This window comes from Cygnus olor, assembly GCF_009769625.2.
Source record: "Cygnus olor isolate bCygOlo1 chromosome W unlocalized genomic scaffold, bCygOlo1.pri.v2 SUPER_W2, whole genome shotgun sequence".
NCBI classification, from domain to species: domain Eukaryota; kingdom Metazoa; phylum Chordata; class Aves; order Anseriformes; family Anatidae; genus Cygnus; species Cygnus olor.
The window spans coordinates 1168441-1240529 of record NW_024429073.1 but is presented as its reverse complement, the minus strand read 5'-3'; the positions used below and the strand labels follow the sequence as shown (position 1 = coordinate 1240529).

The 72089-nt window shown below is 46.5% G+C and overlaps 1 long non-coding RNA gene across 1 annotated transcript; it reads right to left on the bottom strand.

The window, feature by feature from the left end:
• Positions 1-35272: 35272 nt before the first annotated feature.
• LOC121062926 lies at positions 35273-57883 on the bottom strand. Its single transcript, XR_005815739.1, has 3 exons — positions 57675-57883; positions 52360-52363; positions 35273-35283 (listed from the first exon to the last, which is right to left on the bottom strand). It is a non-coding gene; the product is annotated as an uncharacterized LOC121062926 (long non-coding RNA).
• Between the last annotated feature and the right edge of the window lie 14206 nt (positions 57884-72089).

Genomic DNA, 72089 nt, shown 5'->3' with positions numbered 1-72089 from the left:
TGGTATGGAGGACGATGGCTGAAATACAAATATGGAGAGGCCTGGCAGATCGATTACATCACACTCCCCCAAACCCGCAACGGCAAGCGCCACGTACTTACAATGGTGGAAGCAACCACCGGATGGCTGGAAACATATCCTGTGCCCCATGCCACCGCCCGGAACACTATCCTGGGCCTTGAAAAGCAAGTCCTATGGCGACATGGCACCCCAGAAAGAATTGAGTCAGACAATGGGACTCATTTCCGAAACAACCTTATAGACACTTGGGCCAAAGAACATGGTATTGAGTGGGTGTATCACATCCCCTATCATGCACCAGCCTCCGGGAAAGTTGAACGATACAATGGACTGTTAAAGACTACACTGAAAGCAATGGGTGCTGGGACATTCAAAAATTGGGAAACACATTTGGCAAAGGCCACCTGGTTAGTCAATACTAGAGGATCTGCCAACCGAGCTGGACCTGCCCAATCAAACCTGTTACGCACTGTAGAAGGGGATAAAGTTCCTGTAGTGCACGTAAGAAACATGCTGGGTAAGACAGTCTGGGCTACTCCTGCCTCAGGAAAAGGCAAACCCATTCGTGGGATTGCTTTTGCCCAGGGACCTGGATGCACTTGGTGGGTAATGCAGAAGAATGGGGAGGTCTGGTGTGTACCTCAAGGGGACCTAATATTGGGTGAGAATAGCCCATGAGTTGAATTGTAGTATGTTAATTATCATATAATACTGTATGTCATCACTACCATGGTTGCTATATACCATAGATGAAAATGGTGATTAATTAGAAGGTATTGGAAAGAGTGTAACCTGAGCATGACATAAATGGTATGGAATAAGGGGTGGATATCTGTCCTGGTTTCAGGTAGGACAGAGTTAATTTTCCTCCTAGTAGCTGGCAGGGTGCTATGTTTTGGATTAGGAGGAGAAGAGTGCTGATAACATGCTGATGTTTTAATTGTTGTAGAGCAGTGCTTACACCAAGCCAAGGACTTTTCAGCCTCTCTCTGTCCTGCTAGCGAGCAGGCTAGGGATGCAGCAGGAGCTGGGAGGGGACAGACCCAGGACAGCTGACCCAAACTGGCCAAAGGGGTATTCCATACCATCTGACGTCATGCTGAACAATATATAGGGGTGGCTAGCTGGGGTGGAGGGGGGGGCCGGCTGCTCGGGGATAGGCTGGGCATCGGTCAACGGGTGGTGAGCAATTGCATTGTGCATCACTTATTTCGTACACATTATTACTATTAATACTATTATTATTATTATTATTATTATTGTTATTCTTTTCCCTGTCTTAATAAACTGTCTTTATCTCAACTCACAGACTTCACTTTCCCGTTTCTCTCCCCCATCCCGGAGAGGGAGGGGGGAGGGTGAGCGAACGGCTGTGTGGTGTTTGGCTGCCAGCCGGGCTAAACCACAACAGGAGCATAACTTGATTCCTTTTCTGAAAAAGGAGTCTTACTTTTTACATATAAATTTAAAGACTGAATTTTCATCAGACTCGTATTTTGGCCAGAACACTGAAGTTCCTTTTATTGGCTCTTTAGGCCAGACAATTACACAATATCTTACCATTGTTTTATTTTTTTCCTGTTTTTGGGTTGTTTTTCCAATTCCTTATCATTCTTCCCAAAGGACTATCTTTAGGCACAATTCTGGGGTCTCCATCACCATTCTGCTGTTCCTTGGAGCCCTTATTCCCCATCTCTTCCTGATGTGCTGCTGTGGACTTTACCGCCCATAGGGGTACCACACGCCTGTATCTAAGATAAGGAGAGAGGTGGGTCGTACTGCCAAACAATTTACTGTGCCCAGGGTACCATACACCTAAAGGCTCCTAATTCCCCGAGACTCTCTTTCACTCTTCTATGTTTCACTTCGTCTGTCCCTGGCCGTGCCCTTCACAGGACCACAGAACCGCAGATTGGGACTCCACACTCGCTTCGCACTAAAAGTGCGTCTCATTCACACTCCACACAGAAGTCTCCCCGAACCCCCCAAGGCAATACACTAAAGCTTGCCTTACCTTGGTCAGTGCACGGAATTATTGGGTCTCTTTCAATAACTGTACCTGTACCTACTGTTCTCCCTTCTCCCTAGTCCTTCAGAGAACCTGTCTTCAGTTTAACAGTTTTGGTTCTTTGTCAGCCATCCCGAGACAACTCACCACCCCTGACGGGACTGCTGAAATCAGGGGGGTGCACCTTCCCATCTGTGATGGCAAGAACCCTCCAGTAGGCGACAAGATCCTGGATGAGTCCCCAAATTGTGAGAAATACCTCAATAATTTTCTCAGACAGGGACTTCTGTGAAGCTATTTTATTCTTGATTGCAATGGCAGGCATCCATATATGTACAATTTGATTTGACCAACCATTAATTTCTCATTTTCCTTTTATTTTTCTTTCTTCTCTAGTGACTAGAGGGCCTGCATTTTTTTTGTTTGTTTGTTTTTACTTATTTTGCACTGCTTGTCCTTTTTTCTTAGCTATCCTCCTAATTTTGGGACAGTGGGACCTTCCCCTTATCTGCGTAACATACTCCCCACTGCTATGCCGCACAATCACTTTTGAATATGCAAGGTTAGTGGAATTTTCCAATGCAAAAACACATTCTACTGCAAAACCACAACTTTGTTTCTCAGTGTATGAACTAAAACTAGAAGTGAACTCCATCCTCTGAAAAATAAGCATTCAAGAAACAAAAATTCAAACCTAACATCAATATGACTAAGCTAGTAGAGTCAGGCATCTTCAGGTAGTAGAAAAAAGACTAAGTAGCAAGGTCTGGTATTTCTTCTTTACGTAAAAGTCCTGTTCCCAGAACAAAGGAAGAATAAAACATCAAAAGAATATTTCATCACTCCGAGACCTCAAAAATCTGTTCAGACATGAACTGCTTAAATCCTTCTTCTCTAAGGTTTCCAACAGGACCACACAAAAGAGCAGCATCTCCAGTCACGCAGCCTTAACTGAAATGAATCATTTCTCCCCACCATCCATACCTATTGCTATCAGAACAAATATTTAACCAACTCCTCACAACATAGTTCACATTCCTGAGTAGCTGTTTTAACCTTTGCTTTTAGCAGTCTCGTACTTAGAGCTGATTCATTTTTGTTCCCCACAATTGTTTGGGTATAACCATTGCTGTTTTAGATCAGCCTATTATAGCTATATTATAAAAATATTAGTTAACATGCATTCATTAGTTATCAGTGAACACCCTACCACAAAACTGAAGTTCTACATCTCAGAATGTTAGCAAGAATGTGAGACAGGGAACAAGATAAAGGATGTTGATTCTGTAGGTCTTAGCTAACATAATTGCATGTTAACGACTCCAGAGATAAGGGAGTAAAAGACTGTATGCATACATAATGGAACCAGCAAGAACTGGCTTGACTGCTGAGGTCTGTCCAAGACAGGAAAGGCCAGAAGATTAGCAGCGGGGAAGACTTCTGGCCTTCAGCAAAAGACGGACAGAGTACCCTGGACGGCCACCCAAGGACTCCGGTACGCATACGAATAGAGACGGAACCTATGTTAATGATTCTTTGGAGACCTGATGAATATGCAAGAGACTTATGGGAAATGAAATGAATACATATTTATCCCACTAATATAAGCACACTGCCAGTAACCCTTGGTGTGTGTGTTATGCGATCCCCCACCCACCCGGCGCCGTAATAAAGAATCACAGAATCACAGAATTGTAGGGGTTGGAAGGGACCTCGAGAGATCATTGGGTCCAACCGCCCTGCCAAAGCAGGTTCCCTAGAGCAGGTTGCCCAGGTAGGCGTCCAGACAGGCCTTGAATATCTCCAGAGAAGGAGACTCTATAGCCTCCCTGGGCAGCCTGTTCCAGTGCTCCATCACCCTCACCGTGAAGAAGTTCTTTCGCATGTTGGTGCGGAACTTCCTGTGCTCCATTTTTTGACCATTTTAATACCTGCTTAATAAGTTTGGTTATTGAGTTAGCACTGCGTCAGTTTGGCGACCCAGGTGGGATACTCTCTGTTCGGCTGCGGGAGCCACTGAGACGTGGGACTCTCTAGGTGTGCCCCGGAAAATTCTTGGAGGGACTCCTCGCCTCAGCTGGCTCACTATGGGGACAGACAAGGACCATCTTTTGCAAAGGTATTCTTTTTGGAATTTTGTTTGATTGGTATACCGTTGTTTTGGAAGGTACCTGTAAAGCGCAGAAGACGTTCTACGTTGGGTGCTGTACTACTAGTTACTGGGTGTGATTTAGTTGGTACGTTATTTTAACTTTGTTTAGTTTTGGATTTTTTCTGGCACTTTGACTCTGAATGTGTTCTTGACATTGAATAACGGAAAACGCTTAACGGATCATGATTTATGCTGGGAAATTTGTTGTAATAAGTGACACTATTTATAGTAGTGATTGCTATTTTGTGTTGCTTGAGTGAGAAGTGTAAGGGGCCTCTTTGTGTGATTGCGTGATTGTGCTGTGTGAGTGAGAAGCAGCATCGCTGAGAAGTGAGTGCGGAGTCCCAATCCGCGGTTCCGCTATTCCGCGAGGAATACGGCCGGAGACGGACCAAGTGTAAGAGATTGAGAAAAGACATCATAATGGGAAGAACTTTGAGTACTATTAATAAAAAGACCCCTCTGGGTTGTATCTTGGCCCATTGGAAGGACATTGGTGGGCCACATGGAAGAAATGTTAATTGTAAGACCGTAACTAAGTATTGTAACCAATGGTGGACTTAATAGAGAGAAGAAAAAAAAAATCAGGATCCAGACTGGGGAAACATTGATCTAATGTTGGGGGAGATGATGGAAACAGAAAAACAGCTAATTCTTAAAACAGCCTGAGTTCATGTGCAAGCTCAGATTGCCAATGGGACCGCTCAGGGAACTGTCAACGATTGCATTCCCCTGACCGACCCCCACTGAGACCCTAATCACCCCGGAAATTATGAACGGTTATGTAAATACCAAAATCAGATTAAATTGGGAATTGAGAACGTGGTTCCAAAAGCTATAAATCATTCAACCCTGTATAGTATCCAGCAAGGTCTGAAAGAGACCGCTGCGGAATTTTTGGCCCAACTTCGAAATGCAATGAGAAAATATACCAATCTGGACCCAGCTTCGGAAGACGAATGGATGCAATTGGCTAGCCTCTTTCTAGGGCAATCGGCCCCTGATATCAGAAAGAAATTACAGAAATCGGAGGAACAAGACTTGGGAGACACAGAAAAGTTATTGAATGCAGCGTGTAAAGTATTTAGGAATAGGGAAGACGCGAAGGACAGAAGTTATCTAAGGTGATAGCCACGGCAAACAGTGGCTGCACTAGAACAGAAAGAGAGAAGGAGGGGGGGAAGGGGGAATTGAGAAAGGTAAAGAGAGGACTTTAGGAGGGTTTAGAGGAACATTAGGACAGAACCAGTGTGCGTACTGCAAGAAGGAAGGACATTGGGGAAAAAAAAAAAAAAAAAAAAGATTGCCTTAGGTTGCAGGATAAACTTGCAACAGTCAGAGCAGGAATGACGGGAACCTAGGGAACAAAGAGAGAGGCATGGACTTTTTTGTTGGATACAGCAGCTTCTTTCTGTGTTAATTCAAAAATTGATTCTGGAAAAGCGCTGAGTCTGTAAATGTAATAGGAGCAACTGGCCAACAGGAAAAGACGTTCTTTTTGCAATGCTTGAAATTTAAATTGGGGAAAAATGATTGGAATACATCCATTTTTATACTTACCCAATTTGCCAAGGCCCTTATTTTTTTAATGAGGACCTCGCGCGGATCGGCTGCAGCGAGGGCTCCTGGCAGGGAGACGAACGGAGCCAACCCCTAAACGCCCCCCCCCCCCCCCAATAACGCGGCACAGAGCCGCTTGGTCAGAGCCGCAGCTGATCACATGCAGTACAGAGGGCTTGACCGCCCGCAAGAGGAAAGGGGCTGGACCCTCATCTCAGCTCAAAGCAGAAAGAGACGTTTGCCCCTGACACCTGACACCCACGGTGCCGCCAACCCCCATGGTGTCCCTGGGTAATAGACTCGAGGCTCTCGGGCAGGAAAAGGAAGAGGTTGAGGGTCTGGACAGTAGTCGGAACCCGGGAAGCAACCCTGAGAAGCATGTCAAGACTGGGGGAAGTACCGAGCGTAGGGATCGGGGCCGGACAGGGCACTGCATCAAAACCAGTGCCACAAAAAAAGGGCGGAGAGTGTTAGTGATTGGAGACTCCTTGCTGAGGGGCACTGAGGCTCCCATTTGTTGCCCAGATAACCTCTCCAGAGAGGTGTGCTGTCTTCCTGGGGCACGTGTCAGAGATGTTAGGAAGGCTCTGCCACAGCTCATTAAACCAGAGGACTACTATCCTCTTGTTGTCATTCAGGCTGGGTCCAGGGAAGCTGCAACTAGAAAAATGAGGAATATTAAAAAGGACTTTGCATCCCTGGGAAGGATGTTGAAGGGATCAGGGGTGCAGGTAGTGTTCTCCTCTGTCCTCCCGCTGGGTGACCGGGACCCAGAAAGAAGGAGGAGAACGGGACAGGTGAACGACTGGCTTAGGGGGTGGTGTCTGGACCAAGGCTTTGGGTATTTCGATCTTGGGCAGTCCTTTGAGAAGCCATGTATGTGGGCTGCTGACCGACTCCAACTCAGCAAGTGGGGCACAAGTGTGTTGGGGAGCAAGCTCTCGGGGCTGATTACCAGGGCTTTAAACTAGGTTTGACGGGGGAAGGGAGGGGAGCTAAAAGTGACAGAGAAGGGCTGGGGGAAGTTGTCACTGCTGTCACTGTTGAAGATAGTAGGGAAAAACCTCTGAGTTGTCCCATAGGATCATCCGAGGGCTCCTCAGAGAAGGTAATGATCCCAATACCCCATCCGGAATCTTCTTCTTGCATCCCTCCAGGGGTAACTGCGCCTGCTGCTTCCCTAAAGTGCCTGCATACCAATGCGCGAAGCATGGGAAATAAACAGGATGAGCTCGAGATCTATGTTCGGTCGCAGGGCCACGATCTCATTGCAATCACAGAGACGTGGTGGGACAGCTCGCATGACTGGAATGCTGTCATGGAGGGCATGTCCTTTTTAGGAAAGACAGGCTGGGGAAGTGAGGGGGTGGGGTTGCCCTTTATGTGAGGGAGCAATTAGAGTGTACCCAGCTCCACCTGGGGGAGGGTGAAGGACAAGTGGAGAGCTTGTGGGTGAGAATTAAGGGGTGGGCTGGTATGGGGGACACTGTTGTGGGGGTGTACTACAGGTCACCAGATCAGGAGGAGGAGGAGGTTGATGAGGCCTTCTACAAGCAGCTGGTAGTAGCCTCACGATCCCGGGCACTGGTTCTCATGGGGGACTTCAATTATCCAGACGTCTGTTGGGTAAGCAACTCAGCCAGGCACACGCAGTCCAAACGGTTCCTACAATGAGTTGAAGATAATTTTCTGACGCAGGTGGTGGAGGAGCCGACGAGGTGGGGGGTGCTTCTGGACCTTGTCCTTACCAACAGGGATGGGCTTGTTAGGGATGTGAAGGTTGGGGGCAGCTTGGGATGCAGCGACCGTGAGATGGTGGAGTTCAAGATGGAACTTGGTGGAAGAAGTAAGGCTAAAAGCAGAATTGCTACCCTGGACTTTCGGAGAGCCATCTTTGACCTCTTCTGGGACCTGCTTGGGAGTATCTCATGGGCTAGGTTGCTAGAAAGCAAGGGTGCTTGTGAGAGCTGGGCAACATTTAAACAGCGCTTCTTCCAAGCTCAGGATCGGTGCATCCCTAGGAGTAGGAAATCGGGGAAGGGGGGCAGGAAACCTGCGTGGATGAGCAAGGAGCTCATCGACAAGATCAAAAGGAAGAGGAAGGTCTATGAAATGTGGGTAAAAGGGCCTGTCCTCTTGGGAGGAGTATAGGAGTGTTGTCAGGGCCTGCAGGGACGTGACGAGGAAGGCTGAAGCCCACCTAGAGATAAGGCTTGCAAAAGAGATAAAGTATAATAAGAATGTTTTTTTAAGTATGTAAACAGTAAAAGAAAGACCAGGGATAATGTGGGTCCCTTGCTGAACGAGGGGGGTGTCCTGGTAACGGGAGACGCCGAGAAGGCGGAGATACTGAATTCTTTCTTTGCTTCAGTCTGTGCTTCAAGGACTCCCCCCTGGGACTCCTCGACCCTGGCGGGAGAAGAAAGGGTCTGGGAAATGGAGGGCTCCCCCCTGGTTGACGAGAGAGTGGTTCGGGAGCATCTGAGTGGGTTCAATGCACACAAATCCATGGGTCTCGATGGGATGCATCCACATGTGCTGAGGGAGTTGGCAGAGGTGATCGCCGAACTGCTCTCTATCATCTTTGAAAGGTCCTGGAGAACAGGAGAGGTGCCTGAAGACTGGAGGATAGCCAATGTCACTCCGGTCTTCAAGAAGGGCAAGAAGGAGGATCCAGGAAACTACAGGCCAGTCAGTCTCACCTCTGTCCCTGGAAAGGTGTTGGAACAGCGTGTTCTGGATGCCATCTCCAAGCAATTGGAAGAGAAGAAGGTTATGAGGAGTAGTCAGCATGGATTCACCAAGGGGAAATCGTGCTCGACCAACCTCATTGCCTTCTATGATGGCATCACCAGCTGGGTAGATGGGGGGAGAGCAGTGGATGTCATCTACCTTGACTTTAGCAAGGCTTTTGATACTGTCTCCCATGACACCCTGCTAGCAAAGCTGAGAAAGTGTGGGATAGAGGAGTGGACAGTAAGTTGGGTTGAGAACTGGCTGACTGGCCGAGCTCAGAGGGTGGTGACTGGCAGCACAGAGTCCGGCTGGAGACCTGTGACTAGCAGCGTTCCCCAGGGATCGGTGCTGGGTCTGGTCTTGTTCAACATCTTCATCGACAACCTTGATGAGGGAATAGCGTCCACCCTCAGCAAGTACGCCGATGATACAAAGCTGGGAGGAGTGGCCGACACGCCAGAAGGCTATGCTGCCATTCAGCGAGACCCGGGCGGGCTGGAGAGATGGGCAGGAAGAAACCAAATGAGGTTTAACAAGAGCAAGTGTAGAGTCCTGCACCTGGGAAGGAGCAACTGGACGTATCAGTACAGGCTGGGGGATGACCTGCTGGAGAGGAGCTCTGAGGAGAAGGACCTGGGGGTCCTGGTAGACGACAGGTTGACCATGAGCCAGCAGTGTGCCCTCGTGGCCAAGAGGGCCAATGGGATCCTGGCGTGCATTAAAAGGAGCGTGGCCAGCAGGTCAAGGGAGGTGATCCTCCCCCCTCTACTCTGCCCTGGTCAGGCCTCACCTGGAGTACTGTGTCCAGTTCTGGGCTCCCCGGTACAAAAAAGACAGGGATCTCCTGGAAAGAGTCCAGCGGAGGGCCACAAAGATGATACGGGGCCTGGAGCATCTTCCCTATGAAGAAAGGCTGAGAGACCTGGGTCTGTTCAGCCTGGAGAAGAGAAGACTGAGAGGGGATCTTATCAATGTTTATATATACCTGAAGTGTGGGAGACAGAGGGATTTGGCCAACCTCTTTTCAGTGGTTTGTGGGGACAGGACAAGGGGTAATGGCCACAAAATGGAGCCCAGGAAGTTCTGCACCAACATGCGAAAGAACTTCTTCATGGTGAGGGTGACAGAGTACTGGAACAGGCTGCCCTGGTTATGGAGTCTCCTTCTCTGGAGATATTCAAGGCCCGTCTGGGCACCTACCTGGGCAGCTTGCTGTAAGGAACCTGCTCTAAGGAACCTGCTTTGGCAGGGGGGTTGGACCCAATGATCTTTCGAGGTCCCTTCCAACCCCTACAATTCTGTGATTCTTATTAGGAAGGGACTTGCTGGAAAAATTGGATGCAAAAATTTCTTTTGAACAAGGGAAAAGGGAAATTAAAGTAACATATTAAGCTCTGAAGTCTGTCCCTGGCGAGTCCAGAGAAAGCTCCAGACAGGACTCCCTGAATGGATGTAATTATGAACCAAGTATATCTGGGAGTTTGGGCTACAGGAATACCTGAGAGACCAAAGAATGTAGTACCTGAGAAAAAAAAAAAAAAGATTTAAAGGAAAATGCTCCCAAGGTATGCTAAAAGCAATACCCACTAAAGGTGTGGAAGACAGAAGGGCAATGGAAGGAATAATCAATATCTTTCTTAAATATGGACTAATTGGTAGAACGTGAGTCAGACTATAATACTCCATATAGGCCCAGTTAGAAAGGCAGATGGAACCTATCATATAGTCCAGGATTTAAGAGCCATCAATAGGATCACAAAAGATTTATACCCTGTAGTAGCCAACCCCTATAACCTTTTGACAAAATTAGAAAACAGTCAAGTTTTCTAATTTCTAATTTCTAAGAGAGGCCTCTTATCATCCTCAATTAAACATGCAGAAGAGATGCTGAAGTTACTCCAAGCGGTATGCCTGCCTACTAAAGTTGCCATTTTGCACTGTAAAGGACATCAAACAGGGGATACTGATATTGAAAGAGGAAATAGATTGGCTCACCCAGAAGCCAAAGGGGCAGCAGAACGGGCATCTGAGAGTCAAATTTTGGCACTAGTACCAGGAACAGAAAACCGGGCATTAACAAAAGACTTAGAAAATGAAGTAGAATATTCTAAGATCAGTAAGCAATTAATTGAAGATGTAAATGGAAAATGTTACCTACAGGTTTAGTGCAAATAAATGATGGGAGAATCGTGATATTCTCCAAACTATTATATCAGATGGTATTTGAAGAACATAATAAGACATGCTGGGGAGCTGAAACGTTATATCAGTTTTGAAGTAGAAAATGGATAGGACCTAATTTGTATACCATTGTCAGACAGGTATCGAAACAATGTGACATATGTCTTAAAAATAACCCACAGACAGGAATCAAAACCCAAATGGGAACAATAGGGAAGGGAAATGTTCCTGGGAAACAGTGGCAAATTGATTTTTTCGAACTCCCGAGAAAAGGGAGATTTAGATGCCTATTGGTATTAACAGACACCTTTTCCAGATGGCCAGAAGCATCCCCGTGTAGAACTAACAAAGCTAGTCCAAAGTATTGTTGAATGGAATTATACCGAGATTTGGTATACCCTCAGTAATGTCATCTGACAGGGGACCACACTTCACTGCAGAACTGACCCAACAAGTCAGCGAAGTGCTGGGGATTGAATGGCAACTGCACACTCCGTATAGGCCACAGGCAAGTGGCCAAGTGGAAAAAATGAATCATTTGATAAAACAACAGATCGCTAAAATCTGTCAAGAAAGCAATATGTATTGGTATCAGGTGCTACACATGGCACTTCTTAGAATTAGAACTAGGCCTAGGACCAAGGAAAAATTAAGCCCCTTTGGAATATTGTATGGCAAGCCTTACCAAATGCCATACAAAGGAGAAGATCTAACACAAGTAGGGAAACAATATTTATGACAACATATTATAGTTTTGGGCAAGCAACTAGAACAAATCAATAAGAACGTTTTAGGCACTAGACTTCAATTAGCCTCTCAAGGGGGAGTATGCACATTAATAAATATTATTTGCTGTATGTATGTAAATGAGGCAGGACAAATTGAGACTGATCTCAGAAAATATTTGGAAAAGACCAAGATCTTACATAAGGTAGTTCAAAATGACACCTCATGGGTTCGAGAATTATAGAACAAAAATGACCTCTTGAGTACCCAACTTTTCTTGGCTTAAGCAATTGTTTATAGGAATACGGATCCTGCTTTTACTAGTATTCTTAACCTGTGTATTAGTACAGTGTGCATTTTGGTGCTGTATAAAAGGACTAGATGATTATGAAACCTGGAAGTGTAACCGAATCAAGCACCAGGTAAAAACTGGTAAGAATTTTATGAAAACTTTGAATCAAGGAGTGTTATAAGCAAAAGAATTTGCATAGGATAAAGAAAAGGGGAGACCTGAGACAAGGAACAAGATGAAGGATGTTGAATCTGTAGGTATTAGCTAACACAATTGTATGTTAACGACTGCAGAGATAAGGGAGTAAAAGACTATGCACAGATAAGGGAACCAACAAGAACTGGCTTGACTGCTGAAGTCTGTCAAAGAAAGGAAAGGTCAGAAGTTTAGCAGTGAGGAAGACTTCTGGCCTTCATCAAAAGACCACCAGAGTATGCCGGATGACCACCCAGGACTCCAGTACGCATGCAAATAGGGGCAGGAACCTATGTTAATGATTCTTCGGAGACCTGATGAATATGCAAGAGACTTATGGGAAATGAAATGAATATGTATATATCCCACTAATATAAGCACACTGTCAGTAAAAAAGAATACCTTATAGAAAGAATACCTTAACTTTGTGGGTTTTTTTGGTTTGTTTGTTTTTATATATTTTTTAGTTTTCACTGTGTCAAATGTCTCTAATAGCAGAAGAATTCGCATACAACTTCCTCCCTGGTGTCATATCGTCCTTATCTCCACCGTCAAATTGCGCTAAGGAGTCTTGTTGTCTGCATTTTACAAGGTTGTCTGGTAAGCTTTCTTATCAGTGCAAGCATATCTCAATACCACATTCCTTCCTCCTAAACAATGTAACATCTCTTTGCAAAAACACAAAAACACTCTTTCTTACAATTCTCTCCTCTTTTCTTTCTACTATATTGTTGTTTTTGCATTTTATTTAATTATTATATATTCAGTTTCATCGGGTAGATCCTGGGTTACAGAATCACAGAGTCACACAATCACAGAATTGTAGGGGTTGGAAGGGACCTCGAAAGACCATCAGGTCCAACCCCCCTGCCAGAGCAGGTTCCCTAGAGCAGGTTGCCCAGGTAGGCGTCCAGACGGGCCTTGAATATCTCCAGAGAAGGAGACTCCACAACTTCCCTGGGCAGCCTGTTCCAGTACTCCGTCACCCTCACTGTGAAGAAGTTCTTTCGCATGTTGGTACGGAACTTCCTGTGCTCCGTTTTTTGACCACTGCCCCTTGTCCTGTCCCCACAAACCACTGAAAAGAGGTTAGTAGTAGAATCTTTTGTTTGCCCATTAATAGTTACTGTCTTCATAGAGTTTAGGACTTCATTTACTGTTTTTCAAATTAATTTAATCATAAAAGAGATTAAACAAGGCATTACCATTAATAAGATAAATCCGAGCAACAAATAACATAGTATCTGTTTTACCTGTGCTAGTCCTGGGAGCCAGGACCAGATGTTCCATTCAAGATTTAAGCCCTTCCAGGTCTGTACGGGTACACGAGCTAGTTTTCTAATTCCCTTTGTAATTTCTTTAACGGCTTTCCCGTTATCATCAGTTTTAAGACAGCAACTTGAATCATTCAGCTTTCCACAGACATCTCCTCCTTCTGCTAGTGAGTAATCGAAGACCACGCGATGTTGTATTATTGTAGCTTGCATCTAGGTGGCTTGATCAGTGAGCAAGTCAAGAGCCTTGGCAGTTTGATTGGCAATGATTTCAAATACTGCCTGCAACCTTATGATGTGATTTAGTTTGTATATTGGCTCCCGAGCTCCCTGCAACCACCTCATTCAGGTTCCAAGTGGCTGGTCCATAATGTTGGATAATTCTCTCTGGAGGCCACTCATCTTTACCCCGTTTTCTGGTTACTTCCGGAAGCTAGGGATATATCTATTGTCCTCTTTTCTCTTTTACGGTCATCATATAATTGGATTCCCAATCCTTTACCTTCAAGTTCTGTTATCAGAAAGAATAGTGGTGTGATAAGTCCAGCATAACAAGTACCTGTCCAATTAATAGGAAGCACTCTATAAGCTTGGCTCCCATATATCCAATAGTGTCCTTTCAATGCAACAGCTCCCCTAGGGAATAAATCACCTGGGTTATTTTTATCTGGTATGTAGAAATAAGTCGTGTTTCCAGAGCCCAGGGGATGAAATGTCTGGGTATGATGATTGCACCAGGTATTACTGCATCTCCAGGCCCCATCTTCAGATGAGCAATTGACTGCTTCATTGCTATTGGCAATATTGGTAAGATTCGTTGACCAGTATTCCTCAAACGTCACTACACGCACCCAGATTGATTTATCCAATTCCACTGGTGCTTAAGTAAAAATGATAAATGGTGGTTTCTGGGATCGCTTCTTCTTCTTTTCTTCACTGGACATGGGCCAAGGCCATACTGAAGAGTCCAGTTACATGAGCTGTGTCCTAGGAATGCACCATCAGTCTGATTACACCTTGGTCAATAAATTCCCTTTCCTGGATAACGGATTGGCCAAGGAGGCACATCAGGGTTCTCTCATGGCTCTGTTTTATTCACTTGCACTTTGCTTTGGTTGATAACCAACCACTTAGTTGCCAAGGGAATGGAGACCTGTTGTGGTTTAACCCGGATGGCAGGTAAGCACCACACAGCCATTTGCTCACCCTCCCCCCTCCCTCTCCGGGATGGGGGAGAGAATCAGGAAAATGAAGCCTGTGGGTTGAGATAGAGACAGTTTATTAGGACAGGAAAATAATAATAATAATAATGATAATAGTACTACTACTAATAATGTGTATGAAACAAGTGACGCACAATGCAATTGCTCAACACCCGCTGACCAATGCCCAGCCTATCCCCGAGCAGCCGGCCCCCCCCTCCACCCCGGCTAGCCACCCCTATATATTGTTCAGCATGACGTCAGATGGTATGGAATACCCCTTTGGCCAGTTTGGGTCAGCTGTTCTGGGTCTGTCCCCTCCCAGCTCCTGCTGCATCCCTAGCCTGCTCGCTAGCAGGACAGAGCGAGAAGCTGAAAAGTCCTTGGCTTGGTGTAAGCACTGCTCTACAACAATTAAAACATCAGTGTGTTATCAACATTCTTCTCATCCTAAATCCAAAACATAGCACCCCACCAGCTACTAGGAGGAAAATTAACTCTATTCTAGCTGAAACCAGGACAAGGCCCATGGCCATGACTTTTCCCCTTTTGGTCCTCCGCATACCCAGCAGTTAGTGAGATTATACATTTGAGTTATTCTTGTCGGCTAAGGCACAGAATAAATTATGGGAGTCTTTGGGCAGTGAGTTGTCCGGTAAGTCGCTCTGAGTGCCAATGAAAAAGACAACAACTCACTAAGATCACGAATGCCAACATTTTCCCAAGTCCTCAATATCTTTTTCCAGCCAAAAACTACCCACCTCCACAGAGACGTGACTTCTCTTATTTACAGAATCAATTTGTCAATTTCCCTCCAAAAGCCCGTAGTTTGGACAATTTAATTCACCTAATTCCAATCTGACCCAACACTGCGTCCCACGATTTCGACATTCAATTATTTGGACTGGTCCTTCTGTTGGATACTCAGTCCTTTTTAGCATTTCAAAATAACAGGTTAGCTTACAGAATTATTACCAGAACTCCGTGCACCTTGGTTTTCACAGAATTATACCAAAAGCAATTAAGCCGATTATTAAAAAGACCAATTCTCCGTCCTGAGGACAGTCTAATTCAGTATAGGACAGTCCATTTGCCCAATCACCAGTCTCATCTGTCATATTCATGTATCTTTTCTTCAGATTCTAACTTTTAGAGGGTCATCTGTTGAAACTGTCTCCCAAGTGTCAGGGTCGGAGGATGCTTTTACCCATGTGAAGTGAGTCCACCCCTTTTCTGCAGTTCTTACAGCTGTTTCACTGGTGAGGAGTATCTGGAATGATCCTTCCCATTCAGGTTGCAGCCTTGATTCTTTCCAGGTCCAAATCAGGACCCAATATCTTGGTGGTGAATAGGGAATTCCAAAGGTGGGGTTTGAGCCAACAATCCATGGGTCCTGAGAGATGACAAAGAAGAGGACAACCCCAGAATACAGTTCTTAAGAAAACTCTCTTGTTTCGAATTGTGGTATCTCATCCCTTCTGCCCAGATAGGGTAATCCGAACAGCATCTCATATGGTGATATTCCTATATCCTTTCTTGGTGCTGTTTGAACCTGGAGGAGTGCTAAAGGTAAGCATTTTACCCAAGGAAGTTGGGTTTCTAACACTAATTTAGTTAATTGCTTCTTTAATGTCTGGTTCATTCGCTCCACCTTCCCAGAAGAGGAGGGATGCCAGGGGGTGTGAAAATCCCACTCAATCTCTAAGGCCTGCATCCAAAACATAGCACCCTACCAGCTACTAGGAGGAAAATTAATTCTATCATAGCTAAAACCAGGACATTACCCCCATCACATTTAGGGTTTCATTAGTTAATTTAAGCCCTGATACTTTACAGGCCAGCAACGATCTAGCTGCCCCGATGTATGGGGTTTACATGGCAAGGTTCTGGTAGTGGGGGCTGCAGTGGTGGCCTCTGTGCGAAGAATCCAGCAACTGCCCCATGTTAAATAAGGGCCAGTTTCAGATGGCTCCAAAGGGGCCCACAGCTGCCCAGAGCCAAGCCATGAGCAACCCAGTTTGTGCCTCTGTGACAGCACATCTAAGAAAAAGAAAAAACCTGCTGCACAACAGCAGCTCAGAAAGTGAGGAGTGAGAAACCTCCCTGCAGACACCAAGGTCAGTGCAGAAGGAGGGGGAGGAGGTGCTCCAGGCACCAGAGCCAAAGCCCCCCCACGGCCCACAGAGAGGCCCATGGTGGAGCAGGCTGACCCCCCCGTGCAGCCCACAGTTTACCACGGTGGAGCAGATCTCCACGCTGCAGACTGTGCAGAGGAGCCCATGCAGGAGTATGGTGGTTTTACTGTGTTAGGCAGCTGAACTCCACCACAACTGCTCTCTCACTCCCCCTCCTTAGAAGAGGAGGGGAAGAAGTAAAGGAAAGAACAACTCACGGGTTGAGATAAGGATAATTTAATTAAAGGGAAAAATAATTATTAAGGAAAGATTATTAAAAATTTTAACTAAAGGGAAAAAAGGAAAAGGGGAAAAGGGAGGGGAAAAGGGAAAAAAAAACAACACAAAAAAAAAACAAGTAAAGGTTGTGTGGAAGTGCAGAGGAGCAGAGGAAAAATTACTCTCTACTTCCCACAAATGAGTGATGCTTGACCACGTCCTTGAAGCAGGGCCTCAACGCACGTAGCCGGTGTTCGGGAGGACAGACGTTTTCGCAATGAGAGCCCACCCCTCCCCTCTTCCTCCTTTTTCCACCTTTTATTGCTGAGTGTGACATCATATGGTATGGAATATCCCTTTGGTTGGTTTAGGTCAGCTGCCCTGGTGATATTCCTTTCTCACTTTTTTGCCCACCCCCTAGGAGGGTTAGAGAGAGTCCTGATGCTGTGCCAGCACTGCTCAGCAGCAGACACAACACTGGTGTGATACCACTGCTGTTCTAGCTACAAGTGCAGAGCACAGCACTGTATGGGCTGCTGCAGGGAAAGTTAACATCCCAGCCAGACCCAGTACAAGGAGCAGATGATCGGGGGGGAGTCTGCTGCCCATGGGGGTCCCAAGCTGGAGCTACCCGCTCCTGACAGATGGACTCTGCAGCACAGACCCAAACTTGGAGCAGATCACAAAAGAGCCGCTGCCCATGGAGAAACCCCCACAGGACCAGCCCAGGAAGGATGGCACCCCACGGGAGGGAACTCACACCAGAGCAGCGGAGAGAGCGACCGTGAAGGAGCAGTAGAAAAGAAGCACCAGAGACTGACTGCAGCCCCCACTCCTGACCCCCCTGCGCCACTCAGGGCAGGGAAGAGGTGGAAGAGAGTGGATGGGGGAAGGTGCCCCCAGCTTCTTTCTCTGTGTATCACCACTCCAGCCTATCAGCAATAGGTAATAAATTTTATTAATCTTCCTATGCTAAGTCTGTTTTGCCTGTGACAGTAATTGTAGAGTGATCCTTATCTCAACCCTTGAGCTCTTTTTCATTTATCAGGGGCTCTCAGTGGGACTAGCTTTCTGAGAAGCTCCGACTCCCCTATTCTGAATTTATAACAGCAATCTCTCCTTCTTCATCCACTTTTTCTTATCCATCCTCTTTATTTTGAGCTTTGATCCCTTTTCATTGTATTTTCTTCCCCTTTCCCTTTGAGGAGGGGGAGTGAGAGAGCGGTTGTGGTGGAGCTCAGCTGCCCAGCATGGTAAAACCACCACACCAAGTATCTACTAGAAATACAACTTATTATGTCCCACCACTATATTTATCAAGGGCTCTCAGTGGGACCAGCTTTCTGAGAAGCCCTAACTCCCCTATTCTAAATTTATAACAGCAAACAATCTCTCCTCCTTCTTCCACTCCAGACCCTCCCATTTGAAGTGACTGGCCTGGCCACACTTAAAACATCTTATCAAAGCCTGTCCCTGCTAGGATTTAGGCTACAACACAGGTAGCTTTCCTTGCCTGCCATTCCTTTGTCTCTCTTCCTCTCCCTTCCATCCTGGGCCCAACTCCCCCTGAAAGTTTTCTTCCTCTGTCTCCAACACTCTGCCTCACTACCTGGTCCACTGTGAATACTATTAGTTTCACTCTCTGCTTTTCCTTCTCATCTCCCCTAGTGACAAACACCTTCAGGGCCTCCTGCAGGAGGGCCTCCTGTGACTGTTCACTCCATCCTCCCACCTTCTGGAGCTTTCCAGAATGTGACTAGGGGATTCATCCTTTTGTTGTTGGATTTCAAATGCCTTGACAATATTCTGGGACTTTGTTACTGCTTCCCTAATTCACATTATTATTATATCCCTTAAGTCTCTCATATGATTTCAATGTTGTGGGTTGTTATTATCCCACTTAGGGTCGACAAGCGGATATTTCTGCTCTACCGGAATTTCTTCTGGTCCTGGGGGTGGTTGGTTCTTTCCCATTCTTGCATAGATGCCCGCCTAATCATTCCCCCCTCTTCTCCAGTGAATAACATACTCAAGATTGACATCATTACCCCCCAGGAATACAAATTAGGCCTTAGATACTGATCTGACTGTTCTGCTAGTCCTATAGGGTCCTCAATTAAAGAGTTAATTTCCTTCTTAAAACTCCTAACCGCTCTGCTGGTAAGGCGGGGAGAGTTCACATAACCTATTTGTCCTTGTCCCACTGGGACCTCCCTAAGAGGATACATAGGAGTGTTAGTACTGTTAGTATCAGGGAAGGCGAAATTCTCAGTATCTCTTCTAGGTTGTTCTAATTCTTGCCAGAGCCTAGAGTGCACTCCTTCTCCAGGGACAGTGTTAATTGCAGGCCCTGTCTTCCTTCCTGGAGCGGCTGCTGCTGCCATCGGTGCAATATTAGGATTATAGGGAGGGGGTAAATTATCCCAGAGTTCCCATTGACCTGTCCTCTCTGACTCCTCTTTCTCCTGGTCCTGACCCTTTTTCAATAAAAACTGACTTACCCCCTGCACCCAGCAAGCAGCATAACTTGACTCCTCCTCCGAAAAAGGAGTCATATTGTTGGCATATAAATGTATAGTTTATATATAGTCATATATATATATATTATACAATTATATACTATATATATATATTTATATATAATACATTATATATATAATATATATATATTTATATATTTTATAGTTTATATATATTTCATCACACCCTTATTTTGGCCAAAATACTGCTGTTCCCTCAATTGGTTCCTTTGTCCAGATTAATACACAGTATTTAATCATTTTCTTTTTATCATTTCCTCTAATTTTAGGATTATTTTTCCAGTTTCTTATCATTCTTCCTGAAGGACTATCGGTAGGCACTGCCCCAGGGATATCTCCCTGTCCCCTGGAACCTTTATTTCTCATTTTTCCTAGCCCTTGTCCATGTGCTGCTACAGAAATTTTTCCTCCTGCAGGGTACCACACGGTAACGTTCCAGTTCTAGAAAATGGGGGTGTACTGCCAAGCACTTTACCATGCAGCATGGGGTACCACACACCTACGGGTTTACCCGATTCCCTGGTGTACTGCCAAGCACTTTACCATGCAAGGGAGTATCGTACACCAGATTTCCCCAAGACTCTTCCTTTCTCCCTTCTACCTCTTGCTTCGTCCGTTTCCGGCTGTGCCCCTCACGGAGCTACGGAACCGCGGATCGGGACTCCACACTCGCTTCGTACAAAAGTATATCTCAATCACACTTCACACAAGAGTCTTGCCCAACCCCCCAAGGCAATACTTACTATTTCTTACCTTGGTCTGTGCACAGAGTTACTGGGTCAGTTCTCGAAACCAGAATGCCTACCTTCCTTTCTTCCCTAATTCTTCACCAATCCTGCCTTCTTAACCAGTCTCGGTTCCTTTGTCAGCTCTCTGCAGAACCACTATCACCAATGCACAGGACCACTGAAATCAGCAGGGTATGACTTCCTGCTGCGGTGGTAACGGGGCTCCCCAGAGGGTGACTGGATCCCAGATGAGCCCCCAGTTTGTGAGAAACACTCTGCAGCCAATTAAGGTTAAGTAATGAGTCTGCATATATATATGTGCATTATAAAAACCCTTTAGGTGATTTTATGATTAAATAAACACTAGAGCATCAACATTCACTTTGTTTTTTTGTTACACTTTCTGTATGATGACTAGAATTTAATAGCTCTTGAGACAATCTTTACAGAATGTTGAATGTATGAGCTCTTTATCACATTACTTTGTGTAGAATACTTGTGTTCGTGCCCTGATGTGGTGTTCAACCAATCCTTGCTTTTGTTATTCTGAGAAACACTCTGTAGCCAATAACATAGGCTCAGGCAAGGATCTCAGTGAAGTAGCATTTTTATTCCCGATTGCGATGGCAGGCATCCTGCAAGCAGGTGCACACAGATGAAGTGTAGCATACCCCTGTATTCCCTATTACCCGATGCTTGATTCCTCCCCTGTTTCCTCATTGGCTGAGTACTACAGGTTCACAACCTACCCAACGCTTGTTTCTATGCCCTGTGTGTATAGTTTTATTTGAACAGCATTTAATTTCTCTCTCCCTCTTTTTTTTTTTTTTTAAACCAGAGGGGGCTATAAATTCATAGCTTCTTGTTCTTGCTGATTCCACAACTGCTTGTCTTGTTTTTTTTAGCCATCCTCCTTATTTTGGGACAGTGGGACCTTCCATTGTCCCTTTATCTGCTTAACGTACCCCCCACTGTTATGCCTGCACAATCCCTTTTGTATATGCAAGGTTAGTGGAATTTGCCACTACAAAAACACAACTTCACTTCTTACCTGACCAAGCTTTGACAAAGCTCTGTTGGTTACAGAAAAAAGTTTTAAAATGGGAATACCCTTTAGGTCATACTTAAACACACTTATTCCATCAAGAAACCTTGTCAGCCCAAAGATCAACACATACAGCTCTGTGTAGTAGGACCAAGACTTGTTATCTTTATTTTTTTTTCTCCTAATTAGAGTAATATGGATTATATTTTGCACTTCCCTTTCAAAGAAAGACAGAAAAAATATTTTCAGTGTTATGTAGTGAAAATTGTTCTGTGATATATATTGTACATACATAGTAGTAGAAAGCATGTTAATGGGTTAAGATTAGAATTTATAGCTGTCAGGAAATTCTGAACATTAATAACTCCACTTCCTATATTTTTTGTTTTCATGACAAACAAGGAAAAGAACCTAGAAATTGGTTGTGAGTTTCTTTCTTCGTTTTTGCTGACAGTTTCATGAAAGCACAAAAAATGTTGGGGCTTTTTTTAGTGGAAATTTTTTCATCCATCTTTTATCACACATTCACTAGATATTTTATATTGTAAAGGAGATAAGGAGACCTTAACAATACACAATATTTTAATAAAAATAGGATATGGATGTGCTATTAAAATCCTGGTCAGAAAGTCTTTTAGGAAAAGAAATATTAAGACAGATATGATCTTAAGTCAGATAAATAAATTCAGACAAAAATCCTCCAATAAATTATTGCCTTCACAGATCACCTTTGATATTATTTAGAAATTGATTTGCATTCCATTTTCTTTTTTTATTGTTATTATTTCTTTCATATCATGTTTTATGTCTGGAAGAACCTCTGTGCAAAATCCACAAAGAAATGCCCACTTTCTGCTTTCTCTTTTATGTTGCAAGGCTTACAGAACTGTTGACAAAAGATCATAGAATCATAGAATGGCCTGGGTTGAAAAGGACCTTAAAGATCATCTAGTTTCAACCTCCCTGCTCTGGGCAGGGTTGCCAACCACTAGAGCAGCCTGCCCAGAGCCACATCCAGCCTGGCCTTGAATGCCTCCAGGGATGGGGCATCCACAACCTCCCTGGGCAACCCGTTCCAGTGCCTCACCACCCTCTGAGTGAAAAACTTTCTCCTAATTTCTAACCTAAATCTCCCCTGTCTTAGTTTAAAACTATTCCCCCTTGTCCTATCACTATCAACACATGTAAACAGGCATTCCCCCTCCTGTTTATATGCTCCCTTCAAGTACTGGAAGGCCGCAATGAGGTGTCCCCGGAGCCTTCTCTTCTCCAAGCTAAACAAGCCCAGTTCCCTCAACCTTTCTGCATAGGAGAGGTGCTCCAGCCCTCTGATCATCTTTGTGGCCCTCCTCTGGACCGTTCCAAGAGCTCCACATCCTTCTTGTGCTGGGGGCCCCAGGCCTGCACGCAGTATTCCAGGTGGGGTCTCACAAGAGCAGAGTAGAGGGGGACAATCACCTCCCTCTCCCTGCTGGCCACCCTGATTTTAATGCAGCCCAGGACATAGTTGGCCTTCTGGGCTGCAAGCGCGCACTGCTGGCTCATGTCCAGCTTCTCGTCCAGCAGGACCCCCAAGTCCTTCCAGGCTGCTCTCAAGTTCTTCTTCTCCCAGTCTATATAAATACCTGGGATTGCCCCAGCCCAAGTGCAACACCTTGCACTTGGCCTTGTTGAACCTCATTAGGTTCTCATGGGCCCACTTCTCCAGCCTGTCCAGGTCCCTCTGGATGGCATCCCTTCCCTCTATTGTATCGACTGCACCGCTTGATACTTAGTCATAGCTAGAGCTTTTTCTGGTAATCATACAGTCTCACAGAGAGTTTGTGTATCAATTTCTTCTCTCCTATATCATACTTACCATAAAATTTTTTAAAAGCATCTTTAACCTTACTAACTACTCACACCAGTAACATTAAATATATGCAGTGGGGCATCTTACAGATTACATTCCATAGAATTGGGATGATCCCCTGCATATATGTGCAATAAATTATATACACATACAAACACACACATTCTCACCTGCCATGAGGGTCCTTTATCTTTGCTATGGAGTTTTGGATTGCCATGATAATTTTTGCAGTAAAGATCATACCCCATCAGAGCTGTAGTGGTGTACAGGAAAAGGAGATCCTCCCAGAACTAAATATTTTTATAAACCCTTTGCATTAAAGAAATAATGTAGAAGTGGGAAGGTCTAGCAACTTACCCAGTATTTTCACATTTCTCTATCCAGTGTCGTAGAGCAACTAATACTTTCCAAGAAATGTCAGATTAAAAGGAACCTCAACAAATTGTCTAGTTCATCTTGCAGTGAGGCAAGACCAAGTCTGGGAGATGTTTTGTCTAAGCTGATTTTTTTTTTTAATCTCCAGTGAGGGAGGTGCCCACAGCCTGCCTAGGTAGACTTCTAGATTAAAGGTGTTTCTAATGAAGAAGGAAGTCAAATGAAAGGTAACAAGTTCCCGTGGTGCCAAATTTGTGAATATCATATGCTAAATGATCTAATATACAGGCATGCTACATAGATACAAGATATGGATCTGACCATGCATTCGATACAGCTTCTGTGAATTGTACTACAAACATATGTTCCAGTGGTATATGATGTACATGAAATGTACTTGTGTCCTGGTTTCAGTTAGGACAGAGTTAATTTTCCTCCTAGTAGCTGGCAGGGTGCTATGTTTTGGATTAGAATGAGAAGAGCGCTGATAACATGCTGATGTTTTAATTGTTGTAGAGCAGTGCTTACACCAAGCCAAGGACTTTTCAGCCTCTCTCTGTCCTGCTAGCGAGCAGGCTAGGGATGCAGCAGGAGCTGGGAGGGGACAGACCCAGGACAGCTGACTCAAACTGGCCAAAGGGGTATTCCATACCATCTGACGTCATGCTGAACAATATATAGGGGTGGCTAGCCGGGGTGGAGGGGGGCCGGCTGCTCGGGGATAGGCTGGGCATCGGTCAACGGGTGGTGAGCAATTGCATTGTGCATCACTTATTTCGTACACATTATTACTATTAATACTATTATTATTATTATTATTGTTGTTATTCTTTTCCCTGTCTTAATAAACTGTCTTTATCTCAACTCACAGACTTTACTTTCCCGTTTCTCTCCCCCATCCCGGCTGTGTGGTGTTTGACTGCCAGGCGGGCTAAACCACAACAACTTGTTAGCAGATTTTTACAGGTGGTAATCCTGGGCCTGATCACTAGAGAAAATCAAGAATTTAACAGCCAAAATACTTGGGTTTACCAATGAGAGACAAGGGTTTGACAAGTAAAGGACTGGTGGCAGGTATCACTGGAGGAGCTTCGGTAGCTACATGCCTGTTGAAGTGCAAAGGTAGGCCAGCAAGATTTGGCAGTTCAATTAAATAATTAAGTAATTAGTAATTAAATTAACCTTATCTCAACCGGTGAGCTTTTTTTTTTTTTCTTTTTTTTTTCTTTCCAGCATACTTTCTTCTCCCCCGCCTCTTCTTTTGAGGAGGGGTAGTGAGAGAGCGGTTGTGGAAGCGTTTAGCTGCCTACCAGGATAAAACCACAACAGTCCTTTTTGGCACCCAACGTGGGGCCTGAAGGTTTGAGATAACAATAGATTTGCCCAGAGCACATTAGATGGAACTTATAATTATTATATCTATTTAACAGTTACTTGTTGCAATGTTGACTGATTTGCTCTCAATGTTGTTTTGTGTGACCCTGTTTTATGTGATCTGTGCCATGTTCCCTCTTTTGCTATATATCTGTGGTGGTTTTACTCATCTGGGAAGCTGAGCTCTACCACAACTGCTCTCTCACTCCCCCTCCTCAAAGGGAAAGGGGGAGAAAATGCAATGAAAAGGGCTCAAGGGTTGAAATAAGGACAGGGAGATCACTCAACAATTATTGTCACAGGAAAACAGACTCAGCATAGGGAGATTAATGAAATTTATTACCTATTACTAACAAGCTAAAGCAGTGAGAAACAAACAAACAAACAACAACAACAACAACAACAAAACTAAAAACACCTTCCCCCCATCCACCCTCTTCTACATCCTCCCCCTGAGCAGTGCAGGGGAACGGGGAATAGGGGTTGCAATCAGCCTGTAATACTTCATCTCCACCACTCCTTCACGGTCTCTCTCTTCCCCTGCTCCAATGTGGGGTCCCTCCCATGGGATACAGTCCTTCCCAAAGTGATCCCGCGTGGGCTTCCCACAGGCAGCAGCTCCTCAAGAACTGCTCCAAATATGGGTCTGTACCACGCAGTCCATCCATCAGGAGCGAACTTCTCCAGCGTGGGTCCCCCACGGGCAGCAGCTCCTGTCAGATCACCTGCTCCTGCATGGGCTCCTCTCCACTGGCTACAGGTCTGGCCCAAAGTCTGCTCCGGCGGGGGCTTTCCATAGGCCGTAGCCTCCTTCAGGTCAGATCCTGAAGGAGGCTGGAACTGGCCCTTATCTAACATGGGGCAGCTTCTGGACTCTTCTCACAGAGGCCACCCCCTGCTGCCCCCCTCTACCAAAACCTTGCCATGTAAATCCAATACAGTATCAGGTTTGAGAGCATGTTAAAGGCTGTGTTTGGCTTTTTCATTCTGCTGTGCTGTAAAACACTGGCCTTGAGCCTAATTTGGGCCCTGCATTGCTGTCATCCCTATGCTTCAGGAACCATCTCTTACAGTTAACAAATACACTTTCTCCCTTTCCTTCCATGGGAGCCAGTTGGGGGAGCAAATAAGAAATTGTAACTACCCCTTATTTTTCTACAGGCCCGGTGCAATAGCTCTTGAGTACTTTGAACGACCTTGGGTAACCAACTAGCCTATTGCTATGTCTCCAGAATGTGTTTCCAGCTTTTCCTAAAGTTAAATGACTATTTAAGAATGCTAGTCGGGGATTTGCCCCAAGGCAGTGTGGTCATGGGTTGCAAGGTGTGCAGGAGGATATGGGCAGGCACCTAGAACAGTGAGCACCTCCAGTGCTTTGGGTCTCCACCCTTGAACAAGGGCAGAATACTAAAGAGCTGATAGAATGTTTGAAAGAACTATGCCCTGACCCTGGCAATGGTAGAGAGACACAAATCACTGCTATGTGCTGAGGCCTGGACTATGCCTACCAAGCACTATTCAACACTATTAAGCACCCTCAAGGGAAAGAGAAGGTCTCTCTATAGAACAACAAAACAACGGATACTGTGGCTAAACCAGAGAGCCAACCCTCGATGATATCAGTCACCCCTATAGCTAAGAAGAAACAATGGAAGCAGAAGTTAGCTCGTTTAGTAATCATAGAATCGTAGAACAGCTTGGGTTGGAAGGGGCCTTAAAGATCATCTAGTTCCAACCCCCCCGCCATGGGCAGGGATGCCACCCACTAGATCAGTTTGCCAGGGCCCTATACAACCTGGCCTTGAACACCTCCAGGGATGGGGCATCCACAACTTCTCTGGGCAACATGTTCCCATCTCTGTCCTCTGGGAACAGTCTCTTGGAGAATATTATCATCTGCATTCTCTTTTTTTTCTCCTCTGCCAGTCAGTTTGTGGATGATATCAGGAATGGTACCTCCCCCTTCTTTCCCTAAGAAATGTAATAATTACAGTATCTTTTGAGTATTTTGAATATTCATGGGTAACCAATATACTCCTATTGCTAGGTCTCCAGAATGTGTTTCTGTTTTTTCCTCAGGTTAAATGATTAGTTAAGAACAATTTGAAGTCACTGTGTAATTGTACTGGGTCTGGCTGGGATGGAGTTAACTTTCCCTGCAGTAGCCCATACAGTGCTGTACTCTGCACGTGTAGCTAGAAAAGCATTGGTATAACACCAGTGTTTTGTCTACTGCTGAGCAATACTGGCAGAGCATCAGGTACTGCTGAGCAGTACTGGCAGAGCATCAGGACTCCTTCCAACCCCTCAAGAGCCAGCAGGCTGGGGGTGGGTAAGAGGTGGGGAGGGGACACTGCCAGGTCAGCTGACCTAAACTGACCAAAAGGATATTTCATACCATATGGTGTCACACTCAACAATAAAAGCTGGGAAAGGGAAAGGAGAAGGGTGGGCTATCGTTATGAAGATGTTTGTCCTCTCAAACAACCGCTACACATACTGAGGCCCTGCTTCGAAGGACGTGGCCAAATGTCCTGGTTTCAGCTAGGATAGAGTTAATTTTCCTCCTAGTAGCTGGCAGGGTGCTATGTTTGGGATTTAGGATGAGAAGAATGTTGATAACACACTGATGTTTCAATTGCTGCAGAACAGTGCTTACACCAAGCCAAGGACTTTTCAGCTTCTCGCTCTGTCCTGCCAGCGGGCAGGCTGGGGGTGCAGCAGGAGCTGGGAGGGGACAGACCCAGGACAGCTGACCCAAAGTGGCCAAAGGGGTATTCCATACCATCTGACGTCATGCTGAACAATTAATATGGGGGGGCTGGCAGGGGTGGGGGGACCGGCTGCTCAGGGATAGCCTGGGCATCAGTCAACGGGTGGTGAGCAATTGCATTGTGCATCACTTGTTTCATACACATTATTATTAGTAGTACTATTATCATTATTCTTTTTTTTTCTGTCCTAATAAACTGTCTTTATCTCAACCCACAGGCTTCATTTTCCTGATTCCCCATCCCAGAGAGGGAGGGGGGAGGGTGAGCGAACAGCTGTGTGGTGCTTATCTGCCAGCCGGGTTAAACCACAGCAGTCCTTTTTGGCACCCAACATGGGGCTCGAAGGGTTGAGATAAAAACAGATCTGACCAGAGCGTGTTAAAACAAGATTCTGATAAACATTACATCAGTTTAATAGTTGCTAATCACAATGTCGATTTTTGTGACCTCAAGTATGCTGTGCCTGCTTTCCAAACTGAGTTATATAGCACATTACTTACTGTATGTGTTCCCTGACATGTTGCTTATCACTTGGGTTGGTACAGGGTTATTATTTTGCTGTACTGTGTAACACTGGCTTATGATATGATAAAATTACCAGCCATGAGACTAATCTGGTATTTGTTCTCAGCATTGTCATCAACTCCATACTTTGGAAACCCTACCTCAGAAACTATTAATAATTACACCTTTTACCCTTTTTCTTCAGGGAGCCAGTCTGTGAAGGTGTCAGGGGAAGATGTTTTTTTCTCACTTGTTCACTCCCCCTTTCTTCTTCTCCAGGCGACTTACGGTAGCTTTCCCAAACTTCGAATATCCTTGGGATGTTCAGACCAGCATGTTGTTATTGTTATGTCTCCTGAATGCACTTCAGGTCTTGTCTAAGGTTAAACAAATACTTAAGAATGTCATCCAGAGATCTGTCCTGAGGCGGGATAGTTATGAGTGGCAGGGAGAGTGGCAGGATATGGGCAGGCTTCTAGAGCAGTGGGCACCTCCACTGTTTTGGAAATTCACCCCTGAACAACTGCAAAATCCTAAAAAACTGGTAGAATGCTTGAAAAAGGTGTGTCATCGCCCTGGTGATTCCAAAGAGACACAAATCACTGCAATGTGTTGGGGCTTGGCCTATGCTTACCGAGCTGCAATCGATGCTACTATAATCCCAGTGACAGACCCTGCAGCCACTTCAACCCCTGAGACAGGCCCAGCAGCCACTCCAAGCCCTACAACGGGCCCCAAGGCTGAGCCAGGGAAACAAACTGTACCAGTGTCAGTTGCACCTGTAATCAAGATGAAAACATGGTTTAGAGACTCAGATCGTTTAGAACGCAGTGAAACTCCTGCTAAGACTAGGTATGGAGAAGACGAGGCTGGGCCATCAGAGGTACAGGAGAATGAAGATGAAGATTTCGCAAAAACAACAATAGCTACCCGAAACCTATACCAGCATGAGCTACGAGATGTGCGAAAGGACTTCGGTTGTTGTGTAGGTGAGCACCTTGTCACCTGGCTGCTCCATTGCTGGGACACCGAAGCCAATAGTCTGGAATTAGAGGGCAGGGAAGCCAGGCGGCTGGGATCCCTTGCTAGAGATGCAGGCATTGACAAAGCAATTGGAAATGAAGCACAATCTCACAGCCTCTGGAGGCGTCTCCTGTCAGCTGTGAAGGAAAGGTATCCCTTCAAGGAAGAACTTGTATGTCCACCAGGCAAGTGGACCACTATGGAGAAGGGAATCCAGTACCTGAGGGAATTAGCCGTACGGGAGGTGATTTATATGGACTGTTGTGGTTTAACCCGGCCGGCAGCTAAGCACCACACAGCCGTTCGCTCACCCTCCCCACTCCCTCTCTGGGATGGGGGAGAGAAGCAGGAAAATGAAGCCTGTGGGTTGAGATAGAGACAGTTTATTAGGACAGAAAATTAAAGAAAATTAAAGAAAAGAAAATTAAAGAAAATTAAAGAAAAGAAAATTAAAGAAAAGAAAAGAAAAGAAAAGAAAAGAAAAGAAAAGAAAAGAAAAGAAAAGAAAAGAAAAGAAAAGAAAAAAGAAAAGAAAAAAACAATAATAATGATAATGGTATTACTAATAATAATGTGTACGAAATAAGTGACGCACAATGCAATTGCTCACCACCCGCTGACCGATGCCCAGCCTATCCCCGAGCAGCCAGCCCCCCGACCCCGGCCAGCCCCCCCATATTAATTGTTCAGCATGACATCAGATGGTATGGAATACCCCTTTGGCCACTTTGGGTCAGCTGTCCTGGGTCTGTCCCCTCCCAGCTCCTGCTGCACCCCTAGTGATGTCACACTCAGCAATAAAAGGTGGAAAAAGGAGGAAGAGGGGAGGGGTGGACTCTCATTGTGAAAACGTCTATCCTCCCGAAGACCGGCTACGTGCGTTGAGGCCCTGCTTCAAGGACGTGGTCAAGCATCGCTCATTTGTGGGAAGTAGAGAGTAATTTCTTTTCTCTGCACTTCCACACAGCCTTTGCTTGTTGTTTTTGTTTTGTTTGTTTTTTCCCCCTTTTCCCCTTTCCCTTTTTTCCCTTTAGTTAAATTGTTTCATTCATAATAGTTTTTCCTTAATAATTATTTTTTCCCTTTAATTAAATTATCCTTATCTCAACCTGTGAGTTGTTTCTTTTGTTTTCTTCTTCCCCTCCTCTTCTGAGGAGGGGGAGTGAGAGAGTGGTTGTGGTGGAGCTCAGCTGCCTAGCAAGGTAAAACCACCACACTCAACGCACAGGCTTTTATTTTTTTTTGTTCTCTCCCCACCCCAGAGAGGGAGGGGGCAGGGTGAGCAAACGGCTGTGTGGTGCTTAGCTGCCGGCTGGGTTAAACCACAACAGTCAGTAAAACTGCTGCCTTGGACTTCCAGAGGGGACACGCTGAATTTTTCAGCACACTGGTAGGGAGGATCCCTTGGGAGTCAGTCCTGAAGGGCTGAGGGGTACAGGAAGGCTGGACGCTCCTCAAGAAGGAAGTCTTAATGGCACAGGATCAGGCTGTCCCTGTGTGCTGTAAGATGAGCTGGCGGGGAAGAAGACCAGTGTGGCTGAATAGGGAACTTCTGCTCTCTGTCTGGGAGAAAAAGAGAATTTATGTCCAGTGGAAGAAGGGGCAGGCAACTCAGGGAGAGTACAAGGATGTTGCCAGCATACGCAGAGAAAAAAATCAGGAAGGCCAAAGCCCAGCAGGAGCTCAACCTGGCCACTATGGTTAAGGATAACAAAAAATGTTTTCATAAATATATTAATGGCAAGAGGAAGGCCAAAGAGAATTTCCATTCTTTCCTGGACACATGGAGGAACATGACTACAGACGAAAATAAAAAGGCTGAGGTTCTTAATGCCTTCTTTGCATCTGTCATTAATAGCCAGACTACTTATCCTTGGGGTACTCAGCCTCCCGACCTGGAAGTCTGGGATGGGGAGCAGAAGAAACCCCCACAGTTCAAGTGGAAACAGTTAGAGACCTGCTGCTCCACCTGGACTGTCACAAGTCCATGGGGCCAGATGGGATCCACCCGAGGGTGCTGAGGGAGCTGGCGGATGTGATTGCTGGGCCACTTGCCATCATCTATCAGTGGTCATGGTCATCCAGAGAGGTCCCAGATGACTGGAGACTTGCTAATGTGATTCCCATCTATAAGAAGGATTGTAAGAAGGACCCGGGGAACTACAGGCCTGTCAGCCTGACCTCGGTGCCAGGAAAGGTGATGGAACAGGTCATCTTGAATGCAATCACACAGCATGTGCACGACAATCAGGGGATCAGGCCCAGTCAGCATGGGTTCATGAAAGGCAAGTCCTGCCTGACCAACCTCATCTCCTTCCATGACCGGGTGACCCGCCTGGTGGATGAGGGAAAGGCTGTTGATGTAGTCTACCTAGAATTCAGCAAAGCCTTTGACACAGTCTCCCATAGTATTCTCCTCGAAATGCTGGCAGCCCATGGCTTGAACACGTACACTCTTTGCTGGGTTAAAAACTGGATGGACGGCTGGGCCCAGAGAGTGGTGGTGAATGGAATTAAATCCAGTTAGCGACCGGTCACGAGTGGTGTTCCCCCAGGGGTCGGCGTTGGGGCCCATCCTCTTTAATATCTTTATTGATGTTTTGGACAAGGGAATTGAGAGCATCCTCAGGAAGTTTGCAGATGACACCAAGTTGGGGAGAAGTGTTGATCTGCCAGAGGGTAGGAAGGCCCTGCAGAGGGACCTGGACAAGTTGGATCAATGAACAGAGGCCAATGGGATGAGGTTCAACATGGCTAAGTGCCGTGTCCTGCACTTTGGTCACAACAACTCCATGCAGCGCTACAGGCCTGGGGCAGAGTAGCTGGAAAGCTGTGCAGAGGAAAAGGACCTGGGGATACTGATTGATGCTCACCTGAACATGAGCTGCCAGTGTGCCCAGGTGGCCAAGAAGGCCAAGAAGGACATGGAGGCCCTGGAATGTGTCCAGAGAAGAGCTACGTGAAGCTGGTGAAGGGTCTGGAACACAAGTCCTATGAGGAGCATCTGAGGGAACTGGGGCTGTTTAGTCTGGTGAAGAGGAGGCTCAGGGGAGACCTTATTGCTCTCTACAACTACCTGAAAGAAAGTCGTGGGGAGCTGGGGGTCAGCCTCTTCTTGCAGATAACTAGCAATAGGACAAGAGGGAATGGCCTCAAGTTGTGCCAGGGGAGGTTTAGGTTGGGAATTAGGAGACATTTCTTCTCAGAAAGAGTGTTTGGGCATTGGAATGGGTTGCCCAGGGAGGTGGTGGAGTCACCGTCCCTGGGGGGGTTTAAGGAAAGGTTGGATGTGGTGCTTAGGGACACAGTCTAGTGGGTGATATTGGTGGTAGTTGTATGGTTGGACCAGATGATCTTGAATGTCTTTTCCAACCTTAATGATTCTATGATTCTATGAAAAGTCCACCGGTGCCATTTTGGGTCCTTGAAGTACCCTCTCCTGAAGTAGTCTATGCCAAGGATGCACAGAGCCTCTGTGCCAGTCACAGTGGGGCGCTTATACCGCTCATTCCCAGAGAGGCTCAATTCAGCCTCCAATACAGTTAACTGTTGGGATCCCCCTGTCCATCCATAAATACAGATGGGTTCTGCCCCTCCGTAGCCTGATGGTATTAGGGTACACTGCATGCTGGTGTCCACTGTAGCCTTGTACACCTGCAGGTCCAATGTGCCAGGCCATCGGATCCACACTGTCCAGTAAATCTGGCTGTCTCTTTACTCTGCCTAGCCAGAGGCAGGGACCCTCCAGTCCTGCTTTGAGAATATATCACTTAATAATTGCAAATGCGAAGAATAGGTCTCTTCATCAGGTTCAGGAGTACCCCGATGTTGTGGTTTAACCCGGCCGGCAGATAAGCACTACACAGCCGTTCGCTCACCCTCCACCCTCCCTCTCTGGGATGGGGGAGAGAATCAGGAAATTGAAGGCTGTGGGTTGAGATAGAGACAGTTTATTAGGACAGAAAAGAAAGGAAAATAATAATAATAATAGTACTACTACTAATAATATGTACAAAACAAGTGATGCACGGTGCAACTGCTCACCACCCGCTGACCGATGCCCAGCCTATCCCCGAGCAGCCTGTCCCCCGACCCCGGCCAGCCCCCTCATATTAATTGTTCAGCATGACGTCAGATGGTATGGAATACCCCTTTGGCCACTTTGGGTCAGCTGTCCTGGGTCTGTCCCCTCCCAGCTCCTGCTGCACCCCTAGCCTGCTCGCTGGCAGGACAGAGCGAGAAGCTGAAAAGCCCTTGGCTTGGTGTAAGCACTGCTCTGCAACAATTAAAACATCAGCATGTTATCAGTGCTCTTCTCATCCTAATCCAAAACATAACACCCTACCAGCTACTAGGAGGAAAATTAACTCTGTCCTACCTGAAACCAGGACAGATATCCACCCCTTATTCCATACCATTTATGTCATGCTCAGGTTACACCCTTTCCAATACATTCTAATTAATCACCATTTTCATCTATGGTATATAGCAATCACGGCAGTGATGACATACAGTATTATATGATAATTAACATACTACAATTCAACTCATGGGCTATTCTCACCCAATATTAAATCCCCTTGAGGTACACATCAGACCTTCCCATGCTTTTGCATTACCCACCAAGTGCATCCAGGTCCCTGAGCAAAAGCAATCCCACGAATGGGTTTGCCTTTTCCTGAGGCAGGAGTAGCCCAGATTGTCTTACCCAGCATGTTTCTTATGTGCACTACAGGAAATTTATCCCCTTCTACAGTGCGTAACAGGTTTGATTGGGCAGGTCCAGCTCGGTTGGCAGATCCCCTAGTATTGACTAACCAGGTGGCCTTTGCCAAATGCGTATCCCAATTTTTGAATGTCCCAGCACCCATTGCCTTCAGTGTAGTCTTTAACAATCCATTGTATCGCTTGATTTTCCCAGAGGCTGGTGCATGATAGGGGATATGATATACCCACTCAATACCATGTTCTTTGGCCCAAGTATCTATAAGGTTGTTTCGGAAATGAGTCCCATTGTCTGACTCAATTCTTTCTGGGGTGCCATGTCGCCATAGGACTTGCTTTTCAAGGCCCAGGATAGTGTTCCGGGCGGTGGCATGGGGCACAGGATATGTTTCCAGCCATCCGGTGGTTGCTTCCACCATTGTAAGTATGTGGCGCTTGCCATTGCGGGTTTGGGGGAGTGTGATGTAATCAATCTGCCAGGCCTCTCCATGTTTATATTTCAGCCATCGTCCTCTATACCAAAGAGGCTTTGACCATTTGGCTTGCTTGATTGCAGCACATGTTTCACAATCATGCATAACCTGTGCAATAGTGTCCATGGTCAGGTCCACCCCTCGGTCACGAGCCCATCTGTATGTTGCATCTCTGCCTTGATGGCCTGGGCTGTCATGGGCCCATCGAGTTCACCTTTATGTTGCCAGTCCAGCTCCACCTGAGCCACTTTAATCTTAGCAGCCTGATCCACCTGCTGGTTGTTTTGATGTTCTTCACTGGCCTGATACTTGGGCACATGAGCATCTACATGGCGTACTTTTACAACCATGTTCTCTACACGGGCAGCAATATCTTGCCACAATGCAGCAGCCCAGATGGGTTTACCCCTGCGTGTTTCCATCCCTGGGGCAGTCAATTACAGCTGTGCTGGATGCTCCTCTAAGTGAAAGCAAACCGTGGCCTGCACTCTGCTGTCAAAGGTATGGGAAAAATGTATTAGCGATATCAATTTTGGCATACCGCTTGGCTGCCTTTGACTCCAGTTCTAGCGTGTTCAGCAACTGCAGCACTCAGCGATGGTGTGACTACATTCATGCCAGCACACTGGCAGCAATGAATTGGAAAGGCCATGACAGTCCACTGCCTCCACTCTCCATTGGACTTTTGCAGTGGCCATATGGGACTGTTAAAGGATGAGTGAGTTGCTGATCACTCCTTGGCTCTCCAGGTGATGAATCAGCTTATGGATGGGAATCAGGGAGTGTCGGTTGGTGTAATATTGCTGCCAGTGCACAGTTGTGGTAGCAGTTGGCACCTGCTATTCTTCAACTGTGAGCAACCCCACAACAGAATGATCCTCAAAAGAGACCAGGTAAGGTAGACAGCTGCTTCATCTTCTCCGTACTTAAGGCAGCTATGCCGAAAGCCCAGCGGTACCTTTTTGGGACCTTCAAGTACCCTCTTCTCCAGCATGACTAATTCCCTCAGGTACTGGATACCTCTCTCCATGGTGGTCCACTTGCCTGGGCGACATACAACATCTTCCCTTCAGGATACCTTTCCTTCACACCTGACAGGAGTCACCTCCAGAGGCTGAGGACTTGTGCTCCTCTTCCAATCGCTTCATCAATGCCCCCTTCCCTAGAGAGGGATCTCAGTTGTTGGGCTTCCTTGCCTTCCAGTTCCTGGCTTCTGGCCCCCTTACCTCACCATCAGAGTAGCCACCTGACAATGTAGTCTCCTGGACGATGGCTGAAATCTTTTGCATATTTTGCAGCTCACTCAGGGATAGGAATTGGGTGGTTTCTGACTCACTTATTTTCTCACTCCCCCTCCTCTTCTTGTGATGGCCATACTGCAGAGCAGTCTGCCTCTTCTATTTCTTCCTCCTGCTCCCTCTTAGGAGAAGCTTCTTCCGTTACTAAATGAGCTGGTGTCCTGGTTTCAGTTAGGATAGAGTTAATTTTCCTCCTAGTAGCTGGGCTGGCTTCTGCTTCCATTGTTTCTTCTTGACTATAGCAGCAACTGATACCACCGAGGGTTGGCTTTCTCCCACCAGCCATCTACTCCCCCCAAATTATTGCTGAGCATGATGTATGGAATATTCCTTTGGTCTGTTTGTATCAGCTGTCCTGGTTGTGTCCCTTCCTGGCTTCTTGTGCTCCCTCAGCCTATTCATTGGCATGGCAACATGAGAAGCAGAAAAGTCCTCGGCTTAGTGTAAGCCCCACTCTGCAACAACTAAAACATGGGTGCGTTATCAGCACTATTTTCATCCTAAACTAAAACACAGCATCCTACCAGCTACTAGGAAGAAAATTAATTCTATCCCCGCCAAAATCAGGACAAAGTGTTAAAGAATTTCTGTGATCATGGCTTAAATGACCAAGCTTTCTTGAATTCAGTATTGGATGTCTACAGGAACGATGTGTTTATTTGATTCTCATTCATCTACGCGTAAATATATAAGGTATCATCTTTTTCACATACAACCAGAAAGTAATATGGTGATTTCTGACTTTTATCTGTTCTCTAGCAAGATATTCATTGTGACTGTCTACCATGGGAGCCTTACATGAAAACTTTTCTATGCAAGCCTTTATCATTCTGATTGACACAAGTTTCCAAGTATTCACTAACACCTGTTTCAACCATGTTCAGTGAAGGCAGGGGATTCTTTATGCAGCACTTCTCTAAGTACTCTCTAAACTGCTTCTGCAGGGTGTTATAAATAGAGACATCCCATAGCTCATGAAAGGCTTGAAGGCCAAGTATTTTGGGTTGCTCAGTTTAAGAGTTACAGGCATGGTGAGAAAAGGACACTGTTTGCTGAGGATCTCTCTCTCTTCCTAGATACTCATGCATATTATGGATCACTCCATGCTACTCAACAGCACATGGTACAACATTGTAATATCTGAGATGAAAACAGCACTGTACTTCAGTTCATTCTTCCTGGACTTCCGTTCAATGTTTATATCTTTAGTATCTCTTCAAGATTTAAGAATTATTTAGTGAGTCTTATCTCTAGACTTTCAGAGATGATTTCTGGAGAAGGTATCTCTCCTGACGCTTTTGCTCCTGTGACCCATAATGCTGCTACTTTCCTTCATTAGTTTACTAACATGCATGCATATTTTTCCAAATAACAGCATTTTTCCCCTAATGTCCTGGAGCATCTACATTAGGAATGATAACATTATTATTCCCTGTGGTGCCCTGTTGATGTGCCATATATTTCTTTCTCGTGTGCTGAATATGGCATTATTTTGAACAAACATTTCCTTTGACTTTGAATATCAGGCATATTTCCTTCACTGCCTGAAAATATATTGAATATTTGATCTTTGTGTTCACTGAAATCAGGACAAATATTACTTCACTTTAGTCTGATCACTTATGCTTGTGACCTGTGATGCGTTTCCTGAATATGATTTTAACACATCTTCTCAATGTACCCTGTTGTTACTTATGCAGCATTAGCCATGTCTTTCAGGAGAGCTTTTCCACTGGCACTGTGACTGCAACTTTTGTCATTCTTCCACCTTTAGTCTTTCACATAATTTAGGAGACAATTTTCACAAGTAACCATTTTAACTGTCTTTTTCCATTCCTATGCTTCTTCTGTGCAGCTAATTGATATTCTTTGAGAATTTTGATATCCTAAGTTTCACCCTTTTTCAGAACTGATAATATGATCCCAGAGCAAAGGGATATTCCATACTATATGATGCCACACTCAGCAATAAAAGCGGGGAAAGGCGAAGGAGAGGGGGGTCTCTCATTATGAAAACATCTGTCCTCCCAAACAACCACTATGCGTATTGAGGCCCTGCTTCCCAGGACGTGGCTGAACATTGCTTGTTGACGGGAAGAAGAGAGTAATTTCTTTTCTCTCTCTCTGTACTTCCGTGTAGCCATTGCTAATCTGTTTTCCCCTCTTCCTTTTTCCTTTAATTAAATTAACCTTATCTCAACGCGAGTTGTTTTTTTTTTTCTTTTTTTTTTTTCTTTCCAGCATACTGTCTTCTTCCCCTCTTCTTCTAAGGAGGGGGCGTGAGAGAGCAGCTGTTGTGGAGTTCAGCTGCCCAGCAAGGTAAAACCACCACAGTCCTTTTTGGCACCAAATGTGGGGCAGAGAGATTTTCTTTGTACTGCTGAAGCTGGCTGGACACAACATCCACTGTTGGTCCCATCTCATCTTTCCAATTCATACCTGCCAGTGTGCTGGCATGTGATGATGGTGCACCCTGTACAAACTTCCACCACATGGACAGTGTGCACTGGACTTCATCGGAATCCATGTACATGTAAATCCAAAAGTACATGGCGTACTTTTACAACCAGGTTCTCTACACGGGCAGCAATATCTTGCCACAATGCAGCAGCCCAGATGGGTTTGCCTCTGCGCTGCCAGTTGCTCTGCTTCCATTGCTGCAACCACCCCCACAGGGCATTTGGTACCATCCATGAATCAGTATAGAGATAGAGAACTGGCCACTTTTCTCGTTCAGCAATATCTAAAGCCAGCTGGGTGGCTTTCACTTCTGCAAACTGACTCGATTCACCTTCTCCCTCAGCAGCTTCTGCAACTCATCGTGTAGGACTCCATACAGCAGCTTTCCATCTCCAATGCTTTCCCACAATACGACAGGACCCATCAGTGAACAGGGCATATTTCTTCTCATTTTCTGGTAGCTTGTTGTACAGTGGGGCTTCTTCAGCACGGACCACCTCCTCCTCTGATGATATCCCAAAGTACTTGCCTTCTGGCCAGTCCATAATCACTTCCAAGATTCCTGGGCGACTGGGGTTTCCTATCCGAGCCCGCTGAGTAATCAGTGCAACCCACTTGCTCCATGTAGCATCAGTTGCATGATGTGTAGAGGGGACCTTCCTTTGAACATCCAGCCTAGTACCGGCAGTCGGGGTGCCAGGAGGAGCTGTGCTTCAGTACCAATCACTTCCAAAGCAGATCAAACTCCCTCATATGCTGCCAATATCTCTTTTTTTCGGTTGGAGTGTAGCGGGCCTCAGATCCTCTGTATCCCCTACTCCAAAACCCGAGGGGTCGACCTCGAGTTTCCCCAGGCTCTTTCTGCCAGAGGCTCCAGGTGGGGCCATTCTCCCCGGATGCGGTGTAGAGCACATTCTTTACATCTGGTCCTGTTCGGACTGGCCCAAGGGCTACTGCATGAACTATTTCCTGCTTAATTTGTTCAAAGGCTTGTTGTTGCTCGGGGCCCCATTTGAAATCATTCTTCGTATGGGTTACTTGATAGAGCGGGCTCACAATCATACTGTAATTTGGAATGTGTAATTCTCCAAAACCCCATGACACCTAGGAAAGTTTGTGTTTCTTTTTTGCTAGTTGGTGGAGACATAGCTGTTATTTTGTCGACCACATCCATTGGGATTTGACGACGCCCATCTTGCCGTTTTATTCCTAAAAGCTGGATCTCTTGTACAGGTCCTTTGGCTTTATTTTGTTTTATGGCAAAACCAGCTGATCAGCCCTTCTACTCCCTCTGGGGGACTGCCCAACAGGAACCAGAGGAGTAATTTTCCTTGGAGACACCATTTTGGCTGCTGTATTTCCTTGCATTTCACGTACCCGAGCTACTAGTGTCAAGGTAGGTTCCTCATGTCTTCCCCGTGATCATGGAGATAAAACCATAGCGTGCCATGTGCTGTGTGTCCATGGTGCTCTCTCCCTCGAGCAGGAAAATGCCAACACTTAATGGCTGAGATACTGCTCCATCTGGGTGAAAGGAAGATTCTTCAAGGTGGTGAACCTGTTGGGACAATTTCTCCACAGCCAAGATGCAGGCCCGTAGTGAGGCAGAGAGTTTTTCTTCATATTGCTGAAGCTGGCTGGACATGACATCCACTGTTGGTCCCATCCTATCTCTCCAATTCATCTCTGCCAGCATGCTATCGTGTGATGATGGTGCACTCTGTACAACTTCTGCCACATGGACAGTGTGCACTGGACTTCATCAGAATCTTTGGGTGTCTGGTCATTGTCCAAATCAGTATAAACCATCTCCAGCACGACTAATTCCCTAAGGTGCTGGAAACATTTCTCCGTGGTGGTCCACTTGCCTAGTTGATATACAATGTCTTCCTTGAAGGGATACCTTTCCTTCACACCTGACAGGAGTCGCCTCCAGAGGCTGAGAATCTGTGCCTCTGTCCCAGTCTCTCTGTCAATGACCCTTTCCCTAGAGAGGGATCCCAGCTGCTTGGCTTCCTTGCCTTGTAATTCCTGGCTATTGGCCCCAGTGTCCCAGCATCGAAGCAGCCAGGTGAGGATGTGCTCGCCTGGGTGAAGAGTGAAATCCCTTTGTATATCTCACAACTCACTCAGGGATAGGGATCGGGTGGTTTCTGACTCGTTTATGATTTCTGACTCTTCTTCCTGCTGTTTATGTGATGGCTCTGCTTTAGAGTTGCCTGCCTCTTCCACTTTTCCCTCCTCGAACTTTTTAGAAGGAGCTTCTTCCCTTACTGAATGAGCTCACTTCCCCTTCCATTGTTTTGTCTTGACTATGGGGGCGAATGTTACCATCGACGGTTGGCCCTCTGGGTTAGCCAAAGTGTGTGTTATCTGGTCATCGGATTCAGAGACCTCCTCCTCCATTTGAGGGTGCTGGGTAGTGTTAACTACTGTTTGATAGGTGCAGGCCAGGTCCCAGCACAGTGCAGCAAGCTGGAATTCTCCAGCATTGTGAGGGTCAGGGCATACATCTTTCAATCATTCTGTCAGTTTTTTAGGATTTTGCACTTGTTCAGGGGTGAAGTTCAAAACCATCGGAGGAGACAACTGTGACAGGTACCTGCCCATATCCTCCTACCCACCTTGCCACCCACCACCACACTGTCTTGGGGCAGATTCCTGGGTGGTGTTCTTAACTAATTGATTAACCTTAGGGAGAAAGAGAAACTCATTGTGCAGACCTAGCAATAGGAGTATGTTGGTTACCCATGGGTATTCAAAGTACTCAAAAGCTGCTGTAAGTAGTCCATGGGGAAAGAAGGAGGAGGTACCATTCCTGATATTATTCATAAACTGACTTCCAGAGCAGGAAAGGAAGACAGTGTAATTTTGAATATTCCCAAAAAGGTAATTTCCAGGAGACCAAAATGATAACAATGCAGGGCCTGAATGCCAGATTATACTCAAGGCCAGTGCTTTACAACACAGCAAACTAAAAAAGAAAACAAACAAAAACGAACACAGATTTTAGCACATTCTCCGAATGGATATAGAGGAGAAGGGAGAACATGGCACAGATTATATAAGACAGGATCACATTAAAATAATAACAGCAAGCTGAACATGGTGACTAGTAAGTAAGTGTGTTAGTCATAAGCGTTTTAATCAATTCTACTGTTATCTCAACTCTTTGCGCCCCACATTGGGTGCCAAAAATGACTGTGGTGGTTTTATTCAGATGGGCAGCAGAGCTCCACCACAACTGCTCTCTCACTCCCCCTCCTCAGAGGGAAAGGGGGAGAAAATACGATGAAGAGGGCTCAAGGGTTGAGATAAGGACAGGGAGATCACTCAACAATTATCGTCATGGGGAAAAACAGACTTAGCATAGGGAGATTCATGTCATTTATTGCCTATTACTAACAAACTAGAGCAGTCAGAAAGAAAGAAAACCAAACTAAAAACATCTTCCCCCATCCGCCCTCTTCTACCTCCTCCCCCCGAGTGGCACAGTGGAACTGGGGAACGGGGGTTGCAGTCAGCCTATAGCGCTTTGTCTCTGCCACTCCTTCACAGTCACTCTCTTCCCCCGCTCCAATGTGGGGTCCCTCCCATGGGATACAGTCCTTCCCAAACTGATCCTACATGGGCTTCCCACAGGCAGCAGCTCCTCAAGAACTGCTCCAAATATGGGTCCGTATCACGGGGTCCATCCATCAGGAGTAAACTGCTCCAATATGGGTCCCCCGTGGGCAGCAGCTCCTTTCAGGTCACCTGCTCTTGCGTGCGCTCCTCTCCACAGGCTACAGGTCCAGCCCAGAGTCTGCTCCGGCAGGTGTTCTCCACAGGCCACAGCCTCCTTTAGGTCAGATCCACCTGCTCCACTGTGGGTTCCTCCACGGGTTGCAGCGTGGAAATCTGCTCTGCCATGGTACACCATGGGCTGCAGGGGGACAACCTGGTCCACCACGGTCCTTTCCACAGGCCGCGGGGGAACTTCAGGTCCAGCGCCTGGAGCGCCTCCTCCCCCTCCTTCTGCACTGACCTTGGTGTCTGCTGGGCTGTTCCTCACACCTCACCCAGCTGCTGTTGCGCAGCAGTGTTTTTCCCTTTCTTAAATATGCTCTCATAGAGGCACAAACATCGCTTATTGGCTCGGCTCTGGGCAGCGGCAGGTCCCTTTGGATTTGGCTGAAACTGGCCCTTAGCTAACATGGGGCAGCTTCTGGATTCTTCTCGCAGAGGCCACCCCCTGCAGTCCCCCACTACCAAAACCTTGCCACGTAAATCCACTACAAGATGACACCAAGCTGAGTGACACAGCTGATACTTCAGAGGGAAGAGATGACATCCAGAAGGACCTGGACAGTCTTGAGAAGTGGGCTCGTGAACCTCGTGAAATTCAGCAAGGCCAAGGGCAAGGTCTTAAATCTGGGCTGGGGCAATCCCAAACATCAGTACAGAGTGGGGGATGAATGGATTGAGAGCAGCCCTGAAGAGAAGGAAATTAGAAAAGTCATTAGCTCACTCTTTTTTTACAATGAACAAAATTTTCCGTGTCAGGCAATCCGCTTACAAATTAACAATCAGCTCTGCTGTGGAGATATCAGAGCAAATCAAGTATACACACATATTCTCTCTCTCTCTCTCAGCACAGCCTTGACAAAGCCTTGGCTCTGGGAATTACTACATTAATCAATACAGAAGGATAAATTAAGTATGAGCATAGTCTTATAGATATAGGAACGAAAGGAATCGTTTATTGAGGATATTCCAGACAAAAAATGATTTAAAAGGCATTAACATACAGGTTGAGATGACAAGGTCAGTAATATTTCTAATGATGCCAGAAGGCCCATCGGATTCAGTTGTGGTGATGATGGGGGCAAGATTGCAGAGCAACACAGCTTCTCTCTCATGTCACACGGTGAGCATGTGCAGCACTGATGGGATCACCAGCCTGCCTCCTCCTCCACCCTTTTATGCAACACAGGCCCAAACCCCACAAAGACTGCTCAGCTTTCTGCACGGTGATAATTGTCACTGGAGCCTGATATATGAGTTCCCGATAATTGTGAGATTAGACCCGACTCCTCAGAGTGGGCAAAATGAAACACAGTAGTAAACCTCTGAAGAACTGAAATTTCAGACTATGAATGATGAGGAACACAGGCCAAGGAACTGGGTTTACAAATGTTCAAATGCAGCAGCAACTGCTTGAGTTAGAGCCTTGGAGGTGTGCACTTAATTCTCAGAACAGGATTCAGGTAATACAGAAAAATATTCATATATATATTCAGATAGTATAGAAAAAGGGCATGTTCAGACCTCAGTGATGCAAAACATCACTACAGAAGAAAAGCTCTGAGAACCAAAGAGAGTGCAAACAGCATGTTCAACAAGAAGAGAACAGTTGCATATGGGTGACTGATAACATAAAAGAGGATGCAGAGTCAAAGCAAAAGAACTAGGGTGGAAGAATTGTAAAAAGAGATGAATCACCATATAGGCTGTGGTTACACACAGCCTTGAAAAAAAGTCTATGTGGTTTGATTTTGGTGATGAAGGACTGGCTTTGTGCCTGGAAGGCCACATTGCAGCAGCTGTTTAGTGCAGCATTGCCCCAGATGGATCACTGAAAGAAAAAAAAAGGGGGGGGGGCAGAGATGAAAGAAGAAAAAACATGGATACAGGAACATAAACAAGACGAAAGTACTACATCTAATTTTTTTTTTTTAAGTAAAAAATAAACACTCCAAGAATCATGAAGGATTTCTGCTGACGGCAGAAAAACAGTCTAAGACAGGGTGCCAAGTTACAAAAGGAAACGACAGGTGCTGAAATCCAGAAAGGGGCTGAGAAGTACAGCCATATGCTAGGGACCACTCATCGAGCCGGACGCAGGGAAGAATCGATCCCGTTCCAAGGGCCGTGGGCTTAGCCTCACACCCTCACTCGACCGTACAAATCAATTTTCTTTTTGAGCTGCGGCATGCAGGAGTCTAAAGATCTCCGTAAGCATTTGCTACAGGAACGGCACCACCTGAGCAACCCCTAACTTCTTCCGCGGTGACGGTGACAGCTCTGCCCACCGCCGCAGAGGAGGAGGTGACTGCACATGCGCTGTGCGACACGGCGTACCTCCCTTCCGGCCGCCATTTCGCTATCTGCCGTGGGTGCACCCGGCCCCCTGTCCTTATTTGGGGTTTTCGGGTTTTTTCCCGTTTCGGTAGCGCTGTGCTCGCCCCAGGAAGGTACAAGGGAGACCGTGGGGGTGGTTGGGAGGGTTCGTTACGTGTCTGGGGATGGCAGCGGTGGCTGGGGGGGAGGGGAATAGTAAAGGGAAGACAGTTATGGGCTGAGGTGCTGCGCGCGAGCAGACTTTTTTTCTCCGTCCCACCATGGCGGGGTTGGGGCGTCTTCCTGCTGGGGGGTGTGTGGCTGCATAGACTGACGCATACTTGCTCCACCACTGGGTTGCTGTGGCTTGTGCTGTTGGGTGCTTCCTGGCTTGTTTCATAGGCTTTCTTGTTGCTTCTGCAGATGAAAGAAACAATCATGAATCAAGAAAAGCTTGCCAAGCTCCAGGCTCAAGTGCGCATTGGTGGCAAGGTAGGAATTGCCTCCTCTCCCTGTCTTCTGGCCTGTGAGACTGTATGTCTCTGCCCACGTGCAGGGCCTGGGACATGAGGTCCTGAAAGCTTGGGTGGGGAACAGTCCTGAGGGCTCTCAGCTCGGCTTGACTGTAGGGGAAGCTGCCCTGCTGCAGTGATCTCTAGTCAGTTCAGCGGAAGCAGAATGTAGGAGCTGAACTTCCAGCTTCTTCTATTTGGATTTGCTATGTTATAGCTGACTAGAAGCATATGTTCTTGTATGGGCAGTTAGAAGGTACTTAAGGTTTGAAGTAGACCTTAGAGCAAGTGAGCTCAGGTATAGCTCTCATAATAAATTATAGAGTAAACAGTAATTATAGAATAAATTATATAAATATATATAGTTCCAAATTATATATAAATATATATATAAATATATAAATATATATAGTTCCAAATTCAAGTCGTACATCCTTAAGTTGACCATGGCAGTTTTCTTGTCTTTTAGGACGGCTGAAATTTCTGTACTTGTCATGCTCTTATTATTGTAGAATTAGGAAGTATAATGTGCTTGGAAGACCCTCTTATTTTTATCGTGACATTTGGATACGCTTATAATCGGAAAAAAAAAAGAAAGACTTTGAACATGTGTATGCTAGCAAATGTTTAAGTTACAGTTTGAGTTTTTTAGCAAGGACTCGTTAATAATGGTTTATATATTTGAGGAAATATACATGTGTTATTCTGGAATACGAACTATTCAACAGAACTATTACTGACAGTCTCCAGTAGCTTTCATTTCTGTGTTGAAGTTTTTGTCTTCAGCTGGAGACTTAGCCTTAAACCAGAGGAAAACTAGTTTTTAACTAGCTTGATGATTTTGCATGTTCTTTAAATGGGTTACTAGTTAACCAGAAAACTACTCTATTATATTGTTGATTATGTGTATGTTACTGACACGTATTCTAACACATTTCTGTCATTGATCATGTAAGAGCTGCAATCTGAATGCATACTCTTACAACTCTGTGCTCAATATAGGTCTTCTAGAGACATTAAGTGATGCTTATAATATGCTGATGATGCTGCCATTCAGCTTTGAAATTGGCCTGTGAAATACTTGTACTGGGTCTGGCTGGGATGTTAACTTTCCCTGCAGCAGCCCATACACAATACTTTGAATGTCTGAGCTTGATGGTTTTTTGTTTGTTGGTTTTATAACTGGAAATGATTACTAGAATTCTTCGTGACAAAGTCACTGTATAAATGGAGATTGCCTCCTCCACACCCAAAGTAATCAGCTAAGGGGGAAGAGTAATTTCTCCTTGTGTGAGAAGGCTGCACGTTCTCTGCTGAAAAATTCTCGTGACATTGCAAGGCTGCAGATCTTACAAGCTAAATATTATATTTAGGTGGAGGGGTATTGCACTTCATGTGTAATTTGAGATTTTTGTATAGGGTGTTGGTACAGCTAAACATCATGTCTTCTCTTCCAAACCTTCCTAGAAGACTGGCAAATGAATCTGTGGTCTGCTGTATCCACATTGTTCAGTACAGAGGTAGGGGGTGTGAACAGCATGTCTCAGCTTGATCAGGGTAGAATTTGCTTACTAAAATCCTGTAATCTTCAGAAGCTTAAATTTGCGGAGATAAAAGCAGCAGCTATTCACTTCAAATTAACTTCAGATTGTCTGAAGCTTGATATCCGTATGTAATACAGGTAAAGGTGTGTGTGTGTGTGGGGGGGGGGAAGAGGTACATGTTCCTACATAGCCTTTGATTCAAGACAATTTGTAAAAACTTACTGAGAAGTCTTCTGTCCAGAGAAATTTAACATAGGCCTTATGTTGCTCGATTTGTGTGGTAGTCAAGGTACATGAATGAAGCCATTTCTTTCATTACTGTCAGGGAACGGGGAATCTACATCAAGCTTTCTAGACAAAAGACTAAATTGTTGAGTTGTAGTCTTCCATGTTTTAGCTTCATGTGATCTAAAGACAAATTACAGAATCACAGAATGGTTGAGGTTGGTCCAACCCCCCTATCAAGCAGGGTCACTTAGTGCGTGTTGCACAGGATAACATCCAGGCAGGTTTTGAATATTTCCAGAGAAAGAGATTCCACAACCTGTGCCAGTGCTCTGTCACCTGCACAGAAAAGAAGTTCTTCCTGATGTTCAGATGGAACTTGTTGTGCTTCAGTTTGTGCCTGTTGCCTCTTGTCCTGTTGCTGGGCACCACTGAAAAGAAAAGAGTCTGGCCCCATCCTCTTGACACACCCTCCCTTCAGATATCTGTATATGTTGATAAGATATGAACTGTTTCCTGTTTAATTTGTTCAAAGGCTTGTTGTTGCTCGGGGCCCCATTTGAAATCATTCTTCGTATGGGTTACTTGATAGAGCGGGCTCACAATCATACTGTAATTTGGAATGTGTAATTCTCCAAAACCCCATGACACCTAGGAAAGTTTGTGTTTCTTTTTTGCTAGTTGGTGGAGACATAGCTGTTATTTTGTCGACCACATCCATTGGGATTTGACGACGTCCATCTTGCCGTTTTATTCCTAAAAACTGGATCTCTCGTGCAGGTCCTTTAACTTTATTTTGTTTTATGGCAAAACCGGCCTTCAGAAGGATTTGGACTATTTTCTTCCCTTTCTCGAAAACTTCCTCTGCAGTGTCACCCCACACAATGATGTCATGGATGTACTGCAGGTGTTCAGGAGCCTCCCCCTGCTCCAGCGCAGACTGGATCAGTCCATGGCAAATGGTAGGGCTATGTTTCCACCCCTGGGGCAGCCGATTCCAAGTATATTGGACTCCCCTCCAAGTGAAAGCAAACTGTGGCCTGCACTCTGCTGCTAGAGGGATGGAGAAAAATGCATTAGCAATATCAATTGTGGCATACCACTTGGCTGCCTTTGATTCCAGTTCGTACTGGAGTTCTAGCATGTCCGGCACTGCAGCACTCAGTGGTGGCGTGACTTCGTTCAGGCCACGATAGTCCACTGTTAGTCTCCACTCACCATTAGACTTTCGCACTGGCCATATGGGACTATTAAAAGGTGAATGGGTCTTGCTGATCACTCCTTGGCTCTCCAGTTGACGAATTAGCTCGTGGATGGGAATCAGGGAGTCTCGGTTGGTGCGATATTGACGCCGGTGCACAGTTGTGGTAGCGATTGGCACTTGCTGTTCTTCAACCCTCAGCAACCCCACAACAGAAGGGTCCTCTGAGAGACCGGGCAAGGTAGACAACTGTTTAATGTCCTCTGTCTCTAAGGCAGCTATGCCAAAAGCCCAGCGGAACCCTTTTGGGTCCTTGAAATATCCTCTTCTAAGGTAGTCTATGCCAAGGATGCACGGAGCATCCGGGCCAGTCACAATAGGGTGCTTTTGCCACTCATTTCCGGTTAGACTCACTTCAGCCTCCAATACAGTTAACTGCTGGGATCCCCCTGTCACGCCATAAATACAGATGGGCTCTGGCCCTTTACAGCTTGATGGCATTAGAGTACGTTGTGCACCGGTGTCTACTAAAGCCTTATACTTCTGTGCGTCAGACGTGCCAGGCCATCGAATCCACACAGTCCAATAAACTCGGTTGTCCCTTTCCTCCCCCTGGCCTGAGGCAGGGCCCCTCTAGTCCTGGTCAGAATCTTCGTTTCTGTGTTTAAAAGACTGCCTGCTAGAAGTTGGAGCAGCAAACTTTTCAGAGAACCCCTTTCTCCCAATTGTTTTGTTTTGCAACTCACGTACCCGTGCCTCTAGGGTCTCAGTAGATTTTCCATCCCATTTTCTCATGTCCTCTCCATGGTCACGTAGGTAAAACCACAGGGTGGCGCGGGGTGTGTACCCACCATATTGTCTTCTTTGCACGGATGCACGTTTACCCCTAATAGCCAAGACGCTGGTTTGTACAGGTGGGGAAGAAAATACACTCTCTTTAAGTTGGTGGACCTCTTCAAAAAGTTTCTCCAAAGTATTCTTTTTAGTTGGTGGCCACTGGTTTGTTCAGGTGGGGGGGAAGATAAATCCTCTTTAAGTTGGTGGAACTCCTCAGAGAGTTTCTCCACAGCCGAGACGCAGGCCTGTAGGGAAGGGGAGAGATTTCCTTCGTACTCCCGGAGTTGTTTAGCCATGTCACCCACTGTGGGATCTTCACCGTCTTTCCAGGTTATTACTGTCAATGAGCTGTCCCATGATGATGGTGCATTCCGTACAAACTTCCGCCATATGGGTCGAGTACACTGGACTTCATCTGGATCTGTGGATGTTTGTGCGTCGTCTAGGTCCTTATAAATTACTTCCCGTACGGCTAATTCCCTCAGGTACTGAATTCCCTTCTCCATGGTGGTCCACTTGACTGGTACACATACAAGTTCTTCCTTGTAGGGATACCTTCCCTTCACAGCTAACAGGAGACGCCTCCAGAGGCTGTGAGATCGTGCTCCATCTCCAATTGCTTTGTCAATGCTTGCATCTCTAGCAAGGGATCCCAGCCGCCTGGCTTCCCTGCCCTCTAATTCCACACCATTGGCTCCAGTGTCCCAGCACCGGAGCAGCCAGGTGACAAGCTGTTCACCTATACAGCGACCAAAATCTTTTCGCACATCTCGTAGCTCACGCTGGTATAGGGTTCGGGTAGTTACTGTTGATTTTCTGACATCCTCATCCTCATCTTCATCCTCCTGCACACTTGATGGCCCAGCCTCGTCTTCTCCACACCCAGACTTAGCAGAAGACTTTCTGCGTTCTAAACAACCTGAGTTTCTATACCATTTTTTCACCTTTTCTACAGGGGCAACTTTCACTGCTACAGCTCGCTTCTCCGACCCAGCCACAGGGTCTGCCACAGGGGTTGGAATACCCTCTGCAGGGGCAACTTGCACTGCTACAGTTCGTTTCTCTGACCCAGCCACAGGAGTGGGAGCGGCTGCAGGAGCTGGAGCAGCTGCAGGGGCCGGAACGGCTGCGGGAGCTGGAGCCGGAACGGCTGCGGGAGCTGGAGCTGGAATGGCCGCAGGAGCCGGGACTGGAACGGCCGCAGGGTCTGTCACTAGGTTGATAGTAGCATCAATTGCAGCTCGATAGGCACAAGCCAGACCCCAGCACGCCACAGTGATTTGTGTCACTTTGGAACTGCCAGAGTCATGACACCTTTTTTTCAAGCATTCTACCAGTTTTTTAGGATTTTGCAGTTGTTCAGGGGTGAATGTCCAAAACACTGGAGGTGCCCACTGCCCTAGAAACCTGCCCATATCCTCCCACACTCCCTGCCACTCGCAAATATCCCGCCTCAAGACAGATCTCCAGATGAGATTCCTAAGTAGTTGTTTAACCTTAAACAAAACCTGAAGCGCATTCAGGAGACATAACAACAAGAACATGCTGGTCTGAGTATCCCAAGGATATTCAACATCTTGGAGAGCTACCGTAACTAGCTCGGGGGATAAGAGGGTGGTGAAGGAGGAAGGGAGAGTGAACAGGTAGGAAAAAATATCTCCCCCTGTCCCCTCCACAGATTGGCTCCCTGACGAAAAAAGGCAATAGGTGTAATTGCTAATAGTTTCTGAGATATGGTTTCCGAAGTATAGAGTCGACGACCGTGCTGAGTACAAATACCAGGTTAGGGTCATGACCAGATACTTCATCATTTCATAAGCCATCGTTATACCACACAGTACCATAACAATCTTAAACCAGGGCCCGGAAAGGATAAACAGCACGACAGGGAGCACATACAGAAAGTAACTTGCTATAAAACTCAATTTGGGAAACAGGCACAGCAGACTTGAGATTAAGGCAATCAACATTGTGACTAGCAACTATTAAGCAGGTCAAATACTTATACCAATTTTAGTTTAACACACTCTGGTCAAATCTGTCGATATCTCAACCCTTCGAGCCCCACGTTGGGTGCCAAATGGACTGTTGTGGTTTAGCCCGGCTGGCAGCCAAACACCACACAGCCGTTCGCTCACCCTCCCCCCTCCCTCTCCGGGATGGGGGAGAGAAACGGGAAAGTGAAGTCTGTGAGTTGAGATAAAGACAGTTTATTAAGACAGGGAAAATAATAACAATAATAACAATAATAATAATAATAATAGTATTAATAGTAATAATGTGTACGAAATAAGTGATGCACAATGCAATTGCTCACCACCCGTTGACCAATGCCCAGCCTATCCCTGAGCAGCCGGCCCCCCCCTCCACCCCGGCTAGCCACCCCTATATATTGTTCAGCATGACGTCAGATGGTATGGAATACCCCTTTGGCCAGTTTGGGTCAGCTGTCCTGGGTCTGTCCCCTCCCAGCTCCTGCTGCATCCCTAGCCTGCTCGCTAGCAGGACAGAGCGAGAAGCTGAAAAGTCCTTGGCTTGGTGTAAGCACTGCTCTACAACAATTAAAACATCAGCATGTTATCAGCGCTCTTCTCATTCTAATCCAAAACATAGCACCCTGCCAGCTACTAGGAGGAAAATTAACTCTGTCCTACCTGAAACCAGGATAGCTCCCTATAATCCTAATATTGCACCGGTGGGAGCAGCAGCCGCCGCTCCAGGAAGGGAGACAGGGACGGTAATTAACACTGTCCCTGGAGAAGGAGTGCACTCTAGGCTCTGGCAAGAATTAGAACAATCTAGAAGAGATATTGAAAATTTCTCCTTCCCTGATACTAACACTACTAACTAACACTAACTGTGTATCCTCTTAGGGAGGTTCCAGTGAGACAAGGACAAATAGGTTATGTGAACTCCCCCCACCTTCCCAGCAGAGAGGTTAGGAGTTTTAAGAAGGAAATTAACTCTTTAATTGAGGACCCTATAGGACTAGCAGAACAGTCAGATCAGTATCTAAGGCCTAATTTGTATTCCTGGGGGGTAATGATGTCAATCTTGAGTATGTTATTCCCTGGAGAAGAATGTTCAGGAGGGGAATGATTAGGTGGGCATCTATGTAAGAATGGTAAAGAACCAACGCCCCCCCCCCCCTCCAACTGGGAGTAATTCCTATAGAGCAGAAATATCCGCTTATCCAACTGGAATAATAACAACCAGCAAAACAGAAATCATATGAGAGACTTAGGGTCAGAATGAGAAAGTATTCGGGGTACTTACCTATTGCTGACGGGCTGGAGCAGTGAGAAACAAAGAAACAAGCTGAGGACACCTTCCCCCAACCACACTCTTCCACCTCCCCGCCCTGAGTGGTGCAAGGGGTCGGGAGTGGAGGCTGCGGTCGGTCCATGGTGCTTCATTTCCTTTGCTCCTTCACGGTCACTCTCTCCCCTGCTCTGGCATGGGGGTCCCTCCCACAGAATCACAGAATCATCTAGGTTGGAAGAGACCTCCAAGATCATCTAGTCCAACCTCTGACTTAACACTAACAAGTCCTCCACTAAGCCATAGCACTAAGGGCTACATCTAAACGTCTTTTAAAGACCTCCAGGGATGGTAACTCAACCACTTCCCTGGGCAGACCATTCCAATGCCTAAGAACCCTTTCAGTAAAGAAGTTCTTCCTAATATCCAACCTAAACCTCCCCTGGTGCAACTTTAGCCCATTCCCCCTCGTCCTGTCACCAGGCACATGGGAAAATAGACCAACCCCCACCTCTCTACAGCCTCCTTTAAGGTACCTATAGAGAGCGATGAGGTCGCCCCTGAGCCTCCTCTTCTCCAGGCTGAACAACCCCAGCTCCCTCAGCCGCTCCTCGTAAGACTTGTTCTCCAGACCCCTCACCAGCTTCGTTGCCCTTCTCTGGACTCTCTCGAGCACCTCCATGTCCTTCCTGTAGTGAGGGGCCCAAAACTGAACACAGTACTCGAGGTGCGGCCTCACCAGAGCCGAGTACAGGGGGACAATCACTTCCCTAGTCCTGCTGGCCACACTGTTTCTGATACAAGCCAGGATGCTGTTGGCCTTCTTGGCCACCTGAGCACACTGCTGGCTCATATTCAGCTGACTATCAACCAATACTCCCAAGTCCTTCTCTGCCAGGCAGCTTTCCAGCCACTCATCTCCCAGCCTGTAGCTCTGCTTGGGGTTGTTGTGCCCCAAGTGCAGGACCCGGCATTGGCCTTGTTGAACTTCATACAGTTGGCCTCAGCCCATCGGTCCAGTGTATCCAGATCCTCCTGCAGAGCCTTCCTACCCTCGAGCAGATGGACACTCGTGCCTAACTTGGTGTCGTCTGCAAACTTGCTGACAGTGCACTCGATCCCCTCATCCAGATGATCGATAAAGATATTGAAGAGAACTGGTGTGGGAGTGTGGCCATGGGGGTCGACAAGCCCCATGGTTAGTAATAACATCGGACTCTTAAGGATGAGGCCATCAGGAATGTAAAGAGTTGAGAGGGAAAAAAGAAGGGTGATTAAGGAGACACCTTGTTGTCTCAGGTTGCTTGTTCTCCAGCCGTTAAGGCATGGAAGTTGCTGGGTGTTTGCTGTTGCCAGGCAAAGTTGTTGACAAATGAAGAGTTAGTGGAAAAGGACTGCTGTGGGGCGAATGTTATAAGAAGGGAGCCTGTCCTCAATAAGATAGATGAAGTTATGCTCCCAGTAAGAGAGAGTTGAAGTTCTGTCATCAATAAAGTAGTAGCAGTTACTGATCCTAAAAGAACCCTGGTGTCCGTGTGGTCATTTCGCCACAAACTGGCCCTAATACTGAGCCCTGGGGGACTCCACTAGTGACCGGCCTCCAACTGGATTTAACTCCATTCACCAGGACTCTTTGGGCCCAGCTATCCAGCCAGTTTTTAACCCAACGAAGCGTATGCTAGTCCAAGCCATGAGCAGCCAGTTTCTTCAGGAGAATGCTGTGGGAAACGGTGTCAAAAGCCTTACTGAAATCAAGGTAGACCACATCCACAGCCTTTCCCTCATCCACTAAGCGTGTCACTTTGTCATAGAAGGAGATCAGGTTCGTCAAGCAGGACCTGCCTTTCATAAACCCATGCTGACTGGGCCTGATCGCCTGGTTGCCCTGCAAGTGCCGTGTGATGACACTCAAGATAATCTGCTCCATGAGCTTCCCTGGCACTGAGGTCAAACTAACAGGCCTATAGTTCCCCGGGTCTACCCTCCGGCCCTTCTTGTAGATGGGCGTCACGTTTGCTAGCCGCCAGTCCACTGGGACCTCCCCTGATAGCCAGGACTGCTGATAAATGATGGAAAGCGGCTTGGTCGGCTCTTCCGCCAGTTCGCTCAGTACCCTCGGGTGAATCCCATCCGGCCCCATCGACTTGCGTACATCCAAGTGCTGTAGCAGGTCGCCAACCATTTCCTCGTGGATTATGAGGGCCACATCCTGCTCCCCATCCCCTTCCACCAGCTCAGGGTACCGGGTATCCAGAGAACAACTGGTCTTGCCGCTAAAGCCTGAGGCAAAGAAGGCATTAAGCACCTCAGCCTTTTCCTCATCTCTTGTCACTAAGTTTCCCCCCCGCATCCAGTAAAGGACAGAAATTTTCCTTAGTCCTCCTTTTCATGTTTATGTATTTATAAAACCATTTTCTTTTATCTTTAACAGCAGTAGCCAGATTGAGCTCCAGATGAGCTTTGGCCTTTCTAATTTTGTCCCTGCAAAGCCTTACAACACCTTTATAGTCCTCCTGAGTGGCCTGCCCTCTTTTCCAAAGGTCATAAACCCTCTTTTTTTTCCTATGCTCTAGCCACAGCTCTCTGTTCAGCCAGGCCGGTCTTCTTCCGCGTCAGCTTGTCTTTGGGCACGTGGGGACAGACCGCTCCTAAGCCATTAAGATTTCCTCCTTGAAGAGTGCCCAGCCTTCCTGGACTCCTCTGCCCTTCAGAACCACCTCCCAAGGGACTCTGCCAACCAGCGTCCTGAGCAGCTCAAAGTCTGCCCTCCGGAAGTCCAAGACAGCGGTTTTACTGTTCCCCCTCCTGACTTCTCCGAGAATAGAGAACTCTACCATTTCGTGGTCACTCTGCCCAAGAGAGCTCCTGACCACCACATCTCTCACCAGTCCTTCTCTGTTTGTGAACAGAAGGTCTAGCGGGGCACCTCCCCTGGTAGGCTCACTAACCAGCTGAATCAGGAAACTATCTTCCACGTTCTCCAGAAACCTTCTAGACTGCTTCCTCTGAGCTGTATTGTATTTCCAGGATACGTCTGGGAAGTTGAAGTCCCCCACGAGAACAAGCGCTGACGATTTCGCAACTTCTGCCAGCTGCCTGTAGAACTCCTCATCCGTCTCCTCATCCTGGTTTGGCGGTCTATAACAGACCCCCACCAGGATGCTTGCCTTGTTGGCCTTCCCGCTGATCCTAACCCATAGGGACTCAGCCTTATCATTCCCAGCCTCGAGTTCCACAACATCAAAACACTCTCTAATATAGAGAGCCACACCACCACCCTTTCTGTGCTGCCTGTCCCTTCTGAAGAGCCTATAGCCAGACATTGCAGCACTCCAGTCGTGGGAGTAGTCCCACCACGTTTCCGTGATGGCAACCAAGTCATAGTTTGCCTGCTGCACAATGGCTTCCAGCTCCTCTTGTTTGTTGCCCATGCTGCGTGCATTAGTGTAGATGCACTTCAGCTGGGCCATTGCCTTCTCCCCTGGCCCTGACTTTGTTCCCCCTGGCACACCTCTAACGAGCCTTATTTCATCCCCGTCCCCCTTCTTACCTAGTTTAAAGCCCTCTCAATGAGCCCTGCCAGCTCCTGGGCTAGGATCCGTTTTCCCCTTAGAGATAGGTGGGACCCACCTGCAGTTATCAGGCCGGGTGCTGAGTAAAGCTCCCCGTGGTCAAAAAAAACCAAAATTTCTGTGTTGGCACCAGCCTCTGAGCCATGTGTTTATCAGGTGGGGTTTCCGTGTCCTCTCTGTACCCCTCCCTGCCACTGTAGGGATGGAGGAAAACACCACCTGTACTCCCGCTCCATCTACTAACCGTCCCAGTCCCCTGAAGTCCCATTTGATAGCCTTCAGGTGGGGGTGCCACCCCTGCTGGGCTGGTCCTGTGTTGGTTTCTCCATAGGCAGCGGTTCTTTGGTAGCTGCTCCAGGTGTGGGTCTGTGCTGTAGGATCCGTTGGGAGCGGGTTGCACCATCTTGGGACCTGCATGGGCAGCAGATCCCCCCCCGATCACCTGCTCCTGCATTGGCTTCTCTCCACGGGCTGCAGTGTGGAGTTCTGCTCTGCCATGGTACACCATGGGCTGCAAGGGGGGAACAACAACCTGCTCCATCATGGCCCTCTCCACGGGCTTTGGCTGCAGCACCTGGAGCACCTTCTCCTCCTCCTTCTTCACTGACCTTGGTGTCTGCAAGGGTATTTCTCCTCACTCTCCCAGCTGCTGTTGTGCAGCAGTGTTTGGTTTTGGTTTTGTTTTTTTCCAGCTGAAGCTGGCCCTTTTCTGACATGTGGGAGCTTTTGGATTCTTCTCACAGAGGCCACCACTACAGCCCCCCACTACCAGAACCTTGCCATGTGAACCCAATGCACTAGGGCAGCTAGGTCATCGTTGCCCTGCAAAGTATCAGGGCTTAAATTAACTAATGAAACCCTAAAAGGTAACGGGGGTAGAAGGGACTGGGATAATAGTGCCACATTTTGGGGACACCAAGCTGAGACTAGGGGATAAAATGATCACTGGGCAATTATTGTATGTACCTGAGTGTGGGAGAAGAATTCGCAGGGAGCTTTGTGCTGTTTTGTGGGAAAGGAATTCGCAGGTGGCTTTGTGCTGTTTCACACGTCCCTGAGTTAGAGATAATGAGGAAACAAGTGGTAGAACCAAAAACTTGAGCAAGGCCAAGATAAAGTAAATTGGCTACAGAGTTAAAGATGAGTTTTGGGCAGTAGCCAATTGCTGGCTGGCTCAAGGCATGTCTGAGGGTCTCTAACCAATTGTAAGACGGATTCGGGCGCATGGACAGCGCGTGGGGCTACGGGGAAAGTATATGTAGTGGTGAAAAATGGCAATAAAGGTCTTGCTGTTCAAGAGCCATCAGGAGTCCGTGTCATGCGTGCCTTCAAATGGTGACCCCGATGTGATCAGGAAGGAGCAGTGCTGTACGAGACTCTGAATGGAACCCAGCAGAACGGATCAAGCTCGCAGCTGGACTGCAGCTTCAACCCTGGGACATCACCTGGAGGACAGGTGAGCGGCTGGGCATTAATCATGGGAGCTAGCCTTTCGGCAGAGGAAGAGGCTATAGTGAAAGTACTAAAGCAACTCCTAATAGACAGGGGAGTAAAATATGATCCGTTTAAGATAAAGCTATTATTGAAAATTTTGCGAAAACAAGGGTTCCCCTCAATGGCTTCTACAGTATTTGATGTAAAAACTTGGGACCAAGCGGGGGAAAAAATATGGGAAGCAGCGTCCAGTGGGGATACTAATGCTGCTGAGGTGATGACTACGTGGCGGCTGGTGACTGAGACTTTAAGATCGTGGCAGGCAGAAAAGAAAGTACAGAATGCCACTGCCCAGGCAATAACAGCAGCCGAACCGAGATCAGAGCCTGCAAGGTCACCAGAGCGGTGCAATTTGATAGACCTGAGGGATGACAAGCAAGAGGGCCGCGGACCGCCGCCGCAGAGCCCCTCCCCGCTGCCGCCACAGAACCCCTCCCCGCTGACCCCCTCGGCTCCCGCCTTGCCTGTCCCTGATAATGCCTCCCTGGGGGCCCGAGCTTTCGACCCGCAGGAACGATGGGAGCTGGTGCGCCGGGAAGTGCTAAAAGACGGGGACCCGGTGAGAATGGCTTTCCCGGTGCAGGTGCGACCCAACGGTCAAAATGAATATAATGCCTTCCAATGGGACCTAATTAAAGAATTAAGAAAGGCTGTGACTACATATGGATTACATGCACCATTTACTCAGTCATTGTTAGAAAATGTTATGACTGGTCAATTGTTGGTGCCGTACGATTGCCATCAGATAGCCGCGATGATTTTAACGCCAACACAAAAATTACTGTGGGAGCAAAAATGGAAAGAAGCGTGCGAATTGGCCGCCCTGCGTAACCTGGACCGGCAGCCCGGCGACCCCCTCTTGGGAGCTGGGATCCCACAGTTGATGGGGACTGTAAGGAATGGTCCAGCAATTCGTGCCACTAAGGGATTTGAAGGGTTAACATTGAGGCCTGGGTTTAGGTGATAAGAGAACAAAGGGATTTCTTTAGAGAAAAACTGCTGACTCTGCACGGACGTGCAGTAACTTCTGACATGCGGCCAAGAGACCACTAGATAAGGAGGAAGAATATGAGCCTCCCTGTCCGAGCAGCCCCCGAGAGACTAACAGAGACTGATAAGCAGGCACCCCTGGGAGGACTTCGGATTCGGGAAACCAATTATAATAACCCTGCCTCTTTTAGAAGTAGTAATGAATATGTATTAGCCTAGGAGTATAAAAATCAGCCGTCTTACCTAACGGGTGTGTGTCCTGGTGGAGCAGAGACTCCCAGCGCACCCAGCGCTGTTTGCTTGCCTCTATTCGTTTAATAAATTGTAAACTTTGATTGTTATCCTATTTGGGACTCAGTCATTTATAACAGGACTGAGCCGTTATTTCATCCGAGATTGCAGGCTAGGCTCGACGATGCCATCCTGCGGCAGTCCGCGTCTCTGGCATCCCAGGCTATGTTGAAGTTGCCTGAAGTTGGAAAAGTCCAGCCATCATTTACCAGCATTAGGCAACAAATTACCGAGCCTTATATGCAATTCATTGATAGATCGCGAGACGCTTTGGACAAACAAATTGACAACCGCGAGGCCAAAGAGGCCCTTATACTAAAACTGGCAGTGGAAAATGCAAACACAGACTCTAAGAAAATACTCCAAGCCCTGCCTGCTAATACTACACTGGTACAAATGATAGAGGCTTGCAATCGAGTTGGATCCATAGAACATCAATCTGCCGCTTTGGCCGGAGCTTTTGCTACTGCACTTAAAACCGAAGGTAAACAGTGTTTTCGCTGTCGAGCCACAGGGGCATTTTGCCACCGAATGCCCACAGCGAGGAGCGGGGGGGGGAACGTGGTAACCCTGCTCCTCCCACTGTTTGCCCACGGTGCGGCAAGGAATGGCACTGGGCTAGCCAGTGCCATTCGAAGTATAAAGCAGAGGGACGACCTTTATAACCGTGGCAGGGAAACGGGAAGCGGAGCGCGGGGCGGGGCCGCGCGACGACACAAGTGCCCCAGCCCTCCGTCGTGGGCGGGCCGTCCTCGCGGAAGTCACCGCCCTGGGCGATGATGACTACCGGGCTGCGACCGCAGCCGCCCACTGCTCCAGCGATCCCGCCCACCACGTCACCGTGGATTCCCTCACAGCCAGAACCCGAGGAAGCGCCGGATTGGATGTTTCCACAGTAACGAGCTGCACCCTTTGGGACACTCGAGTCCGCAAAATACCTCTAAATGTACAGGGACCAAGAGGGAAGGGATGCAGCCGCCTGTTGCTAGAGCGGTCTAGCACCACACTAACGGGTCTTTTTATACTGCCTGAAGTCACTGACGTTGATTATGAAGGCATAATACAAGCAGTGGCATGGACTCCCTCCCCAACGATGCTCATTCCCAAGGGGACTAGAATTGCACAGTTAATACTATTTAAAGCCATAGTTCCACAAGCAGAGACATGTGACCGACACGACGTGGAGTTTGGATCAACGGGACCCCCGTCAGCTTTTTGGGCCTCGGCCATTACCATCAAGAGGCCTACGCTGACCCTAACACTTCATCACCTGCAGGCTGACCCCTCCAGCGCACAAATAACCGTATTAATGGATACCAGGGCAGATATTACAGTAATTTCTTTTCATGATTGGCCCAAAAGTTGGCCTTTAGATTCCACCACAAAAGGCCTTGTGGGAGTCGGTGGTGTCTCCGATACTTTTCAGAGCCAGTATATGCTTACCATTAAGACTCATGAAGGCTCGCTCTATAACGTCCGGCCATATGCTGCCCTCATACCTGTCAGTCTCCTGGGGAGGGATGTGATGGGGCAGGGCGAGTTCACCCTGAGCTTTCCGGAAAATTTTCAATAGCGGCCATTGACGAGCGACCGCGCATGAGACTCACCTGGAGAACTGATAATCCTGTGTGGGTGAATCAATGGCCGCTTCCTGCGGAAAAGGCCGCTGCTCTCCAAGAACTTGTCCAAGAACAGTTACAATTGGGACACATTACCCCCACAACCAGCCTCTGGAATTCACCCGTGTTTCTTATTAAAAAGAAAAGCGGGAAATGGCGATTACTTCATGATTTACGTCAAATAAACAATGCAATGGAGGACATGGGAGCTCCCCAGCCTGGATTACCTTCTCCCGCTATGCTCCCTCGCAATTGGAATATCTTAATTATTGATTTAAAGGACTGCTTCTTTACTATTCCACTTCACCCTGCTGATGCTCCTCGATTCGCGTTCTCGGTCCCAAAAATCAATAAGACCAAACCAATGGATAGGTATCATTGGACTGTGCTGCCTCAAGGGATGAAAAACTCCCCAACAATTTGCCAAACATACGTAGCAGAAGCGCTACGCCCCGTACGCAAACGATTTCCGCATGTATACATCTATCATTATATGGACGACATATTGCTCTCCAGTCCGACAGACAACTTAACGCAAGAAGTACTGCCTGTTCCATGGCAGGAGTTCCAGACATGGGAATTACAAATCGCACCGGAGAAAATTCAAATCGAGGTCCCTTGGAAATATTTAGGCTGGAAGATACTGCAGCAAAGTATTCAACCCCAAAACATAGCCATTACAACGGAAATTCGCACGCTCAATGATGTCCAGAAGCTTATAGGCAATATAAATTGCATAAGGACGCAATGCGGAATTGACAACCATACACTAGCACCCCTGTTCAAGTTGTTAAAAGGGGACACTGATATTAATGTGCCCCGCCGGCTGACTAATGAAGCCAGGGCGGCGCTACACCGTATAGAGGAGAAGATCTCTGCCCAACAATGCCAGCGGCGAGCAGAAAATTTACCCATTCAGCTCTACATATGCAACCAGAATCCACAACCTTTAGCTATTATTGCGCAATGGGACTCCAATGCAACAGACCCGTTGCTGCTATTAGAATGGGTGTTTCTACCCCACCAACCGACAAAGACACTTGCCACCCGCATTGAAATGTTTTCAGATTTGATTAGGAAGGGTAGAGAACGAATTATAGAAATGGCCGGAGAAGAGCCAAAATCCATTATCATTCCGATAGTTAAAGACTACCTTGATTGGTGCCTCCAGAATAGCTTAGAGCTACAATCAGCCCTTTCGGGTTTCAATGGTCAACTTGATATACATCTCCCATCTCATAAAATGCTTAGTTTTTATAATAATGTACAGGTTGAGGACAAGCCGCTATATCGATGGCACCCAGTCCAAGGACAAACAGTATTTACAGTTGGGTCAGGGAGAACGGGAAAAGCTGTAGTCACATGGGAACAAGGAGGCCGCTGGCAACATGTGATAGAAACAATACAGGGCTCCCCTCAGATAGTAGAATTACATGCGGTAGCAATGGCGTTCAAGCAATGGGACCAGGCTCCACTAAATATTGTGTCTGATTCACATTATGCAGTAGGAGTAGCACAACGAATTGAAAGATGTCAGATCAAACACATCCACAACGAGGCACTATTCTTAAAATTTAAAGAGTTATTATTTCTTGTAGAGCACCGTACCCACCGTTATTGCGTGATCCACATTAGAAGTCATACGACACTCCCGGGATTCTTTACAGAAGGAAATGCCCGGGCCGATCAATTGACTAACATTGCATTGCAAGTCCCAGTGCCAAATACATTGTCCCAGGCTCGTTTATCACATCAATTCTTCCACCAGGCTGCAAAGGCATTGTCCAAACAGTTTGCCATCCCCATAGGAGATGCTAAGCTCATAGTACAGACCTGCCCAGATTGTCAACAACGACCAGGCCCACCGACTACAGTTAATCCTAGGGGCCTCTCTTCTCTTCAGATTTGGCAAACTGACGTTACTCACATTCCCGAGTTCGGGAGGCTAAAATACGTTCACGTGTCCATAGATTCTTTTTCACATGCGCTCTGGGCCTCTGCGATGACGGGCGAAACAAGCCGTCACGCACAGGCGCATTTCCATGCGGCCTTCACTGCCCTCAGAATCCCTAAAGAAATAAAAACTGATAATGGCCCAGCTTATGCAAGCCGCTCTACGCGCCTTTTTTTCCATACCTGGGGCATCACTCACAAGACAGGCATCCCACACTCACCCACAGGACAAGCAATAGTAGAACGTGTTCACCGCACATTAAAGGACTTATTGGCTAAACAGAAAAAGGGGGAGACACAGGAGACCCCGCAGAATAGATTAAACAAAGTGGCATATGTCATGAATCATTTGACACTACCTTTTCAATGCGAAGACGTACCACCTATAATTAAGCATTTTAAATCAGTGGAATCAGGACTAACATCCGTTCCAACAGGAAAAGCGATGGTTATGATGAGAAATCTGGATACTGGGGGGTGGGAAGGACCATATCCCTTAATAACCTGGGGGCAAGGGTACGCTTGTGTTTCCACAGGGCAAGGACCACGATGGGTGCCAGCTCATGGCATGCGACCATGGTTGGGACCATCATCCTTGTCCACCTCTGCAGCTTCGGTGCCTCCTGGGTCTCAGTCCAGCCCAGACTGTGGGTGACCCATTCGGTGATAATCTGGAGCTGATTAATACAGCAGTGCACTAAAGGTTAGATGGGAGGAGGTTCCTGGATCTGGTAGAGCCAATTAAATGACCCATCTACGACATGTCTGGTGGGGAACCCGGCGGATAACAAAGACTGGACTGTCTACTTATGGCAAGCACCCCTAGAGCCACAGGAATTAGATATCCTGAGATGTGTAACAGTAATAGCAAGTGTAAGGTTTAATTGCTCAAAAAAAAAAAAAAAAAAAGGTCAACACCACACTTGCTCCTTATTGCAATGCATCTCTTTGCTGTCATTATACAAAACTATAATAGCATCATTCCTTGTGCCAGGAGCCGCTCTGCTCGGCTGTGGGATCGACTGTGGAATGGACGCCCCTATGTGCACCCCGAGCATTTTTTCCTCAGAGGGGTCTCCACTCTCAGCCGCTCACCACGGGAGCAGACAAGGACCTCCTGAAGCCGCACACAAATTATTTTAAGTGATATTTTCTTGTGGTATGAATGAGAAGTGCAAGAGGCCTCTTTGCGTGATTGTGTGATTGTGCTGTGCGAGTAAGAAGCAGTATCACTGTGAAGCAACATCCCTAGCGCTTAGTGGCTTGTTGACTGATGTAGATTCTAGTAGGCACGCTACTTTACAATCGTAATTCTGCATGTGATTTTCACCCTGTTGCTTATTGTACCTTGCTTATTGCAGTGTCTGCGGTGATTGATAGAAAAATCTATAGAAAGCGTTTGGTTGATTGAAAATAAAAAAGGGGGAATTGTGGGAGAAGAATTCGCAGGGAGCTTTGTGCTGTTTTGTGGGAAAGGAATTCGCAGGTGGCTTCATGCTGTTTCACACGTCCCTGAGTTAATGAGGAAAACAGCGGTAGAACCAAAAACTTGAGCAAGGCCAAGATAAAGTAAATTGGCTACAGTGTTAAAGATGAGTTTTGGGCAGTAGCCAATTGCTGGCTGGCTCAAGGCATGTCTGAGGGTCTCTAACCAATTGTAAGACAGATTCGGGCACATGGACAGCGTGTGAGGCTACGGGGAAAGTATATGTAGTGGTGAAAAATGGCAATAAAGGTCTTGCTGTTGAAGAGCCATCAGGAGTCTGTGTCGTGCGTGCCTTCACCTGAGGCAGGGACTAACTTGTTGGTAAGGGATTTGACAATGAAATTGGGCATTCAAATAGTAAATTGTTAGACTGGAATAATGGTGCTGTTAAAGGGATGCTCTCAGACTCTAAGAGCAAAGATATATTCGTCTTGGAGTGGGAAGACCCTGAAATGGGGCGGAAGCAACAATACAGATGGACAGTTCTACCTCAGGGATTTAGAGTCACTGAATTTATTTGGGCAAGTTCTAAAACAAATTTTGGAGCAATTCCAACCTTCTGAGGAGGCATTACTGTTACAATATGTGGATGATCGTTTATTGTCAGGACAGGAGAAAACAGTTGTGAAGGTAGCTACTAACAAGCTATTCAACTTTCTGGGAAAACAGGGCTTGAGAGTATTGAAAAATAAATTACAATATGTAGAAAGAGAAGTCAAGTATTTAAGGAATCTAGTGTCTGAAAGTACCCTCCCCACTGGAAAAGCAGATATTTAGTGGAAAAGAGTTTTTAAGGAATTTAAGGAATTTAGTGGAATATGGTTTTAAGGAATTATGAGCCACAGAGTCCAAAGGAAAATGGATACTTCCTGATGGGAGAGAAATGATGAATAAAGCGCTAATGAGGCCAATATTAACTGTTTTACATCAAGGGAGTCATTGAGGAATTTAAGCAATGTGTGATGCTGTGCTATGGAAATATGTATATGTCGGAATACACATACTCTGGCTGAACAAGTATGCAGGAGTTGTGTAGTATGTCAAAAGGTAAATAGGAAAATTATCCGCAGTCAGCCCAAAGAGGGGCGAGAACAAGGAATTCAACCCTTCCAAAGTGTGCAGGTAGATTTTACAGAACTCCCTAGAGTAGGTAGATTTAAATACTTATTAGTCTTGGTTGATCACTTGTCAGGGTGGGTGGAAGCTTTCCCTTCAGTGTCTGCTACTGCGAGCTTGGTAGCTAAGGTAATTCTAGAACAGATAATTCCCAGGTATGGAATTGTTGGAAATATTGACTCTGATCAAGGAACTCACTTTACATTACAAATATTGCGAGGACTAATGTGGATTCTAGGAATTAAATGGGAATTTCACAGTCCTAGGAATCCTTCCTCTTCTGGAAGGGTGGAGCGGATGAACCAGACAGTAAAGAAGCAACTGACTAAGTTCTGGAAACTTGGCTCCCCTGAACAAAGTGCTGACCTTTGGCACTTCTCCGAATTCAAACACCTCCAAGAAAAGATGTGGGAGTTTCACCATGTGAAATATTATTTGGATTGCTGCACTTGGGCAAAGGGAATGAATTACCTCAATTCGAGACAAAAGATGCTTTTCTTAAAAACTATATACTTGGGCTGTCATCCTCTTTGTCATCTCTCAGGACCTGTGGATTGTTAGCTCAAACCCCACCCTTGGAAGCCCCGATCCATCCATCCTGAGCAGGAGAGTGGGTTCTGATACAGACATGGAGAGAATCGAAGCTGCAGCCTGAGTGGGACAGACCATTCCAGGTACTCCTGGCTACTGAGACGACAGTAAGAACAGCTGAGAAATGGTGGACTCATTGTACTCATTATACCCGGGTGAAGGCATCAGTTGACCCTGAAACCTGAGAGACTGTTCCTATAGGAGAACCTTTAAAATTAAAAATTAGGAGGAGGTGTGAATCGTGGTTGTAAACTACCCTTTAACTTCGCCTTAGGGAAAATTTATGAATACCATGTGTAATTGGGGAAAAAGAGTTGGGTTACATAGAATTAGAGTGTTCCCAGGCTATTCTGTTTTTTATAATAGTATGTATGTCATTCTTCATTCTGATGGAATTTCAGGGGGCAATAATACTGACCCTGGGTGTGGAAATGTTACCTGTGAGGTAGGGAATTATCCATACTGTACCAAATATGGTAGCTACAGGAATGCTAATATATATAATGCACACCAGACACAACATGGGAATCATCCTGTAACTGGCTGGCCAGTCCTGAACGGCCAGGGGTAATATTGGCTATGTGGTAATAGGGCCAGGAAGGTGTTGCCCCCAGGGTGGAAGGGAACTTGCACCCTGGGGGCAATAATTCTAAATGGAACTATTACTGAAGACATACAAAGCCAAAGCTCCCTTGGGACCCATAAACACAGAATTAAGAGGAATCCAGCTAGTCCTGTAGGGAAAAGGAACAGGGCATTTCACAGTTTTGTGAGGTGGTTTAACACTTGGTTAAGTGTGAGTGAATTAGAAAAAGCTATTTTGATATCTCAGCTGTAATCAAAGAATTAGAAAACAACACTCTGGAAGCCATCTGGGCACTGCATGAGGAGGTGACAAGTCTGTCAAAGATGGTATTCCAGAATCTAATGGTACTGGATTTATTACTGGCATTTCTACACTGAGTCTGTTTTGCCCATGATGATTGTTGTTGAGTGATCTCCTTGTCCTTATCTCAATCCTTGAGCCCTTTTCATCATATTTTCTCCCCCTTTCCCTTTGAGGAGGGGGAGTGAGAGAGTCGTCGTGGTGGAGCTCAGCTGCCCAACTCTGTAAAACCACCACAAGGTTCCTTCCAACCTCAACTATTCTGTGATACTCTCCCGCACGGCATCCTTTGGGACAAATTGTCCAACTGTGTATTGAAGAGGTTCACACTATGCTGGGTAATGAGCTGGCTCAACTGTAGAGCTCAAAGAGTTGTAGTGGATGGGGCTACATCTGGCTGTCAGCCAGTCACTAGCTGTGTTCCCCAGGTCTCAGTTCTAGAGCCAGTCCTATTCAAAATTTTTATCAGTGATCAGGATGCAGGAGTGGAATTCATCCTCAGCAAGTTTTCAGATGATACTAAACTGAGAGGTTCTGTTGACTGCCTGGAGGGACAGGAGGCCTTGCAGAGGGATCTAGATCCATTGGAGCACTGGACAATCATCAGTGGCATGAAGTTCAGCAAAGATAAATCCAGGGTTCTGCACCTGGGATGAAGTAATGCTGGACACAGGCACAGCTTGGGAGACGAGTGCCTAGAGAGCAGCTCAGTAGAAAGGGATCTGGGGGTGCTGGTCGACAACAGGCTGAACATGAGTCAGCAGTGTGCCCTGGCAGCCAAGAGGGCAAACTGCATTTTGGGATGCATTAAATACATCATAGCCAGCCAGTAAAAAAAGAGGTGATCCTCCCAGTATATTTAGCATTGTTCACAGAGTCATAGAATCATAGAATATCCCGAGTTGGAAGGGACCCACAAGGATCATCAAGTTCAACTCCTGGCTCCACACAGGTCTACCCAAAAATTCAGACCATATGACTAAGAGCATAGTCCAAACGCTTCTTAAACTCCAACAGGCTTGATGCCGTGACTACATCCCTGGGGGGGGCCTGTTCCAATGTGCAACCACCCTCTCGTTGAAGAACTTTTTCCCGATATCCAGTCTGAACCTCCCCTGTCGCAGCTTGACTCCATTCCCTTGGGTCCTACCGCTGGTCACCAGAGAGAATAGATCAACGCCTGCCCCTCTGCTCCCCCTCGTGAGGAAGCTTTAGACTGCGATGAGGTCTCCCCTCAGCCTCCTCTTTTCCAGGCCAAACAGACCAAAAGACCTCAGCCGCTCCTCATACATCTTCCCCTCTAGGCCCTTCATCATCTTTGTAGCCCTAAGGTTGTTGCAACCTCACCTTGAATATTGTGTGTAGTTCTGATCTCCACAATATAAAAAGGATGTTAAGGTCCTTGAAAGTGTCCAGAGGAGGGAAAGAAAGCTGGTAAAAGCACTGGAAGGCATGTCCTATGAGAGAGTCTGAGGACACTTGGGTTGTCTAGTCTGGAGAAGAGAATGCTCAGAGGCAACCTCATTGCTCTCTACAACTTCCCGAGGAAGGGAAGTGGAAAGGGAAGTGCCGATCTCTTATCCCTGGTAACCAATGATAGGTTGCTCTCCTCAGCAACCACCTTGACAGATGGGGCCAAAGTCATTCCCAGGTCTTATGGTTATTTTGGAGAAGGCCTATGGAATGGGAAGATATCTTAACTGTTAAGAGAAAGAGAATAGAACCATAGAACCATAAAATGGTTTGGGTTGGAAGGGACTTTAAAGATCATATAGTTCCATCTCCCCTGCCATGGGCAGGGACACCTTCCACTAAAGCAGGTTGCTTAAAGCTCCATTCAACCTGGCCTTGAACACCTCCAGGGATGTGGCACCCACAGCTTCTCTGGGCAACCTGTTCCAGTGCCTCACCACCCTCATAGTACAGAATATCTTCCTTATATCCAATCTAAATCTTCCCTCTTTTAGTTTAAAGCCATTACTCCTTGTCGTTTCACTATATTCCCTGATAAAGAGTTCTTCCAGGCTTTCCTGTAGGCCCCCTTGTAGGTAATGGAGGGCTGCAATGGAGCCTTCTCTTCTCCAGGCTGAACAACCCCAACTCTCTCAGTCTTTCTTCGTAGGAGAGATGATCCAGCCCCTTGATCATTTTTGTGGCACTCCTCAGGACTTGTTCTAATATGTCCATGTCCTTCCTGTGCTGGGGGCCTCAGAGCTGAATGCAGTACTCCATATGGGATCTCATGAGAGCAGAGTAGAGAGGCAGAACCACCTCCCTCGACCTACTGGCAATGCTTCTTTTGATGCAGCCCAGGATACGGTGGCTTTCTGGGCTGGAAGCGCACATTGCCAACTCATGTTGAGCTTCTCATCAACCAACACCCCCAGGTCCTTCTCATCAGGGCTGCTTTCAATCCATTCTCTGCCCAGCCTGTATTTGTGTTGGGATTGCCCCAATGCAGATGCAGGACCTTTCACTTGGCCTTGTTGAACTTTATGAGGTTTGCACAGGCACACCTCTCAAGCCTGTCAAGGTCCCTCTAGACAGCTTCCCTTCCCTCCAGCGTGTCGACTCCACCACACAGCTTGGTGTCATCGGCAAACTTGCTGAGGGTGCACTTGATCCCACTGTCCATGTTGCCGACAAAGTTGTTAAACAGCACCGGTCCCCATACCGACTCCTGAGGAACAACATCGTTACTGACCTGTACTTGGATATTGAGCTGTTGACTGCAACTCTTTGAGTGCGACTATCCAACCAATTCCTTACCTGCTGAGTGGTCCATCCATCAAATCCATGTCTGTCCAATTCAGAGACAAGGATATTGTGCAGGACAGTGTGAAATGCTTTGTGCAAGTCCATGTCCGTTGCTCTTCCTCTATCCACCAATGCTGTAACCCCATCATAGAAGGCCACCAGATATGTCAGGCATGATTTGCCCTTAGTGAAGCCATGTTGGCCGTCACCAATCACCTCCTTATTTTCAACGTGCTTTAGCATGGTTTCCAGAAGGATCTGCTCCATGATCTTGCCAGGCACAGAGGTGAGACTGACTCACCTGTAGTGTGAGAAAAACCTCAATAATTTTCTCAGACAGGATCTTCGGTGAAGCTATTTTATTCACGATCGCAATGGCGGGTGTCCTGCAAGCAGGAGCGCCCAGCAAAAGTATATCATAACCTTATATCCCCTATTACCCGATGCTTGATTCCTCCCCTGTTTCCTCATTGGCTGAGTACTACAGGTTCACAAGCTACTCGATGCCTTTCTATACCTTCTTCACAAAATCAGTGAAGGAGGGGAGAAGGTGCTCCTGGTTCTAGTGTCTTGGGTCTACGTGGCAAGAATTGCTCTAAAATCTGCTCTAAAACATGCCCAAATAAATTTGGTGATTCTGTGAACCCCTGAGGTAAAACAGTCCATCTATATTTTTGTTTCTGACTTGTTTCAGGGTCTTTGCACTCAAAGGCAAATATGTTTCTGCTCACAGGGTCCAGTGGACAGGCTCAAAAGGCATCTTTTAAATCTGTCACACTGAACTACTTATGCTCATGTGGGAGCTTGCTCATCACAATGTATGGATTTGGAACCACAGGGTGGCGCTTCCGCACTATCTCTATATTTTTTCTTAGATCCTGTACCACTTGGTAAGAACCATCAGCCTTTCCTACTGGCAGGAGTGTTAAAAGGAGAGATGCATGGTTCCAATAATCCATCTTTAATCAATTCTCTTATTAATGATTTAAGACCATTTTGTCCCTCAGTTGAAATACGGTATTGCTTCTGCTTTATTGCCTCATATCCTTCCTGTATATCTATCTTTAGGGAGGTAATATTAATTCCTCCTCTATTTCCCTCCTTGACCCAAACTATGAGGTCTATTTCTTTTTCATCATCTTCTGTCAATAACTTCATTGATACCGTTATTCCCACCTGACAACTTAATATTTGAATACCCAATTTCATCATCAAATCCCTCCCCAACAAATTAGTCTCTGCCTCAGGTACATACAGTACTTGCCCAGTGATTGTTTTATCCCCCAGTCTCACTTTGGTATCCCCCAAAAGAGACACTGTTATCCCCATCCCTTCTACCCCTGTCACCCTTAGGATTTCATCAGTTAATTTATGGGCCAGTGACGATCTGTCTGCCCCAGTATCTACTAAAAATACAACTTCTTCTTCAGTAGGTCCCACCACTAAATTTATCAAGGGCTCTCAGTGGGACCAGCTTTCTGAGAAGCCCTGACTCCCCTATTCTGAAGTTATAACAGCTGTGGTGACCAGCTTGACCACACTTGAAACATCTTCTTTGTCCCTCTTGTAATTTAGACTGCAACACAGGTAGCTTCCTCTGCTTATCATTCTTTCATCTCTCTTCCTCAGCCTTCGTCCCTGGGTCCGACTTATCCTGACAATTTCTCCCTTCATCTCCAATCCTCTGCTTCATTACCTGATTCACTGTGGATATCATTAGTTTCACTCTCTGTCTTTCCTTCTCCTCTCCCCTCCTGACATACACCTTCAGCGCCTCTCGCAGGAGGGTCTCTAGTGGCTGTTCACTCCATCCTTCCATCTTCTGGAGCTTTTTCTGTATGTCCGACCAGGTTTTAGTCACAAAGTGTACTTTCAAAAGCCCTTGGGCTAGAGCGTCCTCAGGAATCATCCCCGAGTACTTCCTCATTCCATCCCTCAGTCTTTGCAGAAAGTCATTAGGGAATTCATCCTTTAATCAGATTTCAAATGCTTCAGTAAAATTCTGGGACTTTGTTACTGCTTCCCTAATCCCCATTATTATGTCCCTTAAGTCTCTCATATCGGCAAGTGGATATTTCTGCTCTACTGGAATTGCTCCCGGTCCAGGGCAGGGAGGGGTGGTTAGCTGCACTCTTAATTAATCCCCACTCTTCTCCAGTGAATAACATAGGATTGAAATCATCTCTCCCCAGGGATATAAATTAGGCCCTAGAAACTGATCTAAGTGTTCCTCTAGTCCTATGGAGTCCTCAATTAAAGGTTTAATTTCCTTCTTAAAACTCCTAACCTCTCTGCTGGTGATGGGGGGGTTCACACAACCTATTTCATATAATCATAGAATCATAGAATCATAGAATCATTGAATCATTGAATCATTGAATCATAGAATGGCTTGGGTTGGAAAGGACCTTAAAGATCATCTGGTTCCAACCATCCTGCCATAGGCAGGGATGCTGCCCACTAGATCAGCTTGCTCAGGGCCTCATCCAGCCTGGTCTCGAATACCTCCAGGGATGGGTGTACTGGGTCGGGCTGGGATGTTAACTTTCCCTGCAGCAGCCCATCCAGTACTGTGCTCTGCACTCGTAGCTAAAACAGCAGTGGTATCACACCAGTCTGCTGCTGAGCAGTGCTGGCATAGCATCAGGACTCTCTCTAACCCCCCAGGGGTGGGCAAAAATGTGAGAAAAGAAACATCACCAGGGCAGCTGACCTAAACCAACCAAAGGGATATTCCATACCATATGATGTCACACTCAGCAATAAAAGGTGGAAAAAGGAGGAAGAGGGGAGGGGTGGGCTCTCGTTGTGAAAATGTCTGTCCTCCCGAACACCGGCTACGTGCGTTGAGGCCCTGCTTCAAGGACGTGGTCAAGCATCGCTCATTTGTGGGAAGTAGAGAGTAATTTCTTTCCTCTGCACTTCCACATAGCCTTTACTTGTTTTGTTTAGTTTTCCCTTTTCCCCCTCCCTTTTCCCCTTTCCTTTTTTTTCCCCTTTAGTTAAATTGTTGTTTAGTTAAATTGTTTAATTAATAATAATCTTTCCTTAATAATTATTTCTTTTCCCTTTAATTAAATCATCCTTATCTCAACCCGTGAGTTGTTCTTTCCTTTACTTCTTCCCCTCCTCATCTAAGGAGGGGGAGTGAGAGAGCAGTTGTGGTGTTCAGTTGCCTAGCACAGTAAAACCACCACAGTCCTTTTTGGCGCCCAACGTGGGGCTCGAAGGGTTGAGATAACAATAGAATTAATTAAAACGCTTACAACTAACACACTTACTTGCTAGTCACCATGTTCAGTGTCCTGTTAATAGTGGCTTGTTTGATCATGTGTCATGTAATCCGTGTCATGTTCTCCTTTCTCCTCTATATCCGATCCGAGAATGTGCTACAATCTGTGTTCACTTTTTTTAAATTCGCTGTGCTGCCAAGCACTGGCCTTGAGTTTAATCTGGCATTCAGGCTCTGCACTGTTATCACTTGGGTCTCATGGAAACTATCTTTTAGAGAATATTCAGAATTACACTGCCTTCCTTTCCTCATCTGGAAGTCAGTTTATGAATAATATCAGGAATGGTACCTCCTCCTTCTTTCACAGTGGGCTAATTGCAACAGTTTCTGAGTATTTTGAATATCCATGTGTAACCCATATATTGCTATTTCTAATTCTGAATAACGGGTTTCCTCTTCTCTCTAAGATTAGTCGATTGTTTAGAAAGCTTACCCAGGAATCTGTCCCG